We start from the raw sequence: 72,089 nt of genomic DNA, 5'->3' as shown, positions 1-72,089 counted from the left end.
ATATGTTTTTAATGTTTTTGTTTTCATATGTTTTTTTATGTTTGGTTTTTAATGTTGTTTGATTTTTGTCTTTTTTTAGGAAATGATTTTCAGAGGAACAGACACAGTAGCAATATTACTAGAATGGATTTTGGCTAGGATGGTGCTTCATCCAGAGATACAAGCAAAAGCACAAGAAGAAATTTACCGTGTTGTTGGAAATTCCAAAGTTATCACTGATGTTGATGTTCAAAAAATGTGTTACTTGCAATGCATTGTGAAAGAGGCATTAAGGGTGCATCCACCAGGACCACTTTTATCATGGGCACGTTTAGCTGTTCATGATGTTATGGTTGGTGACAAGCATGTTCCGAAAGGTACAACTGCTATGGTGAATATGTGGGCCATAACACATGATGAGAAGGTGTGGAATGAACCAGAAGAGTTTAAGCCAGAGAGATTTATGAATGAGGATGTGAGTATAATGGGATCTGATTTGAGGTTAGCACCATTTGGAGCTGGTAGAAGGGTTTGTCCTGGAAAAGCTATGGGTTTAGCTTCTGTTCATCTTTGGCTTGCTCAGTTACTTCACAACTTCAAATGGGTTCCATGTGATGATTCACCTGTTGATTTAGATGAATGTCTTAAGCTTTCTATGGAGATGAAGAAGCCACTTGTGTGCAAGGTTGTTCCAAGGACCTAGGGCTAAGTTAATGTTAGTGTTTGAATTTGCTCGACTTGTATGAGAAAGTTTGACATGGATATTGTGGGGTTTGGTTTCTTTGCTTTGTTTGGCAAAAGGGTATTGCTAAGTAGGGTTATGGTTTCATAGACCTTTTCTATTTAGAATCTAATTTTAAATGCAATTTATGTTTTGTTGTTGACCGTTTAGGTTTAGTAGTTAAGTGGGTGTTGGGAGTTTTAATTTACTTTGAACCGTTGCTAATTAAGTAGATGTTTGGTTTTGGTCCAATGTCTTCTTTCTCTATATGCTGTAAATGGGTGCTTTTAATTTCTAATGATAATTATGTCATCTTTCCTTCTTATCTATGCGTCCTTTGTTATTCTTGTTGGCGTGTTAATATTGTTATTGTTATATGCGAGAGATATGAATTAATGCACCCTGCAAGTTTGGTGCATATGGAGTAACTAGTAACTTTTCTAAGAACCACTATAGCTGAAAACAAGTAATACCAAATTTTCAAGTAGGAATCTAGTGATATTTTTGTGTTTATTGGTAACCAATGCTATTTTCCTAATTTTCCTATTAAGAAAGTTGCCAAATTTGTCATGGAATTCCAAATATTAATCTTGTTACTTGAAAAGATTTAGTTGTGAACTTGTGATCCTACAATAGCTTTTTTATTTTTTCGGGATTACGGTGATATTGGAGATGTATAGAGTGGAAACTATGTTGGATTTTCTTATCTTTGTTGCGTTTTCTGTTGTTAGGCAAATAAAACAGCCGTACCAATATACAAAAATGTGTTGTAGATGTTAAAATTTGAAAAGGTTAAAGAAAGAATATGCTTCGAATGTGTTTTTTGTTGTACTCTTGCTTCACTATTGTACAATAGTGTTAAATTGATTTTGTTTTTTCTATTATATTTTTTTCTTTTGATGAAGTACTTAAAATTATCTTTATTTTTTTTTGGTACAAAATTATCTTGATTTATTCCCCACTTAGTAACGACTATTCGTATCCTACCCGTGCACTTCAACTCTTGATTAAAGATGGCCAACATATGCTATTGAGCTATTCTATTTATAGTCTTTTTATCAATTTCGTTTTTTTAATCATTTTATCACAAAAAAGATGTAGATATATTTAATTATACTTTTTTCCTTAGGCTGTGAAATCCATTTTTTACTAGAAGAGTAATTGAGTATTGCTATAAAAACTACCAAATAATTTTTTTTTTATTTTTTTTTTTATGAAAACCAAATATACGAGTATTTATCTAAGGGTAATTGATATTTTGTCAACAAAAAATGCAACGGTAAATGATGAGTATTGATTAAATCCACCATAGTCATGTTAGAGGATGGAAAATGCGTCCTCGTGAGCTTAGCTCGGTTGGTATGGACAATGCATAAAAATATGCAAGGTCCAGGGTTCAAACCCCAGCCACCACCAAAAAAAAAAGAGGATGAAAAATGCCATGAGTGTGATTGTCTTGTGCCTTGAAGCTAAAGTTACGAGAGAATTTGCGAAAGAGACAACCACGACATCAATGTTGTCTACGTTAGAGTCGTTGCATATGATTAAGCCATTGATTCATAGACAATTCGTGCAGAAACAACTCTACTTTTTTAGGATGGTGGAGTCAAAAACTATCATATAGCAATTGGCGAAGTTCAACAAAATCATTGATGAGTGGTGAACATTAAAGTGAACATCGAGGATGAAGATCTTTTGTTTAAGACTATGAGGACCTTGTGTGTTATGCTCTAATTGAGAGCAAAAATATCCTCACAAGGACGAAAATTATTACTTTGAGTTCGAGAAGTTATGGTGAAACTTGTAGAGCTTCCTAAAAAATTCTAAGGTAGTTAGAGGCAATTTCTTCAAGAGGGATGAAGTCATTCCGATGATTAAAGAATTAAAGGTGGAACCTTGTGGGATACAAAGTGTAGTTGGGTAGAAAGATAAAAAAAAAACAAGGTGGTTGATGGTTAAATTTGTATCACCACTGATTTAGAGTCAAGGTGGTGAATTGTTATTTGTGGCTGAAAATTGTATTTGGAGCATTATATGGGAAACACAATTTTTTTTCCACCTTTGGAGGTGCTACCTGTTTCTCAAGAAAGTCGAAATGTGAGGTAGTTTTATTGCTAGTAGCTCTGAAAAATACATGTATTTTCAGGTGTCTTACTTAATGCAAGTATACATTGTCTCAAGTAATAGTATAAAAAGATTGAACCCACATGGATTGGGGCATTATAGATTTCCCGTGGTAAACTTGTTTGTGTAAAAATAAAATAAATCATTTGATGTCACGACAACAAAAATAAAGATGAAAAAGATCAACAAATCAGGAAAGTAGCTAAAAACACTTAAAAGATCTCAAGAATAAAAGCATGGTTTAAGACAATGAATCATTTATGACATGGTAATTCTACAAGTTGTCATTTGGTAATTTCTCCTATGATATGTCATTGTCTTCTTCTCTTGGAACTCAACATATTCTTTTATTCCTCATACTACAATCATTGAAGACATCTCATCGAACTTCGTCCGCATGCAAAGAGAAAAGAGGGACCCAAGAGTTCATAAGAATGCACGACCCATACTAAACATCCTTCAATGTTACAACTTTAGAATCCTTCCCAGCGGTGCATCTGCTTACATCACCAAAATCCTTTCTAGCAATGTATCTTCTTATACCGCCACAACAGATATTCAACTTGTTCCATCAAACTAACCATACCAAGGATTACTAGTTTAAAATGGCTAAATAATAACTAAGACTAATTGAATTCCTTAAATCCTAAATAAATAACGATTAGATGTTATAGGTCATGTAGTTACTCAAAACGTAATAAAATATGAGGGATAAGTGCAAGGTAATAACCAACATTTTGCAGGCTATCACTTGCTTCGCAAGTGTGATGGGTTGTGAGGATGTTTCTTGAATTACAAGGCGAACAAGGTGGTTTCTTCACTTGTTATGTTTTCTTGCTCGACAAAATTGATTGGCCGCAATGTATTTTCTTGAACCGCAAGGTAAACAAAGCTATAGATATATTTACAAGACTTTGATTTTCAGTTCTAACACGAGGTGGGAGTGAACACAAACTTGGATTCATCAAAACAAGGAATTTTAAGGTAGTCTAAGACAAAAAAAAAAAAAAAAAAAGAGTGATTTTGTGGTAGAATTTTGGGTTGGAAAAAAATCTAAACACTTTGAAGAGTGAAATCATAAAGTCTTTTGTTCAAGGGAACAAACTATTAAAATGAGAGAAATTAAGGATTATTTTTAAGGTTAATTTCTTGTCACTCTTTTATATCTTTGTAAGAAATTCATTGATATTAGATCAAAGAACTTCTCTTGTCTCGGACGTAGGCCAATTTAAACCGAACTGGATATTGTGTTTGTTTTCTTCTTCTTTAACTTATTTTTATTGTCTGTGGTTTGTTTGATCATCTATGTAATGGATACTAACTTTGCTCCACATACCATAGTATTGATGTGAGTTTAATTGAATGTAGAACACGTATAATTTAATATGTGGATTTCCCCTCTCTCTCCAACTCAAGGACTTACGTAATCCCTAATCATATATCATATATAATACTAAATTTAAAAACTCAACGAACATGACCATTCATGCTTAGAAAATAATAAAAATTCTACAACTTATGGATTTTGTATAAATGTTTACATATCATTTTGTTTTGTATACATGTTTATAAACATATAACTATAATTATACAACTTATGGATTTTTTAGAAAACTAAAGATAATATACAAAATTAGAGTTGTCTAAATGATTCTGACTTTATCGTATTAGTTTAAATTGTCAAACAAATAATGTGATTCATCATCATAATACTAGTAATCATAAGTTTTATTGACTTATCTCACTTATTTTATTTGGTTGCCATTACAGCAGGGTTGCAGGGGAACATGTGTGTCTGAATTCTGGAATTTAAACATTAAATATACTTATCAGCTAAAATTGATTCTGCCACAATTGGTAATTTCAAATTTTAAATATGGCCATTTGTATTTATTGAGTATTTTGTCATTTGTACATACGATGCATCAATAGTATATATATAAAGTAAGGTTTTTTATGCCACATGTCACTTCCACATTCATTCTCAATATTTTTATTATTTTTTCTATTTTATTTAACATAAATATCTCAACAAACTTTTGATCTTATGTACTCAGTATTTTTTATCTCAACAAACTACACATCAATCAATCAATCAATCAATCAATCAATAATCAATAGTATATATATAAAGTAAGGTTTTTTATGCCACATGTCACTTCCACATTCATTCTCAATATTTTTATTTTTTTTTCTATTTTATTTAACATAAATATCTCAACAAACTTTTGATCTTATGCACTCAGTATTTTTTATCTCAACAAACTACACATCATTCAATCAATCAATAGTATATATATAAAGTAAGGTTTTTTATGCCACATGTCACTTCCACATTCATTCTCAATATTTTTATTATTTTTTCTATTTTATTTAACATAAATATCTCAACAAACTTTTGATCTTATGCACTCAGTATTGTTTATCTCAACAAACTACACATCAATCAATCAATCAATAGTATATATATAAAGTAAGGTTTTTTATGTCACATGTCACTTCCACATTCATTCTCAATATTTTTATTATTTTTTCTATTTTATTTAACATAAATATCTCAACAAACTTTTGATCTTATGCACTCAGTATTTTTTATCTCAACAAACTACACATCAATCAATCAATCAATAGTATATATATAAAGTAAGGTTTTTTATGCCACATGTCACTTCCACATTCATTCTCAATATTTTTATTTTTTTTTCTATTTTATTTAACATAAATATCTCAACAAACTTTTGATCTTATGCACTCAGTATTTTTTATCTCAACAAACTACACATCAATCAATCAATCAATAGTATATATATAAAGTAAGGTTTTTTATGCCACATGTCACTTCCACATTCATTCTCAATATTTTTATTATTTTTTCTATTTTATTTAACATAAATATCTCAACAAACTTTTGATCTTATGCACTCAGTATTGTTTATCTCAACAAACTACACATCAATCAATCAATCAATAGTATATATATAAAGTAAGGTTTTTTATGTCACATGTCACTTCCACATTCATTCTCAATATTTTTATTATTTTTTCTATTTTATTTAACATAAATATCTCAACAAACTTTTGATCTTATGCACTCAGTATTTTTTATCTCAACAAACTACACATCAATCAATCAATCAATAGTATATATATAAAGTAAGGTTTTTTATGCCACATGTCACTTCCACATTCATTCTCAATATTTTTATTTTTTTTTCTATTTTATTTAACATAAATATCTCAACAAACTTTTGATCTTATGCACTCAGTATTTTTTATCTCAACAAACTACACATCAATCAATCAATCAATCAATCAATAGTATATATATAAAGTAAGGTTTTTTATGCCACATGTCGCTTCCACATTCATTTTCAATATTTTTATTATTTTTTCTATTTTATTTAACATAAATATCTCAACAAACTTTTGATCTTATGTACTCAGTATTTTTTATCTCAACAAACTACACATCAATCAATCAATCAATCAATCAATAATCAATAGTATATATATAAAGTAAGGTTTTTTATGCCACATGTCACTTCCACATTCATTCTCAATATTTTTATTTTTTTTTTCTATTTTATTTAACATAAATATCTCAACAAACTTTTGATCTTATGCACTCAGTATTTTTTATCTCAACAAACTACACATCAATCAATCAATCAATAATATATATATAAAGTAAGGTTTTTTATGCCACATGTCACTTCCACATTCATTCTAAATATTTTTATTTTTTTTTCTATTTTATTTAACATAAATATCTCAACAAACTTTTGATCTTATGCACTCAGTATTTTTTATCTCAACAAACTACACATCAATCAATCAATCAATCAATCAATAGTATATATATAAAGTAAGGTTTTTTATGCCACATGTCGCTTCCACATTCATTTTCAATATTTTTATTATTTTTTCTATTTTATTTAACATAAATATCTCAACAAACTTTTGATCTTATGTACTCAGTATTTTTTATCTCAACAAACTACACATCAATCAATCAATCAATCAATCAATAATCAATAGTATATATATAAAGTAAGGTTTTTTATGCCACATGTCACTTCCACATTCATTCTCAATATTTTTATTTTTTTTTCTATTTTATTTAACATAAATATCTCAACAAACTTTTGATCTTATGCACTCAGTATTTTTTATCTCAACAAACTACACATCATTCAATCAATCAATAGTATATATATAAAGTAAGGTTTTTTATGCCACATGTCACTTCCACATTCATTCTCAATATTTTTATTATTTTTTCTATTTTATTTAACATAAATATCTCAACAAACTTTTGATCTTATGCACTCAGTATTGTTTATCTCAACAAACTACACATCAATCAATCAATCAATAGTATATATATAAAGTAAGGTTTTTTATGTCACATGTCACTTCCACATTCATTCTCAATATTTTTATTATTTTTTCTATTTTATTTAACATAAATATCTCAACAAACTTTTGATCTTATGCACTCAGTATTTTTTATCTCAACAAACTACACATCAATCAATCAATCAATAGTATATATATAAAGTAAGGTTTTTTATGCCACATGTCACTTCCACATTCATTCTCAATATTTTTATTTTTTTTTCTATTTTATTTAACATAAATATCTCAACAAACTTTTGATCTTATGCACTCAGTATTTTTTATCTCAACAAACTACACATCAATCAATCAATCAATAGTATATATATAAAGTAAGGTTTTTTATGCCACATGTCACTTCCACATTCATTCTCAATATTTTTATTATTTTTTCTATTTTATTTAACATAAATATCTCAACAAACTTTTGATCTTATGCACTCAGTATTGTTTATCTCAACAAACTACACATCAATCAATCAATCAATAGTATATATATAAAGTAAGGTTTTTTATGTCACATGTCACTTCCACATTCATTCTCAATATTTTTATTATTTTTTCTATTTTATTTAACATAAATATCTCAACAAACTTTTGATCTTATGCACTCAGTATTTTTTATCTCAACAAACTACACATCAATCAATCAATCAATAGTATATATATAAAGTAAGGTTTTTTATGCCACATGTCACTTCCACATTCATTCTCAATATTTTTATTTTTTTTTCTATTTTATTTAACATAAATATCTCAACAAACTTTTGATCTTATGCACTCAGTATTTTTTATCTCAACAAACTACACATCAATCAATCAATCAATCAATCAATAGTATATATATAAAGTAAGGTTTTTTATGCCACATGTCGCTTCCACATTCATTTTCAATATTTTTATTATTTTTTCTATTTTATTTAACATAAATATCTCAACAAACTTTTGATCTTATGTACTCAGTATTTTTTATCTCAACAAACTACACATCAATCAATCAATCAATCAATCAATAATCAATAGTATATATATAAAGTAAGGTTTTTTATGCCACATGTCACTTCCACATTCATTCTCAATATTTTTATTTTTTTTTCTATTTTATTTAACATAAATATCTCAACAAACTTTTGATCTTATGCACTCAGTATTTTTTATCTCAACAAACTACACATCAATCAATCAATCAATAATATATATATAAAGTAAGGTTTTTTATGCCACATGTCACTTCCACATTCATTCTAAATATTTTTATTTTTTTTTCTATTTTATTTAACATAAATATCTCAACAAACTTTTGATCTTATGCACTCAGTATTTTTTATCTCAACAAACTACACATCAATCAATCAATCAATCAATCAATAGTATATATATAAAGTAAGGTTTTTTATGCCACATGTCGCTTCCACATTCATTTTCAATATTTTTATTATTTTTTCTATTTTATTTAACATAAATATCTCAACAAACTTTTGATCTTATGTACTCAGTATTTTTTATCTCAACAAACTACACATCAATCAATCAATCAATCAATCAATAATCAATAGTATATATATAAAGTAAGGTTTTTTATGCCACATGTCACTTCCACATTCATTCTCAATATTTTTATTTTTTTTTCTATTTTATTTAACATAAATATCTCAACAAACTTTTGATCTTATGCACTCAGTATTTTTTATCTCAACAAACTACACATCAATCAATCAATCAATAATATATATATAAAGTAAGGTTTTTTATGCCACATGTCACTTCCACATTCATTCTAAATATTTTTATTTTTTTTTCTATTTTATTTAACATAAATATCTCAACAAACTTTTGATCTTATGCACTCAGTATTTTTTATCTCAACAAACTACACATCAATCAATCAATCAATAGTATATATATAAAGTAAGGTTTTTTATGCCACATGTCACTTCCACATTCATTCTCAATATTTTTATTATTTTTTCTATTTTATTTAACATAAATATCTCAACAAACTTTTGATCTTATGCACTCAGTATTGTTTATCTCAACAAACTACACATCAATCAATCAATCAATCAATCAATAGTATATATATAAAGTAAGGTTTTTTATGTCACATGTCACTTCCACATTCATTCTCAATATTTTTATTATTTTTTCTATTTTATTTAACATAAATATCTCAACAAACTTTTGATCTTATGCACTCAGTATTTTTTATCTCAACAAACTACACATCAATCAATCAATCAATAGTATATATATAAAGTAAGGTTTTTTATGCCACATGTCACTTCCACATTCATTCTCAATATTTTTATTTTTTTTTCTATTTTATTTAACATAAATATCTCAACAAACTTTTGATCTTATGCACTCAGTATTTTTTATCTCAACAAACTACACATCAATCAATCAATCAATAGTATATATATAAAGTAAGGTTTTTTATGCCACATGTCACTTCCACATTCATTCTCAATATTTTTATTTTTTTTTTCTATTTTATTTAACATAAATATCTCAACAAACTTTTGATCTTATGCACTCAGTATTTTTTATCTCAACAAACTACACATCAATCAATCAATCAATAGTATATATATAAAGTAAGGTTTTTTATGCCACATGTCACTTCCACATTCATTCTCAATATTTTTATTTTTTTTCTATTTTATTTAACATAAATATCTCAACAAACTTTTGATCTTATGCACTCAGTATTTTTTATCTCAACAAACTACACATCAATCAATCAATCAATAGTATATATATAAAGTAAGGTTTTTTATGCCACATGTCACTTCCACATTCATTCTCAATATTTTTATTTTTTTTTCTATTTTATTTAACATAAATATCTCAACAAACTTTTGATCTTATGCACTCAGTATTTTTTATCTCAACAAACTACACATCAATCAATCAATCAATAGTATATATATAAAGTAAGGTTTTTTATGCCACATGTCACTTCCACATTCAATCTCAATATTTTTATTTTTTTTTCTATTTTATTTAACATAAATATCTCAACAAACTTTTGATCTTATGCACTCAGTATTTTTTATCTCAACAAACTACACATCAATCAATCAATCAATAGTATATATATAAAGTAAAGTTTTTTATGCCACATGTCACTTCCACATTCATTCTCAATATTTTTATTTTTTTTTCTATTTTATTTAACATAAATATCTCAACAAACTTTTGATCTTATGCACTCAGTATTTTTTATCTCAACAAACTACACATCAATCAATCAATCAATAGTATATATATAAAGTAAGGTTTTTTATGTCACATGTCACTTCCACATTCATTCTCAATATTTTTATTTTTTTTTCTATTTTATTTAACATAAATATCTCAAAAAACTTTTGATCTTATGCACTCAGTATTTTTTATCTCAACAAACTACACATCAATCAATCAATCAATCAACACATCAATCAATCAATCAATATCAATCAATAGTATATATATAAAGTAAGGTTTTTTATGCCACATGTCACTTCCACATTCATTCTCAATATTTTTATTTTTTTTTTCTATTTTATTTAACATAAATATCTCAACAAACTTTTGATCTTATGCACTCAATATTTTTTATCTCAACAAACTACACATCAATAGTATATATATAAAGTAAGGTTTTTTATGTCACATGTCACTTCCACATTCATTCTCAATATTTTTATTATTTTTTCTATTTTATTTAACATAAATATCTCAACAAACTTTTGATCTTATGCACTCAGTATTTTTTATCTCAACAAACTACACATCAATCAATCAATCAATAGTATATATATAAAGTAAGGTTTTTTATGCCACATGTCACTTCCACATTCATTCTCAATATTTTTATTTTTTTTTCTATTTTATTTAACATAAATATCTCAACAAACTTTTGATCTTATGCACTCAGTATTTTTTATCTCAACAAACTACACATCAATCAATCAATCAATAGTATATATATAAAGTAAGGTTTTTTATGCCACATGTCACTTCCACATTCATTCTCAATATTTTTATTTTTTTTTTCTATTTTATTTAACATAAATATCTCAACAAACTTTTGATCTTATGCACTCAGTATTTTTTATCTCAACAAACTACACATCAATCAATCAATCAATAGTATATATATAAAGTAAGGTTTTTTATGCCACATGTCACTTCCACATTCATTCTCAATATTTTTATTTTTTTTCTATTTTATTTAACATAAATATCTCAACAAACTTTTGATCTTATGCACTCAGTATTTTTTATCTCAACAAACTACACATCAATCAATCAATCAATAGTATATATATAAAGTAAGGTTTTTTATGCCACATGTCACTTCCACATTCATTCTCAATATTTTTATTTTTTTTTCTATTTTATTTAACATAAATATCTCAACAAACTTTTGATCTTATGCACTCAGTATTTTTTATCTCAACAAACTACACATCAATCAATCAATCAATAGTATATATATAAAGTAAGGTTTTTTATGCCACATGTCACTTCCACATTCAATCTCAATATTTTTATTTTTTTTTCTATTTTATTTAACATAAATATCTCAACAAACTTTTGATCTTATGCACTCAGTATTTTTTATCTCAACAAACTACACATCAATCAATCAATCAATAGTATATATATAAAGTAAAGTTTTTTATGCCACATGTCACTTCCACATTCATTCTCAATATTTTTATTTTTTTTTCTATTTTATTTAACATAAATATCTCAACAAACTTTTGATCTTATGCACTCAGTATTTTTTATCTCAACAAACTACACATCAATCAATCAATCAATAGTATATATATAAAGTAAGGTTTTTTATGTCACATGTCACTTCCACATTCATTCTCAATATTTTTATTTTTTTTTCTATTTTATTTAACATAAATATCTCAAAAAACTTTTGATCTTATGCACTCAGTATTTTTTATCTCAACAAACTACACATCAATCAATCAATCAATCAACACATCAATCAATCAATCAATATCAATCAATAGTATATATATAAAGTAAGGTTTTTTATGCCACATGTCACTTCCACATTCATTCTCAATATTTTTATTTTTTTTTCTATTTTATTTAACATAAATATCTCAACAAACTTTTGATCTTATGCACTCAATATTTTTTATCTCAACAAACTACACATCAATCAATCAATCAATCAATCAATAGTATATATATAAAGTAAGGTTTTTTATGCCACATGTCACTTCCACATTCATTCTCAATATTTTTATTTTTTTTCTATTTTATTTAACATAAATATCTCAACAAACTTTTGATCTTATGCACTCAGTATTTTTTATCTCAACAAACTACACATCAATCAATCAATCAATAGTATATATATAAAGTAAAGTTTTTTATGCCACATGTCACTTCCACATTCATTCTCAATATTTTTATTTTTTTTTCTATTTTATTTAACATAAATATCTCAACAAACTTTTGATCTTATGCACTCAGTATTTTTTATCTCAACAAACTACACATCAATCAATCAATCAATAGTATATATATAAAGTAAGGTTTTTTATGTCACATGTCACTTCCACATTCATTCTCAATATTTTTATTTTTTTTTCTATTTTATTTAACATAAATATCTCAAAAAACTTTTGATCTTATGCACTCAATATTTTTTATCTCAACAAACTACACATCAATCAATCAATCAATCAACACATCAATCAATCAATCAATATCAATCAATAGTATATATATAAAGTAAGGTTTTTTATGCCACATGTCACTTCCACATTCATTCTCAATATTTTTATTTTTTTTTCTATTTTATTTAACATAAATATCTCAACAAACTTTTGATCTTATGCACTCAATATTTTTTATCTCAACAAACTACACATCAATCAATCAATCAATCAATCAATAGTATATATATAAAGTAAGGTTTTTTATGCCACATGTCACTTCCACATTCATTCTCAATATTTTTATTTTTTTTCTATTTTATTTAACATAAATATCTCAACAAACTTTTGATCTTATGCACTCAGTATTTTTTATCTCAACAAACTACACATCAATCAATCAATCAATAGTATATATATAAAGTAAGGTTTTTTATGCCACATGTCACTTCCACATTCATTCTCAATATTTTTTTTTTCTATTTTTAAAAACCAATATTTTATTTAACAAAAATCGGGTTTTCGGGCTACTTTATCGTATTGCTCCGAAACATCCCCAGAAAATCAGAAAAAATTCAAGGACCATGACTCCCGTAGAAGGGACTTCTTACGGGACTCCGCCCCTCAAAATCCAAAATTCCATCGTTTAGACCCATTTTTCATTTTTATTAATTTTTTATATTCTCAGAAAAATCCGAAAAAATTTTCATTAGTTTTATTTGATTTTTAGAATTTTTTGGTACTATTTTTATATTTTTATGATTTTATTTGACAGGTTTTTAGCATTTTTTTTACTTAGTTTTTTGTTGTTTTTAAAAGGAAATCTCAAAACTGTTGAAATGTGAGAGTCTGATGGCTGATTATACATAAGAATTGTCCGGATTATAAAATCTGAAATTGTAAACATGAATCCGAATTTTAAAATCCGGAATGCACAAGGGCATTTTTAGAAATTTTACAGGGCGCGGGAGAAGGCAATAAGTTGGGAAAGTAATAGTCCATGTTTAAAGGACCCAAAACTATTACCACTTGGACTAATTCATTATTGATTTTGTTACACTTTTTATTCTTGCATTGGACATTCATCTCATCATTTATATTTAATTTTAATTTTTTTTGAAATATTTATATTTATTTTTATGATATTATTATAATTGTAAATTTAAATAAATTCAATCTAATATACTGATACGTGTATTCGTGCACACAAACTTATAAAACTTATTTAATATCTAACCCGGGCAACGCCGGGTCTCTAAACTAGTTTGTCTAGAAAATAAGCTTACATTGTTGCATATATGGTTAAAAAAAATCTCTAAAAAAAATTAGTTAGAATTTTTTTTACCAAAAAAAAAAAAATTTGTTAGGTTGAAATGGGTGCGTTTGTTTCAGCTTTAAAAAAAAATAGATTTTGAGTTAAGAGGATCTAGAGATTTTTTTTTTTTACAGATTTTTAAAAAAATCTAAGGGTGCGTTTGTTTAAGATTTTTTTTTAGAAAAAAAATCTATTTTTAGTGTAAAAAAAAATCACTTTTGTTATTTTTAAGTGTTTGTTTTGGATTTTTAGAAAAATTGTTTTATCAAAAAAATCTATTTTGACTCTAAAATGAAAAGCTATTAGGATTAACTTTTCTCAAAATCCATTTTTTTAAAAAGAAAGAGGTAACAAATGAACTAGTTAAAAATTATTTTTTTAAAACAAAATCACTTTTTTTGGGTAGTTGACAAACACAAATAGCTTTGGAGTTTTTCTTAAAATCTCTAAAAACAATCTTTAGATTTTTTTTAACACAAAATCTTTTTTTTTAAAGTTAAAACAAACGCACCCTAAAGCTATTTTTGTTTCTTTACTAACATAAAAATAATTTTTTTAAGATTTGAAATTCTTACACTTGAGTTCCTTGCATTTTGAAAAAAATAAATTTTGTAAAAGCTACTTAAAATATATTTTCATTTTGAGGCTAAAAATGATTTTTTTTAGCAAAATGAATTTTTTTGAAAATCTAAAACAAACACAACAACAATTAAAAAAGTGATTTTTTGGTTGAAAAAATAGTTTTTTTTTTCTTCAAAAAAATCCAAAACAAACTAGCTCTGAATCTCATCTGGTGCATGTGTTAAAAAAAACATTTTGTAAGAAGACGTAACATAAAAAAGTATACTTTTTAAAAAATATATTTTTCGTGAGAAAAGTAAAATGTATCGATTATCATATGTATCAAAATAAATGAAGGCTAATTTTTTTTTTTTTAAAAAGTAAAACATAAAAACAAAAACCAGTATTGGCTTCGTTCGATTGAATGCTTGATCTGAACGTTTTGGTAATGGAAGGTGTTATGCCAATCTTTGATTGCTTTTGCACAATAATACAAACCTATTATCACAAGTGCTTTTGTCGTTTCAAGGTGAGAAAACAATTTCTCAGAACGTGTGTTTTTTTACTTCAGCGCCGGTATTTCATACCATACTCATGTCCCAGCCTCAATACCAAAAATTTGAAATTGGTATAATACTCATGATAGTAGTATCTTTATTTTTATTATCTGTTTCTTTTTTGGGAATCTTAATATTATCTTAAATACTCATGGTAGTAGTATATTTATTTGTTTTATCTTAATATTAAACACATGCTACCCGAAGCATAAAATGAGCCAGTTGCATGGTTAACAAAATACAAATACTGAGTCAGTTGCAATATTAAGTAGCGTGTTCATATGTTTTCCTTTAAAAATACATAAGAAAAGTCGGAGAGACACGGTCTGTGGTATAGATTGCTGGCTACTAGATATGGCCAAGTGGGGGGGGGGGGGGGGGGGGGGGGGGGGGGGGGGGGGGGGGGGTAGAATGGGTCGGTGTGGTGGAGAGAGAGATACTTAACATTCGTGATGGAGTCGGTTTAGCGGTGGGTACTTGGTTTTCAGACAACTTATGTCTAAAAGTCGGAAACGGATCAAGTACACTATTTTGGGCTGATAGATGGGTAGGTGACGTTCCTCTTCAAGTTCATTTTCGTCGTTTGTTTGATTTATTAGAAAATAAATCACACACGGTGGCGCAAATGTTTTACTTGGGGTGGGAAGATGGGGCGTAGAAGTGGAGAAGGAGTTTATTGGCGTGGGAGGAGGAGTTGGTAGCAGAGTGTAGGTTGTTATTACTGTCTGTTGCGTTGCAGGTTATTGTAGATGATGTTTGGTCTTGGATACTTGATCCAGTGGTAGGGTATACAGTTGGAGGGGCATACTGCTCTCTCACAGATGGGACGCCTTCCACTCCTATTGTTCTTGTTGTTCCTACGGCTCTTATTTGGAGGAAAGAGGTTCCTCTTAAAGTCTTGATTTTTGCTTGGCGCCTTTTTCGGAATAGATTGCCTACGAAGGTTAATTTATTTTGAGGGGGGGGGGGGGGGGGGGGGGGGGGGGGGGGGTTATTCAGGATGATGCTCAATTGTGTGTCACTGCGGGTTAATTGAATCGGATGTTCATCTAGCGTGTTCGGGTGGGTTTGGCAGCTTGTTCGACATTGGCTGGGTGTTCATTTAGCAGGCCCCTCAACCATAGTCGACCACTATCTTCAGTTTGGTACTTCCTCATGTCTTGCAAAATTGCGGCGTTCCTTTATGTATTTAATCTGGTTTGCAAGCTCTTGGGTGATCCGGGAGGAAAGGAATACTAGAATTTTCCGTGCTCAAGAAAGTACTCCTTATCAGCTTTTGGAGAACATCAAGCTTTTTTTCCTTTTGGTGGTATAAGGCTCAATTTGTGGCTTATCATTACAAATTTCATGATTGGTGTCAGAACCTATTTTTATGTTTTGGGTTATGTCTAACTTTTATTATTTCTGTTTGAAACTCTCATGTAATTATTGGCTATCCTCTTTGGCAAACCTTGTGCTCGAGGGATAGGTCGCTGGTTTCAATATATCCCATTTTGATTTGTTTAAAAAAAAACACAAGAAAAAATTGCCCATTTTATCTTTAAATGGTTTTGAGAAATTTCATTTTATATATATATATTTAATATATATATTAGAATTATTATTATTAATATATATATATATGTATATATATATATATATATATATATATATATATATATATATATATATATATCTGTGTGTGTGTGTGTGAGAGAGTGATTAAATTACATCGATGTAATGTTAAATCAATGTTACAATGTTCAATATCATTTTACTCGATATATATTTTTTAAATTTGACCGTTGTATTGTAAGTTTATATCATATAGATCATCTATGTAAAAAATGTACACCGATCTAAAATCATTTCATATAGGCTTAATAGCAGTTTTGGCCCCCTATGTTTCAAGAAGTTGCGATTTTGGCCCACTAACTAAAATAATTCGATTTTGGCCCTCTATGTTTTGCCCCCTTTGCACTTTCGGTCCCCTAGGCCAATTTTGACCAAGTCAATGCTGACGTGGCGCCACGTGTGTAATATCGCAACTTCTTGAAACATAGGGGGCCAAAACTGCTATTAAGTCTTTCATATATGATCCATACTTATCAAGATGAATGATGTTCAATAAAAATGCATAAACGGTTAATCATGATGAGTCTTAATAACATACCAAATGATTTTATATTTGTGTATAATTTTACATGATGATCTATATGATATAAGCTTATAATCCAACTATCAAATTTGAAAAATATACATCGAGTTAACCATTCAATATAAGTGTAATTTGATTCATCCTCACACGTGCGCGTGCACATATATATTTATTTATTTATTTTTTCAATTAACATGTTAACTTTTTTTTAACAAGCGAACTATTCATTACCAATTTTTTTTTTTACAACTATTCATTATCAAATCAAATTAAGGTACTCTAACACTTATTTATTGTTTTTTTTTTTGTCAGATAGCCTAACAGCTAGATTCACATACAATATGTGTGGAGAAGTGGAGAATCCGGAGTTCGAACCCCAGCCCCTGCACATAATATCTCTGATAGCTATCAACTGAGCTACACTTACGGAACACTTTTTACTTTACTATTATAACAAAAAATAGTAACTAATTGACAAATTTTAAAATGGAAGTATTAAATAGGAGCCACGATAGGTCCTATTGTTTTTTCTCTAAGCATCTTATCTAATGTGATGTCTTTTAATAAAGTAATTGTATGACGCTATCTTGCAATAATACTAATATTCAACTATAAAATACATTACAACAATACAACATCTAACAATTGTGGATGCATATATCTATCATATTTGGTTTTGAGCAAATAATTATTCCACTAGAAAAGTCAGTTTCAAGAGATTCCAATACAAACATGTATTTTAAGCTTGGTGATCTGACTCAGCTCTCTAACCGTATTTATATGCGTTTGTACTGACATACTTTTGTTCCCCCACCAAAACCTTCTTTATTTGATTCCTTATAATTATCCACTTTAGGAATGAGGTAGACTAGTAGTGAATGAGAGACTTTCCATTTGGTTCGTTTCTCGTCCACTTTCAACAGATGATACCACACTTTTTTTTTTTTGCTTAATAAATAGATGAATATATAGATCAGGCTATTAAGTCATTTAGTAGAGACATTGTGATGTATATGAGTTAGAATTTGAAACCTAATTTTTGTAACAAAAAAAAAACCTAATTTTCCCATGCACTTATTCATTTTAATGGTAAATTTTTAATCATTAGACTATTCGATTAAAAATAAATAAATACTTAAATACTCAAGAGTTTTTTGAAGTATTTTTGCATGATATTTAGAAATTCTCTGTGTAAAGTTTAAAGACCAATAACTTGAATATCCGTAAGACTCAAATAGGTGGGCATTACGAGATTTAACGCTGTGCTCAAAGTTCAAAATCAAATTGAAGAGTTTTGTTAAATTAAAAGAGATCGGTGGTATTGACTTGGGATCTGTGAGTATGCTCCTCTTTGAGATTTCAGGTTCGATTATCTCTGGTGCCAATTTAGGTGGACTAATTTAGCTTCTTAAAAAAAATAAAGTTTGTATTTTTTTTCCTTAACAAATAATAGAGTTTTGTTAAATATGACACTCAACATCTAATTATTTAATATATTTGATTATTTTATAGTATATATATTTAAATTAAAACTAATTTTGACTACATAATATAATACTCAACAAAACTCCACAATACCAAAAAATTTCTAAAGAAGAACCATATTCAAAACCAACGATCATTCTAGAGAAATGATATTTGTACAACCACTTTTTGACAACTTTTGAAACAACCTTCTCTCTCATACTCATATGTGTTTTTATTTTCTCTCTTTTTCTTTCTCTCTTTATTGTTTTTGTCCAATAAAAATAGAGAAAAAATGGTTGTCACAAAAGTTATACAAAATTGGTTGTACAAATATCTCTCTCATTCTATTTTGGTTATATGGCCACACACAATCACAAACTCTCTATGGCCCATCTACTTTTATTCCTTTTTGTTTTAATTTGCAACCCACCTTTTGCATTATGCATGCATGAAATTTGAATGAACCAACCATGACCACACATCTTTTAAGTCACTACGTTCTTATTTTATACTTTTTTTTTTGATGGAACGTTCTTATTTTATACTTGTGAATTGAATAAAACCTAAACTCAAGATATTTTTCCTTAATATTCTGATCAAATTGTTACATTTTTAAAATAATTCAATTCATAGAGATTTGGTATCATGTTATTTTCTTTTGTGGTTTTTATCGTTCAAAGCCAACTTGTAACAATTTTGACTAGTTAATCCATTTTTACATTCATATTTCATAACAATGAATGGCATCAACCAAAAGAACCCGCAGAGAGTTGGTGTTTACCCAACACACGTAACATTGTTGGTGAAAATAACATCGTTTCACGAGAGGAAATAGTGTATTCGGGAGTGTAGTTTTGCTTTGATTTAGTTTGTATTTAATTTCTATACGGTAAAACTAAATAAATAAATAAATAAATAAATAAATAAATAACAATGGTCGAAACAGTAGCCTTTTCGTTTTGTATTGTATCAATAATTGTGTTTTAATCCTCCAAAAAATATTTACATCTATATAGCTAGTTCATGATAATTAGTACTCAATTTTATTGACTCACACAATTGAGATTTTCTTTTTTGTTTTAGGAAACAATTGAGATTTTCAAAGACCAAATTTATATTTTTGTTCCTAAAATTTATATTTTTGTTCCTAAAATTATTCGTATATTTTGTTGGAGATCAGTGTAGATATATATTTTTTTTTTTTTGACAAAAGATCAGTGTAGATATGTCCTAACTCTTTGTCCGGTTTACAAATTTGGCTCAGAACTAAAATTTCAAAAAAAAAATTTGAAGGAAAAATTTCAATTTTAATGTATAAACCTTTCAGAAAAGAAATAAATACAAACCCCACATAAATTTCGTCAAAAAAACCCCACATAATATTCTTAAAACCAAGGATACATAGAACATTAGGTATTATTTTTTTTTTAAATAAGAACATCAGCCAGGTACTCTTTTTTAAGTGGTGTCCGGGATTCGAACACAGGCAATGACGATTCCAGAAATATTGTAAAGTGGGGGCACTATATATATATATTACATTTTATTTTATTTTTAAAAACATAAATATACATTATAATTGTTCTCTACGAATTTTTATATTCCGTAAAATTTGAATGATTTTTTCATTTTTAATATCAACAAAAGTATTTCTCTACACAAATAACTAACAGTTATTTAACCATCTATATCTCATGCGATTTCACATCTTATTATAGATAATATTTATAGCCGAAAAAGCTCGTTCACTATTGCATTGAAAAGAAGAAAAAACAAAACACCAAGCTAAAAACACCTCAGAATACAAGGCGTGAACGAATTAGCGAGGGAAAGATATGAAACAAAAGAGAGTTGTGTGTTATTGTTGCATGTTTAATAAGATTTTATAATGTTTAGAAACAAGGAAAAGTTATGTCACCTGTGATAAGTGTGGGCGAAGAGAGAAAATTGTGTGATGGGTGTAGGCAATGTGTGTGGTCAAAAGGTCAACTATCACCATAATACACTATTAAAAATAAATTCTTAGAACTTTGTGCAGGCACAAGCCCACTCATTGCTCAACATCTTAACAGACATTGCATATACTCCCTCCGGTCCTATTTACAAGAGAAAGTTGACTTTTTAGATACATTGAATAATGTATGTATATAGTCAAGAACCTAAACCAAATACATAAATTATTTAATGTATCTAAAAAGTAAATTGTTTCTTGTTTCCACGCATGAAATTTCATGTTTTTTTTATTTTTTATTTTTTATGGTAGTTTGGTCTTTAATGAAGTGTGATGTTCGGAATTAAAAAATGAAGTGTGATGTTCTCTCTTTTATTTGTTTGAATAGAAAATAATAGAAGCAAAATATTGTTTTTTAGGACAAAAATATGGTTGAATTAAAAATCAATGTAAAAATTACTTGTTTGCATTTTACTTCAATATGAAGAACATTGTTTTCCAAAATTAAGAAATTAAATTATTTAAATAAATTTTGTGAATATTAAATTAATTAACTGATTTTATTCATCAATTTTCTATAAATAAGTTATTAATTTTAGTCCAATCAAAAAATGTTATTATTATTATTTTTATTATTATTATTATTATTATTATTATTATTATTATTATTATTTGTTTTTTACAAAACATCAATAATATTGCTGCTTCCCCCAAAAAAATAAAAATATTGCTACTTTGTATAGTATAAAGCAGGTGGGTCATGTGGAACAAAGAAACCAACAATTGATATATACTACTATATAGAAAATTACACATAAATAGAAGGCAATCGAAAAAACAAGTTGTGCCGGTAGTTTATGAATTTGGTATCTTTTAATTATTGAGGTTAATATTTTTATTTTAATTATTCGATTAATTTATAATTGAGTTTAATATTATTTCAACTAAAATCATTTGTAAGAAAGAAAAAAAAACTAAAATATTCCACAACTAACAATGAGTTAGGCAGACCGAATAACGCTCTGCTTATATTCGGATCTTCTCCTTCGCTTACAAAGGAGGGATGAAATATAATAAGAAATTGAAGGATAAAAAAGAAATAATAAAAGAAGGGTAAATTACACTCACCTCCCTTGGGGTCTCTTTAAACAACACTTATACCCCCTCTAGTTTTCAAAAAACACTCACATCCCCTCTAAACTAACTCTGTTAGCCTAAAATGTTGATTCTTAACAACCCTGATTTATTCCATTACAGAACAACCCCACTACGTACAATGAAATCTTTATCTACCGTGTAATTTACAGGTTCATCACCGGTATTCATACATCCCACCGCTAAAGGATGTGTGTCGCCATGGGCAACTCCAAATCAATTTCACCATTCTCTAAATTGGAATTTATGTCGGAGAGTAGTGGTAGTAACACTGATGCTAATGAATGGAGTAATTTTGTTGATTCAATTGAACTTGAAATTGAAAATGAAGAGAAATTAGGTAAGTGGTGAAAAATTTATGTGTTTCGTTGGAGAAAGGATTTGGTGTAATGGTGTATTTGAGGCTGGTGAATCAATTTCCAGCACACGCACAAAAAAACAACGGGTTAATTTCGTTTTACATTTTCCATTATATTGAGTTCATAATCCAAAAACTTAGAGAAACTAATTATAATTCTTTTATTTGGTTTGTTTTTATGTAATTGTTTCCCATGTTTGTACATTAATCAGTCCCCAAACATTAATCAGTCTCGTTTTTTTTGAAAGGAAATTTTAGTTTTGCTTTTGTGTTCCACCAGAGATTAATTTTGTTCTAATCATCACTATTGTATTGAATCATACGTTTCATTCACTAGTTTCTTTTTACTATTTCTATAGCCTCATGAATATGAGGATTTAGTCTGTAGTGTATGAAGATAAGGTGCCAATTCCTAGTGAAAGAAGTTGTCTTGCGATAGACAAACAAGCTACCAATGCATCAAAGAAGTTAACAGACTGTTAACGGAGTTATAATACAAAGGGAGGTGTATGTTGATTAAAGAAACAAATAAGGGAGGTTAGTGTTCATTTTTAAACTAGAGGGGGTGTATGTGTTGTTTAAAGAAACCTTAGGGGAGGTGAGTGTAGTTTGACCATAAAAGAAGAAAGATATAGAAAAGGAGAAAAGATCATCTCCATTTATGAAAATAAATAGAGGATGCCATTTAAAAAGGATAGAGAGCGTGAAGGATAGAACTCGAGGGAGAGGATATAGGTCCATCCATTCTCTCTTTCTCCCTGTTTGGCCATCTCTCTGTCAAGGTGGCATTTAGCATGGGAAAGGGTTAGAGTTTCCCACCATGGGAAAGTAAATATTGACCATTAGATAAAGTAGAGAACATGGTTTTATCATAGACACTCAACACCAAATCATTTTTCACACTCATCAATCACCACGAACTGTCTCAACTCTCTTTCTTCCTCTCCTCCTCGTGAAACTAAAAATATGGATCTTTTCTCAAAAGCTTAGGAAGCTATCAAAGACAAAAAGCCAAGAATTGTTTCTCTTCAAAACAAACCAAGAATGGATTGCTTGTCTTGACAGTCGCCAATCACCACCAAATCTTATGCTTGCTTAACAACATCTTTCAAATTTCAATTGATAAAAAATTCACAGATCCAGAAAAATCATGAAACTAACATAAGGACTCAAAATCTCAAGAGAATTGCGTTCAACATAGTCCCCGTTAACAAAGCTTGTAACTTTTAATTTCTTAAATTCTAATTGAAATTTCTTCTATGATGTTATGTTTTAATTTTTATTTATGTTTGTTTTTTTGTGACTGTGGAGAGAAACTGATGCCCATGGAAATTTTTTGTATAATGATTTAGGTTCATCATTTTAATTTTGAAATTTTGCCATTAAAATTTAAAGAATGGTTTTTGAAAAATCTATTTTTTTTGTCACCGATAATGGTTTGAAGGAGAGGAAGAAGAAGAGGAAAATATTTGGTGTTGAGTGTCTATGATAAAATCATGTCCTCTACTTTATCTAATGGTCAATATTTACTTTCCCATGGTGGGAAACTCTTTCCCTTTCCCATGCTAAATGCCACCCTCTGTCAAAGTGGAAAGAAATGGAAAAGGTTCAAGTGACATCAATTTTTGTTTCTTATGTTTTATAAGCAAAATGGAATTAATAGGAGTACAGATACAATAATTAAATTAACAACATCGTAAACAAGCCAAATGAATTCCATCAATTTGCACCAAGAACTCCTATTTATTTTTCTACTTTTCTATTGATTCTTTTGATTAATTAATTCAAAGCCAAATATGATATTTTTTAAAGATTCTTGAACTTTTTTTTTTTCTTCTCAAAATGATTAAAAAGGCTTATGGCTTACTTGCTTATTAATTAATTAATGTCCGTTGCTTAAACTAATTTCAATTATTCTGATTAAGAAATCGAATAAATAGTTGAGGCCACTACTAAGTAGAATCTTAGATTGATTAATTGTTGTGGTCAATAAAAAAAAACTACTGCTCAAATCTTTTCGATAATATTAGAATTGGAACCAATATTCTCAAATCTCAATCGATATGCAAACACTTTTTCCTAAATATCAACTTAATTAGTCTTAATTAATCGATCCAACACGAAACTCGTCATCTTTTTAATGTGTTTGTATGCAATCTAGCTAGATCTTACAAACAAAAGATTCCTAGTTAGTGGCTGTAGATTTATGAAGAAAGAGCCTCTAAATATAAGAAATTTAATGATATGAAAAGTGGCACTTCACACTACAAAGTGCTACTTTTTAATGATTGAATTGAAGAATAAGAACCCAGACACAAACATTTTTGTGGGGACACATTCTTTGGTAAAAAAACACATGCTGATGACTGAGAGTATTCCAAAAGCTTCCCTACTTTATTTTCTTCAGTTGAGTAAAGAAGATGCATTTAGGATTTGTATATCCAAACTAACACTTTTATATTTGTGCCTAACAAAATGCAAGTTATTATCATCATATATATTTTTGATTGATTCTCATATCAATGATTCCATAAACAAAAATATTTTAGTGTATAAACATCTTTTAATGAGAAATTTGACAAGTTCAAATGCAACATTTGAAGGGAATATTGTTACAGCTAGCATCCAATTTATACCTAATCTAAATCTTAAGCATTTATTCTCCAAGTTATAGTAAGCATTTAAACATTGGTGATTTCACTCATGTCAGCTGTTTTGGTTTTTTAGGTACAAACTGTTGTTCTGTTTTTTTGTTATTATTATTTTAATTTATATATTGTGAGCGTGAAAAAATGTTATATATGCATCTAATGATATATTTGTCACGTTATTTAATGAGTTAAACATTGTGTATCGTTTTATTTTGTTGTACGCTACAGGGATGCTGTTGAAAATTAAGGATTTGAACTCCCTTCAATAACATCACGTGATACATTTTCAACGAGTTAATAAAGAACAAAGCCTTTTAAATATTTTTTGGGCTTAATAGACTTCTAATTTTATTTTTAGTAACTTTTATCTTGAGCCCTCAATTTTAGACATATTAATTTTTTTCCTAAGAAAGTTGCCCGCTTCGTCCTACCTCATATACATGTATAGACCGTGATCCAATATAATGATTACAATAATTGTGATTAATGGTTCTTCAAAGAAGCAGCATTCAAACAATATAATTTTTACATTGATTATTTTAAAGTATGATACTGCCCTTAAAAAATTGCACTAACATGTAAGCAATTATAGGGCATGAAGTAAATAAAACTTGGTAACAATTTCCCCTAATTCTTTCACGAAAAAAAAAAAAATTTCCCCTAAAAAAAACTTAATAACAATTTGTCATTTCTCTTTTATTTGTTCTCTGCAAAAAAATTTATTCTCTCTTCTCTTTCTCATAAACAAATCAAAAGAAATAATGTATATTTCCTAAAAAAAATATATTCTATATCTCTCCAACTTGTCTCTAACTTTTCTATTTTTCTTCACACACTCATAGGGTTTTTGAATATCTCTTCATTGCAAAAGCTTACATTATGAATACTAGTGTTTAGATGGTCGCTCCGTGCTTGCTTGTCTGCTTTTTCAACTGTCCTAACGCGTATAAATATAAGCAATTTTTTTTGTAAATTTTTTTTGATTAAAATTATATGTATAGATGTTTGTGACTTTTAAATAGTAACAAATTATATTTATCTTTTATCAATAATATAATAAATGTAATAAAAATTCTTATTTTTTTTAATAACACAAACAATGTATCAGTCTTAAAAGCAAGTTTATTTAAGGGTATAACTAAAATAATGAGAAATTCAGCCCAAAAAAAAATGTATTTCTTTTATATATTGTTATAGATAAATGATTTAAAAGCTAATGAAAGATCAAATCAACGAGACTTAGGGTCCGTTTGTATTGACTTATTTTTTAGCTTATAAAAAATAGTATGCAAATAAATAAGTTTTTATGTTAATTTATAAGCTTTTGTTAACGAAAATTGTTACCATATAACATGTTTTTTCATAAACGACATTGACAAGCTTATAAATAATTAATACAAAAAAGTTCATTTATTTGCATATGTTATTTTGCATAAGTTCAAAATAAGTTTTTATCTAAACGGGCCATTATGAATTATAATTTCTTCGGTTCAATCACGATTTAGTCAAATGCATGAAAAGTAAATGAAAATTATTTATAAAAAATACTTCTAAAAAAGAGTTGAAAAACAACTGAAAAAAAATAATTGATCGCCTAATTTCTTGTCTACTTATGATGTAAATGAAGTTGAACCAACCAACAAAGTAATCAGTTTTTGAAACATAGATTATAAATATGAATTTTTAAAAATTTGTAGAATCATCTCCCACCACACCACTTGCAAATATTCTCAAGCAAATTGGTGAAACTGATCTGGTCTAGTCCAAAATATCCGGCCAGCAAATTGTTTCACACAAATCAAGGAGTAATTTAACTTTGTTTATTATATGTAGGATCTTTTTTTTTTTTTTTTTGAGGTTATTATATGTAGGATCTTCTAATTTATTTTTCTTCTTTTTGGTTTATGCAAAGTAAGGTTATATATGGTGAGATTCTCATCATGTGGCTATCAGTGCTATTATTCAAGCAAGAATCATCTCCATGCAATGGTGGATGTGGCGGCAGGAGATATACGTTGTGAAGGTCAGACTCACACCATGCATGCAACCAGTCGTGAATATGCAGATTCCTTTCAACCAAGCGCACTAAAGATTAATTTTCGGCTTTTTGACTGCTATAGTATAATTTGGAAACCATTTTTAGGAGTACACTCATGCAAGTGGTATAGGATGCATCAAATATTAGAACACCAAGATCAAAAGACTTTATTATGAATCAAATTTTCTTATTTTTCTCCCTTTGCCATGACCTGCCACTTTCAAGTTTCAAGGACACAGTGCGTCAACCCTCACCTTATTAAAACCACTTTATCCTTTCTCTCCACCACTTCACTCAAGATATCAGTAAAATAAGGTTGATGTTAATATGTGTCATAATAATTTTATAAATAGTAAGGATTTATTAAGAAAAACAATTTTTAAAATTTTGAGAAATAAACCGACAAAAATTTCTAATACGTAATTTCCATATTTGGTATATAAAATGTGCCCTAAGACACATGTTAACATTCTCCTTTGATTTTAATATTGTAAAGTGGGCAAGATGTCTTTTATGATTTCCGGTCTTCTGATTAGTGGTGATCCGCGGAGGTTGTCTTTCTTGGATTTGGTTCTGACTCGCATTAAAAATAGACTGTCTGGATGGAAGAGTCGATTCCTTTCTTTTGGTGGTTGTTTGATTCTCCTCAAGTCTGTCCTGACTTCTCTGTCTGTCTATGCTCTTTCCTTCTTCAAAGTTCCGACATGTACAATCTCTTGTATTGAATCCAATTATTATTATTATTATTATTATTTTTGGGGTGGGGGGTGGTGAGGATCATAGGAAAATTTATTGGATTGTGATATAGGGTGTTGGTAAAATGGTGCAGGAGGATGTTAGTAGATAGAGAAGGTTTGTGGTATAGGGTGTTGGTAGCTCGTTATGGTGAAGAGGCAGGGAGGTTGATGGTTGGGGGACGAAGTGGTTCCTTGTGGTGGTATGAGGTTGCGAAAATCCGTGATGGTGTAGGTATTGACGGAGGAGGGTGGTTTAAGGAGTGTCTCGTGAGAAGGGTTGGGAATGAGGCTGAGACTTTTTATTTGGACGGATCTATGGTTAGGAGGAGCTCCTTTGTGTGTGCGGTTTCAGCGCCTATTCGACTTGGTTGATAATAAGTTGAGTATAGTTGGGGAAATGCGCGGTTTAGGGTGGGGCGGTTTGGCAGTGGCGTCGTTGGATGTGGGGGGAGGAGGATATGTTAATGGTGTATAAGATTTTATTACATTATATTTCTTTGTAGTTTAATTCTACAGATGAGTGGCAGTGGAGGCTTGATCCTAATAACGACTATTCAGTCAAGGTCGTGTATACCTTATTAACTAGTAAGGAGGCTCAACGTTCGGATGCAACTTCAGATTTAATTTGGCACAAACAGGTTTTCCAAAGGTAGCTATTTTGGCGTGGAGACTACTGCGGAATAGGTTGCCGACGAAGGATAATTTGGTGACTTGCGATTTCATTCCTCATGACTCGCTTTTCTGAGTGGCAGGGTGTGGAGCCACAGAGACGGCTCAATATGTGTTCCTATCATGTCCCTCTTTTTCTTCTCTATGTGGTCTTGTTAGGTTATGGATTGACGTTGCATCAGCTGACCCGAATCAATTAAGTGGCCATTTTGTTCAATTTGTTTATTCATCGGGTGGCTTTCGTGCTTGTCGCTCCTTTACACAACTTATTTGGCTTTGTTTGTTGTGTTTGGGTTATATGAACCGAGCGTATCAATAGATTATCCAAAAATATGGACAGTTTCACTCACCAACTGTTAGATTAAGTTAAATTAGATTCTTTTTTGTGGTTGAAGGCACATAATCCAAGTTTTGGTTTAAACTTTCATATGTGGTGGTCGAGCCCTTTTGTTTGTCTGGGCATCGACTAATCTTATTGTTTTCCTTTGGTTTTAAGTGATTTATTTGTAAACTATTGAGGTCCTTGTTGGCACACCTTGTGCTTTTTGCTTTCAACAAATTTATACAGTCAATGCTTAAATAGATTTGGCAAAAGCTTAACTCAGTTTATAGAGATAGTGTAGTATATATGTAAGGGTTGGAGTTTGAGCCCTAAACACCACATTTATTCACTTTAAAAGGTAAATTTTTAGCCACTAGACACACACACACTTAAATTTGAATGCAAAATTTTATCTGATTATTTAAAAAAAATGCTAGCATGTGATTGGTGATTGACAACAAAGAATAAAATGATAAAAAAAAAATTAAGTGATTTGATTGGCAAAAAAAAAAATAGTAAAAAATTAAAACTAAGCGAATAGTAAAATTGGAAGAAAAAAATGTTACTCCTAAATTTAGCATTTTTTAATATAAAAAATTATAGATGTTTGAAAAGATATATTATCTTATTAAATAAATAAATAAATTGTAAGTAAAATGTTTTATATAACGGGTGAAATTGAAAAGAAAAACTTCACTCCCAAATTTTTTCTCATCAAGTGTGGAAAACATTATGGAAATAAAAAGTATTCCAAAACACATCAACTTTTCTTGGAGGATTCAACATAAAAAACTACCAGTAAAAAATGATCTGTTTAAAAGAGGAATAAGTAGCGATCCATTGTGTGTTCTTTGTGGGGAACATAATGAGACAATTTCACACCTCTTTACGGAGTGTCATTGATCAAAGCAGATATGGTTTGCTTCCTCTTTAGGTGTGGTGTTTAATTTGTATGATTCCACGTATGTTCTTTTTCATAAGTGGTTAGAGGAAAATATTATTTATGTCGATGAGGATATTATAGTCCATGTTCTGGCCTTGTGTTATGAGATATGGTGTGCTAGAAATAAGAAATGTTTTGAGGGGACTGATGTTGATGTGACTGCCACTATTCAAAAGGCACAAAGATCTATTGTGAATTTTAAGAGTGCTAGTAAGGTGTTGGTGGAGACACTAAGTGAAGGTCCAATTTTGCCAATATCTGATGTTCATTGGACACCTCCTTTTAGTGGTTTCTATAAGCTTAATGTTGACGCAGCAGGTCCGATAGAGGGTGATGAGTGGGGTATTGGTGTTGTGGTGAGAGATAATGAAGGTGTTGTCGTTGGTGCTAGTTCCTGGCAAGTCTTTTCATTACCAGATTCAGAGGTTGCAAAAGCTTTAGCTATGCAGAAGGGTTTGAAATTTGCAAAAGACATGTCTTTTCTGAATCTTATAGCAGAATCAGATGCTTCTAATGTGGTTTTAGCGTTGAATGTTCACCAACAATCTCCCAACTATGTTGGTTCTATTATTCGAGATTGTATTAGTTTTAAGGGTAGTTTTTGTAGTTTAAATTTTTTGCATGTTAGGCGTGGAGCCAACCAAGCTGCTCATTATTTAGCTAAATATGCTCTTAAGAATTCAGATTCCATATGGATCGAAGAAACTCCGCCTTGTATTTCTGCAGTCTTGACATTTGATTTATTGCTAGACTTTCGTTAATGAAATTGTCTTTAACGTAAAAAAAAAAAGATTTTAAAAAAAATATTAAACAAAATAAATTATATTAATTTAATAATAGCAAATTTTGAATTCTAATATATGAAAAATAAATTTTCAACCAAAATTTGGTATTTTTATTAAAATAATGATTTTTGGGCATTTTATGGACTACAAAAATTCCTCATCTTTAAACTTTCGTTAGGCCTTCAAATGTGTTTGACCGATCCTGTCCAAAGTCTATTGAATGCAAATTTAATTGAAAAATTCCACTATGGCCTTAATATGAGAATCTAACACCAACAATCCCAATGAACCAAATTAAAAAAGAAATTCAAGGGGATAGCAACCCTAAATAATATTCAGTATTATAAATAAAATTTAACTTAATTAAATATTGTATCATTAAAATTTTCAACAATGAGCTCTGCCGACTCCGCGGCAGAGACACGGTGGCCCAATGGCGGCGCACAACGGAGCTCCAATGGCCGCGATGAATTAAGTTGCCACCCTTAACCCAACACCATCGTTAGGCCACGATGAACCAAGATCTTTCACCACCGTATTTTCGTTTCCCCTCATTATAAATAGTGAAAAACATTTGTTCAATATCATTGAAACAACAACCACTAGCTAGATCTTTTTCTTGCCAACCATTATGCATCCTTTTTCATTGAATCTTGCTTAATAACATTTTTGTTTGAGTTGTGCAACACTCAAGATATCTTGAGATAAAACAACATTAAGTGATGAGTTTTCGACTAATTCTTTTGGTTTGGACATCAATTATTAATTTGTCTTAAGCATTAAGTGAGTTGCTCTCTCTAAATTTTACGAACACTTTAATTTTTTTTATCAAATGAGAGACAATTGTCCTTAATAATGGTCATATGATTGATGTAGTCATTATCAATAAACCAAATCTCTTCATTATTTTCAGAGAAGTCAAATACACAAAAATATATTGTGGTGTGGCTTTCGTTAAAAAAAAAATGAGTTTTACTTTTCTCATTTGTTATATAGTTTATCATCATGCAATATGAGTTTCTCTGGCTGATACAATATATAAATCATAGTGATATTTTGGAAAACAGATGGTGTAAAAAGCACCCCATAAAGTCCCATACTTGTAAGCCAGAAGCCCCAGATGGGCAATGAAAAGCCCATAAACATTACAGGCATATAAAGTTTACCAGATACCCCAATAATTATACTCACACCCCTGCATCTGTGTAAATTATCTAATTTACCCTTATACATAAACTAAAACGAGTATTATTATTCTCTTTTCTTCCCTAAATTAGTTCAAAAAAAACATAAACTACAACGACTGGATAGACATTTTCATCATTGAATTTGTAGATGTGGTTCAATTTTGTCTTCAAATTTTTGAAAATAGATAAAACATCTCTAAATTTTACAAATATCGATCAATTTCATCCATCCGTCAAGTATCATCGTTAACGGTGATGGCGTGTGGATTGCCAACTCAGATGCTACATATGCAAGGATGAAATCGATAAAAAAATTTGAATTTTTTTTTGAAATGAAAGTCATTACAAATTGTTACAATGTCAAATTGATCCTTGAATTATTCATTAAAAAAATCATGATAGTCTGTGAAATATGTCAATCACTATCAAATCGATCCTAAATCATTTATCTTAACTATCAAATTGATCCTAAATCATTTATCTTAACTATCAAATCGATCCTAAATCATTTATCTTCGGTCCTGGTGGTCGAGGGGCAGTTAGTGATTTGGTAGCAATAAGGAGATGAAATAACTCTTCATCATTTGAAATTGTGGCTAGTAGCATGAGAAGAAGACACATTGACCAATTTTTTTAATTAAATTGTCTTTTTTCTACTTCATTTAAGTTGAACATGTATCTTTTACACCGACACTTTTATATTTTCATGAGTGTACACTGCTCAATTATTGGATTGGATTAGAAAAAAATGGAAATTGAAAAAATAGGGAGCATATACAACATTGCAAAAAAATTTAACAATTTAACAATGAATAATTTATGGATCGACTTGACAATGTAACAATTTGTAATGACTTTCATTTTAAAAAAAGTAAAAAAAAAATCATATTTTTCGATCAACTTCGTCATTGAATACGTGGCATCTGAGTTGGCAATCCACGTCAGCGTTTAATGTCACATGTCAGCACCGTTAACGGTGAGACTTGACGGAGAGACGAAATTGATCTACGTTTGTAAACTTCAAAGACATTTAGCTGTTTCAAATAATTTGAGTATGAAATTGAACAACCTATAATGTTGAGGCAAAATCCCTGATTAATTTTAAAGATAACAAACCTTGATGATTAAGGAATTAATGGACTTTGATTAATTTCTTGGTATTTAACTTGTGCTCTTGAGTGTTTAACTAATACAGGAACAAAGTTTAAATCATACCAAGATACAAGAAATCAAAGAACATAAAGACTTATGAACTCAGTCAGAGTTCATAAAGTTAAACTGAGTTCAGAAGGTTGGACAAAGTTCAGAAGGTTGTTCTGATGAACATCGAGAACAAATCCCAGAAATTCATGAACAAAATGAAGAACATGCAAGGTTCACGCAACATAAATAAAATCCTAGTAAAATACATTAACCAAGATAAATCAAGGAATAAAGGCATTTATTTGATTAAAGTCAAAAAGGGATCTTCAATGTTCATTCAAGACTATGAACATTTGAAGTACAAAACATCAGGAATATTTCATCAAGAATATCATCCTAGATGTTTTTCATACATCACTTCATTGATGTTTCACTATTAGGATTTGATTACATCAAATGAGAGTCTTACAAATCATCCTAAGTGAAACAAAAGGAACATTCTGAAGTCTCTCGAGTTCAGAAAGTTCAATCCAACTACATGCTTTTTCTGACATGAACAGTACAATTAGCGGAAAGTAAAAACTAAAAAGCAAATAAAAAAGCAAGATCTAGTCTTATTCAATAAGGATTCGACACATATGGGAGTTGGCACTGTACAAAGCAAACCAAATCACCTAAAGCATGGACTTGAAGTGACAGTTCCACTTTATCTCTCCTGCACTAGCTCCAAGACAGATTTGAAAGAAGATCTGATCCAGGAACATTATGAAGTTCGTACAAAGAACAATCTTCATGATACAACCCAAAAGTTCATGTGATATTCATATGATGAAACCCAGAAACACATATGACCTTCATCCACATGAACCCAAGAACAATATCCTGATGAACACAACAACAGTTTGAAGTATTCTCAAGAACACAACAACATTCTGAAGTATTTTCAGTTCAGAATGTTCACCCAGATTCTCAAGAAAAAGTTGGTGGGTCCTAGGACACGTGACACAAGATTATTGGTTACACTCTAACGGCTATAAGAGGTCAAGAAACTCTATAAAAAAGAGTGGAAGGCTCAACATTGAAGCACAACTTACAAGCATACAAAAACAACTTATTAAAAGTGTTTAGAAAAAGCTTAAAAGCAAATTGATCTCACAAATCAACTCAGTAGACTATTAAAATCTCTAAGAGTGTGAATCAATTCTCTTTCTTATCTTTTCAAAGATAATCTTCCTCCTCCATTTTTCTTCATCCTCTTGTCTGATTTCATTCAAACTTCAAATCATTGTAAAGAAAAATCTCATCTAGCTTTAGGGGTACTAACTTGTTAGTTTGAGCAAAAAGTGTAAAGTCTAAGTGGGTAACTTAGCAAGAAGGTTGCAAGCCTGCCGAGGCTTAGAGAATACAGTTGTTGTAATTGTTCAGGTGAACAAGATTGCAAGGCGCAGAATTTGAGAGGGTATCTCAAGCATCATAGTGGAAACTCTCACAAGATTGTGAGGAGTGGACTAACCCACATTGGGTGAACCACTATAAATTTCTCTGTGTTCTTCTTCTTTTCCCTATACTCTTTACTTATAGTATACACTACACACAAACACATTTATTTATTTAAACTGATTTTGCATTAACACTTCATAACGTTCTGAAGTCATTCTACTAACTTAACTATTCCAAGTTCACAACTTGAGAATCAATTTTAAGTTACATGTTTAATTTTAAAAGGGCCACAATTCAAACCCCCTTCCTTGTGACTATTATATCTACTTCATATACAAATTAAAGGATGAAAATACTTATTCACTCAAGTTAAAACTCTTCACTTTTTTCTAAAATTATTGTAGAGTTTATTTGAGAGCAAAGACAATAAGTATTCAAATACAAACTGTTTTCAATACACATTTTTTCAGGAAAATTAATTTTATCTTTTACGGCGTGCACTACTTCCCGAAAAATGTTTTTTAGTTTATAAAATGTTTATGAACACTTATTTAAAGTTTTCGGTTTGTAGTCTTTTTTATTAAATTTTTAGTTTTTTTAAACCAAAAAGCAATATAATAAGTTTTGTAGAAATTTTATTCAAACTGGAAAAACTTTTCAGATCCAAAAACTTTTACATATTGAAAAACTTATATGGGTGAACTGATGCTCAGTTTGAAAAAGTTGAAGTGAAGTTTTTCAAAAATCTTTTTAAACCGAAAAACTTTTTCGTATTTGGAAACTCATGTGGTGGTGAATTCAACTCAATTCGAAAATATTAAAAGTGAGATTGAAAAATTGATTTGAAAAATTACCAAGTGCTTGTTTGGGCTCGAGTTTACAAGCACATAAGCACGTTTGGGGTATTTCTAAAGCAAAATTGTCGTAATTTCTAAAAGGTAGGAATTGAAGCTTTTGGGTTAATGTGGTTAGTTGCCGTGGTTTTATAGAAAACGTGGGTTGAAAAACGCCGCCAAAGGAAACATTAAGTAAGAGGAAGAAGGGTAAAATAGACACTTTGTAGGGTAAAGGGTAAATATTTGCACTTGCTCGACAGTGTTTCAGCTAAGGTGTGAATGCGAGGGACATATAGATAGATTTCTTCTTTACACTTTGCAGTTTGAAAAATGGATCGGGGCTCTTTCTCCCCGCGAACCCGAAATACCCGACCCAAATCCGATATCTACTCTACTTTCGTAATCCACAACGACGATGACGACGACGGAGAAACCAACCGGCGCCGGAAAACCGCCAGCGCGGAAGCACAGGAAGATCCATACGCAACAATGAAGTTCAAAGACAACGGCCACGATGACAATGACGATGATGAAGATGAAGATTCCTTTCTCCCTCCGCTTCTCAAACGTCTCCCCAAGGACTTCGGCGGCGGAGCATCGATGGATTACGACGATGACGAAGATGAATCTGGTGATTTCGGTACTATGATCGTGAAAAATGATCGGAGCCGGCAGCGAGATCGGTCTTCTTCCGGCGTGGCTTCACCGGCGGGATCCACGTGGAAGACCGGGAATTCTTCTCAGGCGAATGCTTTGAACGATGATGGTGATGATGATGACGGAGGTGGATTTTCGACTTTTGTGATGCGGTCGACGGTGAGGAATAGCGAGAGAGAGTCTGTGAGTGGAACGATGGTGCGAAGGACTGGAGGAAATGACGGCAGTGGAGGTGGTGGTTCGACGATGGAGAGAGCAATTGCAAGTATGCAAGGTGTGGGAGAGTTTGGGAAGCAGAGGAAAGGAAGTGGATCTTCACAGAATGAAGCTATAACAACGAAGGTTTCGACGAGTTCGATTCCTGATAGTGTTATTAGAGAGGATCCTACTACTAAGTATGAATTGCTCAATGAACTTGGTATGTGCTAAAATTATCAATTCGAGCTTTTTCATTATGTATTCGCTGATTTTTGTTTTGGTTTGTATGAATGAATTTGTAATGGTTTTGTTTTTGGAATTGTTGCAGGGAAGGGTTCATATGGTGCTGTTTATAAAGCTAGGGATTATAGAACCTCTGAAATGGTTGCTATCAAAGTCATATCATTATCTGAAGGGGTGAGTTTTTGTTTCTTTTTGTAATTTAATTAATTGGATTGGATTGTGTATGAACTGTTTTGAATGAAGTATGAACTATTATGATTGTTGTGTTTATTAGGAGGAGGGATATGAGGAAATTCGTGGTGAGATTGAGATGTTACAACAATGTAATCATCCTAATGTTGTACGTTATCTCGGAAGCTATCAAGGAGAAGAGTATCTTTGGGTAAGAACTAAGAGAACATTGCCTAAACCTGAAATAACTGTTTGTATGACACTGCTTTTCTGAAACCCTTTTTAGATTTAGTGGTTTTTTGTTTGTGATTTATGAATATTCATGGGTTTGCCATTCTCGCTAATGATTTGTTTGCAGGGATGTATTCATATTTGGATTTTGTTATTTGTTTGTTGTGTCTTTTGCTAGGACTTATTTTCTTAAGTTATTTTTATTGAGGCTCCCTTTTTTGTATTGTATAAATATATAAACGATGTGGTTGATGTTGCTTGTTATACTATGGTTTCTGAATCTCTGATTAAGATTTTGGCAGATAGTGATGGAATACTGTGGTGGTGGTAGTGTTGCTGATCTGATGAACGTGACTGATGAAGCACTGGATGAGGGTCAAATAGCATATATTTGTAGAGAAGCACTGAAGGTATAGTTGATTGAATGGATTGGAACTGGATGTATTTACTGATATTGTCATACTCGTTGATTCATCGGTTAGCCTCTACAAAGGTTTTCAGTTGATTGAATGGATTGGAACTGTTCTTCATTGCTTCAAATAAATACTTTTAACGGAATTATTTGGACTAAGATTTCTGCTGTAAATAAAAATGATATTGTTTTTGTTTATTTTTTTTCTAATATCTTCCTGGATTATGCATAGGGACTTGATTATTTACACTCAATTTTTAAAGTCCATAGAGACATTAAAGGTGGGAATATCTTATTAACTGAGCAAGGAGACGTCAAGCTAGGTGAGCACAGTAGTTGTATTTGTGTAACATTTGCCGAGTGTGCTTAGTAATTATAGTTTTTGACGATTATCATTGTGTCCTTTAACATGAAAATCATGATTAGTATACATTGAACATGACTATCTTATTTTTCCCTCCTCCCAAATAAAAAGTTGAATTCACTATTTTGTGTTGTTACTTTTTCTTGATATTTTATTTAGCAAGTAGTTACGACGTCTTGGCTTATATGATTGAGATGGGTGTTTAGATCTCTAGTCTTCATATTAAAATGCTGTATTATTGTATAACATCTAGAGAGGCTATTCTGCTAAGAAAGGGTGATTGCTTTTACAACTAGTAAATCACTCCCTTCTAAATTCTAAATTATTACTTCAACTACTAAAATAGTAAAGTAACTGGACCCCTTGTAATGGTAGTTAAGGATTATTAGGTTTTTATATTGGGCCTAACTCATCCTTACAAAACCGGTTTGTAAGTTGAGGAGTGCTTCTATAAATTCTTATCAGTCTGATCTATCCAATGCGGGACTTGGATTTTGCCCAATACACCCCCCTCACGCCCAACACTATTGGGCCTGGTGCGTGTATAAATGGTGGGTGGCCCGTATCGATAGGCTCTGATACCATATTAGGTTTTTATATTGGGCCTAACTCATCCTTACAAAACTGGCTTGTAAGGTGAAGAGTGCCTCTCTTTATATCTGGGTTGGCTTGGGACCTTGGAGTGTGCTCCTCTTAAGGTCTCAGGTTCGATTCTCCCTGGTGCCAATTTCAGTGGGTTAGTTTGGCTTCTTTTAAAACAATAAGTTCTTATCAATAGTCTTATCTATCCAATGTAGGAACTTGGGTTTTTCCCAAAAAGGATGAAACTAATATTCATCACATGGTTGCTTACTCTTCAATTTGTCATGGTGTCTACAGTTTGAGCTGTCCTTATCTTTCGATTTGCAGTTGTTATTGTGCCTTTCAATATATGTATGCCATGAAGACATCAATATTAGCTGTTTGAGAAGAATGTGATATTTTTAGTTAACCAGTGATGCTCTCTTCCACTCCTATTTATTTTTTCAATGTTCACTGAAATTAAGATTTATGGCATTCAAATTTTGATATTTAAACATAATAACATCTTAAGTTCAATTCTGATGCCTTTTAAAACCATAAAATTTCAACAAATTCTATTCTATTATTTGATAGTCAATGGTAGTATGTTTTGGAATTGCTCTTAAATTTTTTTTTTTTATTCTTTTTTCAAGTCTATTTTTGAAAAAAATAGTACATGCGAAGTCGTTGATATTATTCAATAGCATTGCTAGTCATAATGTCCGTTTGATGCATTTCAAATAAGTTGTCAGAAGCATTTTAGGAGCTGGACTTCATTATGTATATCAACTTATCAAGTATAAAATTGACTGTGGCATACTTCTTAGATAAAGCAGCATGATACTAAAATAAATATTTATATCCAAGGCACTAATATTCTTGGACCTTTAGCAACAGACTGATTTAGATTCCTGTTTCATAATGAGCAGGGGATTTTGGTGTTGCTGCACAGCTTACAAGGACTATGTCAAAGCGCAATACGGTAGTTGTTTTGTTTAAAATTATTTTAATGTTATTATGTCATATAATAAATGAAGTCAGGAGTAGGAACATGGTTTTCAATTCTTAGATGACAAAGATATGGTGTTGAAGTAAGATTGTTAATTTTTATATTAAACAGCAGGAACAAACTTTTCTTACTTACATCATGGTATTCCAATTTTGAAACAAATACTAAAATGGAAATGAAGAAAAAAAGTGCCATTAAATGCTTATCTTATTGGGGGACATATCTTATGTTTTTTGTTTGAATAAACTGTTTTTAGATTTAAATGAAATGAAATGAAACATGCATCTGACTTCCTTTTAGCACAAAATCTGTCCCTGCATCTTTACATCCATAAACTGAGATTGAGATAATTGTCCTTTGTGCATTGTGAATCATGCTAGTGGCATTGGCTTTTGGTGCATCTATTGCCAATTAACTTGTATAATAGGCGATATTAAATTTCGCATCCTAGTTTCTGTGTGCAACTTATTGTGACTTAGCAGTTGTTCTCATTCCCATTATATTTACTCAGTGAATGTTCCTTTCTCTTATCTTCAAAGTACTTTCCCTTTAATTTTTTCTAAGTATTTTCCCTTAGTAATTTGATTTCCTTTGAGTTATTAGACATTTCAAACCTTGAGCTTGCCCTTGAGAGTTTCCCTTTAGCATTCTTGAATGTGACGTGAACTTGATATATAATTATATTCAAAAACATTTTGATTTGCACTGAGGTGTTTCTGCACATTTTATATGGACATGTTATTTATTCTTTTTATCATGGCAGGACTTTTGATGTTTCTGTTTAATGTGCTTGTAGTTCATTGGAACCCCTCATTGGATGGCTCCGGAAGTCATTCAGGAAAGTCGTTATGATGGAAAGGTACCGCGCTTTCCAGAATCTGTTAACCTAGTTTTCATAGTTGTGCTTGTGCACTTTCTTTTGTTGCTACTGTACTGCATCTTCTCCTTGCTTTATCTCCATGTGCCTTAACTTTTTTTTCCTCTGGTAGTTGGTTTTTAGGTTTGGATTTAAGAGTAAAAGTTGTTGTACATGCCATATGTAGTTTTATTTAAAAATTCACAAAGGATTTTTAATTTGACACGTGAGTTTCTGATATAGCACCAGATATTTACTGAATAATAACAATAATTATATAAGAGCAAGGTAGATAAACTCAACTTTAAGATAAACTTAGCCCCTACAACAAACTATTGATCCCTTCTTTCCTTATTTTCATAATGCTTCATCTTCTCCTATGTTATATTAAGTGATGCTTCATTTGACTAAGAGCTTCGTATCTTTCATTAAGTTCTGTGCCGCAGCTTCTGTGTTAGTTTCTCCTTCTATAAACCGAATAACTGTAGGAGGCTCTTTCCCATAGACCACATGAAAAGGAGTAGTACTAGTGGAGACATGAAAAGTAATGTGAAGGCCAGTTATTTATGATGTTAGTTCTATGCTAGGTCACTTGTATTTCATGAAACATTAATGAAACAAATAATTCTTTAGTATTTATTGCAGTTAGATTATTCGTCAGACCTGTATAAGGTTTTACTTATTTAACTATGATTTTCAGGTAGATGTCTGGGCTCTTGGTGTGTCTGCAATTGAAATGGCTGAGGTATATCCATTGCTTATATTTTAAATTCTCTGACTTCCAAGTGATCTGTTAGTTAATAAGTACTACTTCCTTTTCTTTCCCCCATTTTTGCTCCCAACTTTACGATATTTGCAATTGATTTATACTTACTGTTCTGTTACCCCTCCCTATACTTACTGTTCTGTTGCCCCTCCATTCTTTTTGCCCTTCTCCCATGAAGAAACATTTGTTGTAGTGTTATTTGTGTTTTGAGGAGAAACACTATACATTCTATCTCTATGTGGTTGGGTTGTCATCCATAAACTGTTATTTATTGTATCATGCAATTAAATGGAAACATCATGTTAGATCTCATTTTATATCCTGGTGCTGCACTAAAAACAATACTCATTCTGTTATTGTAATTTTCAGGGTGTTCCTCCAAGATCATCAGTGCATCCGATGAGGGTTAGTAACTTAAAACTTTGATTTTTACTGGTGTGTTAATCATAAGTGATTGCACGAGCTCTTCTCCCCTGTTTTCTTAAGTAATTTTTAACTGGTAATTTATATTAATGTTCATATAATGTTCAAATGATTGATTATTTCATCCACTACAACATGTTAGTCAATTTGTTGGGAGAAACTTTGATCTTTGTATAGGTGAATTAGGAGGGAGAAACAGAAGAGTAACTGAGAGAAATAGACATGACATTTGACATGCAATGAGATGGAGGGAATATATATTTGATCTCCCATGTTATTAGAGTGATAGAAACCTGGTACCTTATTACAAAGAACAGATAAAGTTCTATCAATTGTAAGGCTCTGTTCCCTCCATATGTTCAAAGGCCCTGGCTCTCTTTCAAATGACGAGATTATCTGTCCCTCTCAACCCTTCTGCTTATTTATTGACAACTTGCCCGATTTCTCTAATTATTCCCTTCCTTGTCCTCGACTACTAACTAACTAGCTCGAACTCCTTTAACTAACAAATCATCAGAGTTTTTTGATGGACTATTAATTAGTTATGAATGAAAGAGGATCTAAATTCTACTTATGTCAGAATTCAGACTTATGGTATCTGTTATCTTTTTTTTTGCGATAGGTGTAAACTTTTTATCTAAATAACGTCAAAGTTGTTACTTTTTCCTAATTTTCCTTGCTGTGAAAATATGCTGTATGAAAAGTTTCTTAAGGAATAGACGAGTTTGTGAGAATCAATGTGAAAGGAAATACATTATATAGGTAGTTTCTTCTGTCAGAAAAAAGCTACATAGATTCTTGCATTCTTTGAGAAATTTATTTGTATTAGTGTTTTTTTGAAGAAAACATCAACTTCGGTGTGCTTCCCTATTTTGGTATTATAATATATAAGGAAATATTGAAATTATGGTTGTCTGCAAGCTCAACTAATGTACTAGAATAACATTTGTTTGAAGGCATACCAGGGGTTTTTAATTCTTTAAATTTTTATTTTTGTAATTGGATATTTTTGGGATAGTCAAGATCATGGTTTGCTTTCCTTTTGAGGTGAGGGGAGTTATAAAGTTGTGTTTTTCCTTTGTAGGTTTTATTCATGATATCCATCGAACCAGCTCCAATGCTTGAGGATAAAGAAAAATGGTTTGTTTCTATAGTCTATACTCAGCTCTTTTTGCAGATAATTTCTGAAGCAGTGTGCTTCAAACAGTTGGTTAATGATCCATGATGCTATTTGGTTTACTAATTCAAAGGATATTTTCCATATGCTATATATATTTTGTGCTTGTTTTTATCTTTTTTTAAAGGCAGAACCGAGTTTACAATGCATTTACTACACAATCTCTCAGATGCTTTCTTGCGAACTTTTGATAAATGGACCCCATATTAAGATGCCACCAAATTTAAACCACATGTATAGTTAAAGTGAGACCTTGATTTAACAAAATCATTTCTCATATGTTGTATCTAAGATACATGTGTTAAGCAAGAACTTCATCAGTTGACCTATGCAATTTGGAGTCTGAACAAAATCTCATATATACATAGGCTCTTTCCTCTTCTGTGAATCTAACACATTCATTTAAATGATAATACACTATCACATGATAAGAAATAAGAATACAAGGTTGGTGCTTTTTAGTTAAAGAACTCATTGTATTCCAAATTCATTGTAATTTCTTCTCTATCTCAACAAAACTTATTCTGTTATCCCAATATTTAAAAAATACAAGTTTTCTGTCTTCTATGTCCAATGGTATAAGTGCATCACTCTGATCGTTATTTGCTAGTTAGTAGTCATTACTCACTCTTAGTTGGCTACTATCGTAATCTCATTTTCCCAGAGCCAATATCTTGATGGCGCCTGAGAGTTGAGTAGTCTCAATTTCGTGATGGTATCTTTTATGATGGTGTTTTTAAATTTGATTTTTCTTTTGTAGGTCTCTATATTTCCATGATTTTGTTGCAAAGTGCCTGACCAAAGAACCTCGACTCCGCCCTGCTGCATCTGAGATGTTGAAGGTATGCTCAGTTATATGTTTCGGATAAAAATCTAGTGACTTTGAGAAGTCTTACTCATTCAGAGCTGATTGTATATTAACTATAGAAGATTTCTTAGAAGAAATAAGAAAAAAAATAGTTACAGTAAATGTAGAGAAAGGTGTAGCCACTAATATATCAGTTGGTTAAAATATTTGTTTCGGCTGTCAGTATTAATTTATCCTTATTATATACTTCGATTTAAGTATTTAGTGTTAATTGAAGTTTCTTAAATTGTTGCTAAGAAGGAGATTACTGAATTTTTTCTCAACTATTTCTGCTCTCATTTTTTCAAATATTTTATTTTTATGTGCTTCCAAGGCCATTTTTCTCCATATCTCTACCTTTTCATTTTTCTTCTCTCAACTCTCCAACTAAGACTATATTATATTTAAAAGCATGCACAAATGTCTTGGTCTTTGATATGTTCAATCAGCTCATCTAGATCCAAGATAAAAAGATAAGGGCTCAAAGTTAACTCTTGGTGCAAACTTAGTAGTTATAGTAAAGTCTTCTATATCTCATTCTGTTCTTATGCTAGTGTGTGTGTGTGTGTGTGTGTGTCTTTGATTTCTGAAATTTTAGCATTCAAATCCGAATTGGTTTAGAACTCTCAAGGAACCCTGTTATATCTTTTACAAATCAATGAAAATCTTGTGGAGATGTTTTGATTTCATCAATAGATCTCGATCCGTCTCTGTAATTAGTATTTAGCTTTCATAGTTGGTCCTTCCCATTTCCCAATATAAACAAATTTACTTTTTGTGATACGATTCCAGCTGGGTGGTTGAAATGGAGAAGAGCCTCAGGTGTTTTGTGCGATAAGAAAGTACCACTTAAGCTGAAAGGAAAGTTCTATAGAACAGCAGTCAGACCGGCAATGTTGTATGGTACAGAGTGTTGGGTGGTTAAGATCCAACACGAGAGTAGAGTAAGTGTAGCGGAGATGAGGATGTTGCGCTGGATGAGTGGTAAGACTAGACATGATAGGATTAGGAATGACACCATTAGAGAGAGAGAGTGGGGGTAGCACCTATAGTAGAAAAGTTGGTAGAAAATAGGCTTAGATGGTTTGGACATGTAGAGAGAAGACCTGTAGATGCCGTTGTTAGAAGAGTAGATCAAATGGAGGAGAGCCAGGTTAAAAGAGGTAGAGTAAGACCTAAGAAAACCATTAGAGAAACCATTAGAAAGGATCTAGAGGTCAATGAGTTGGATCCAAATATGGTTTTTGATAGAACACTATGGCGTCATTTGATCCATGTAGCCGACCCCACTTAGTGGGATAAGGCTTTGGTTGTTGTTGTTGTTGTTGATACGATTCTTTAAATAAAATTGTGAAACTTGATTCTTGTTATGACTTGACTATAATAATAAATTAAATGTGAATGTTTATATATAGTGTTTCAATATTTTACATTTCCTGCAGCACATATTAGTATGTTAAAAAAAAATAATCGATCAAAACATACACTGATTATCTAAAATGACCATGGTAATAATTTAAGTGGTGGCAGATCGATCACACGTGAGCTTTTATTTTGGCCATTGCTTGTGTTTGGTTTCTAAACAAACTCGAAATGTATGTCTTTATAAAATTTAAAACTGCCGTGATTTATGCTTATCAAGTTTGCAATTGCATGTATTTTCTTCAACCGTTCGGTGTTTCCATTGAGTCAAGTTCTTTTTTGGCTGTCCAGCACAAATTTTTTGAAAAATGGAAAGTTGGATCTGCTGCGATGTTTCCAAAATTAGAAAAGGCAAGGCAAGTCAGGGCTTCAATGGCTTTACAGGTGCAAACTCTTGCTCCAGCTGCTGCAGGAGATCAGGTATGATTTAAACTTCCTCCCATCCCTCTTCTCTCTTTTAGTTTTTCTCACACACACACACACACACACATACACACACTTATACACATCTACTCAGATTCATCCTTCTCATCTATCTGGATTAGTGGATTTGCATAGTTGAAAAAGCAGAGAATAATTTCCGTCAGTAATAAACATTCTTAATCTGAAGGAGCCAATGATAGCTTCCATACTTAATGACGAGTACGGAGATACTGTTCCATCCAGACCTCAGAACATAGGCGTTGAGGAGGCAGCTTATATCTCATCACATGGAACTACGAGGAAGCTGCAAAGGGTGGATGAGGTTGACAATAGTGAAGGTCTGCCCATTCTTGCGTCTTATCTGTAGCCTGATTTTAGTTATTGTCAAGGTTGATTATTTCTTATTGTTACATAAAGGATGTGTTTCACGTTCTATGATGGGAGAAAATGAGGTTTGAAAATAAAGTGGGCGTGCAAATTTCACTTTATAGATAATTGGGCATACACAGGGGCCGTAACCCTCAAATCCCGGTTGAACTGAATTTTAATCTTTGTTGGACATACTTGTGGGAACTTGAACCTAGCTGCTGTTGGACTGGTTTGGTGGTGATTACTAGCAGTTGTCAAATGCATGCTTATCACATTGAAATTAGTTTTTGAATCGAAAGACGTATTTTTTGAATCGTGAATTTAATCTTATTATGCATCGTAATTATTTGGAATTTGGTATATTGGCAGGTAATTTTGGCACTATGATAGTCCATGGGGATGAATTTAAGACCACACAGGATACATATTCTGCTAGTTATAAAACGGCTTTCACCAGCAGCACAGGAGGCAGATTATCTGACCCTGGGTACTTACTTGCCTGTTTAACTCTAACAATGAATTTCCTTAGATTTTTACATGATAAACTCATACATCAATTTTGAATTTACCTCTCTTCACAGCCATTCATAAATTTTGTTAGAGCCACCTGTATTTAATGGCTTTAAATAGAGATAGGCACAGAAATTGATTATGACATTGTCACATGAAAATGTAATTCCCATTTACCACTACTGCCTATATTTTTCAAAAAAATTGGCAACCCATAATTTAACAAGTTTTACCTTTGCAAACTTGTAAAACGTGCATTATATGCTTACTAGAGAACCTTCCCTCTTTTTTCCTTTTCATTCCTCATGAGTTCTAATGTAGTTTTGCTTTCTTTTGTGGATACATTTTAGGGTTGGGAGTCTAAAAGTTGGCGACATGAACACTGCCTCTTTTAGAGGATCTGGTCCTACTGCAGATACCATACAACCGGCTTTACCATCTGTTAGTAATTCAACAGAGCAGAACCTTAAAACAAAAGGCACTTATCGAGCACAAGCTGGTAGTGATATAAGAAATAGTACACTTCAGAATGAAACAGTCAACCGCAAATTCGCTTTACAAGATAAGGTATTTTTTGTAATTTGATTTATATATTTTCCGTCAAGTATAATATTCACGTAAGTAATCACTCCATTTGAGCAAAGATTGTGCTTTTTGGTTCTTTAAGTTTTGTCACTCCTTTGTGATTTGTAAGTATACTACATATTATTTTATTTTTTAATAGTTAACAGCCTTATCTTTTGTACTCTGCTCTGCTTTCATGAATGTCTACTGTGAGACTGGTGTCCAAGATTTATCACCCGTTTACTTTTTTTTTTCTATCTCTTTCAGCTTTGGTCCATTTATGCCGCTGGTAATACAGTGCCCATACCATTCTTAAGGGCGACAGATATATCGCCTATTGCTCTCCTTTCAGACAATGTGCTTGGCGGCATGCAACAGGATACAAGTGGAACTGGAACAGTAGAAGCATTGCAAGAGCTTTTTGGTGGCGATGGGCAGTCCAAGAAAGGTCGCAGAGGAATAAATGAGGTGACTGTGTGTGTGTATTTGTGCACTCGTCATGCATAATTGTTTTTTGTGCACTTCTTAGAGTCACTTACACTGATTTGCTAACTGTCATGCAGCAGATGCCACTTCCTCCAAGCATTTGCCAAAGATTGACCTCAAGTTCTACTCTAATGAATTTGGCACAGGCTTTAGCTTATCATAAGATGTACGTCCCTTCGGCTTTTGCAGCAATTTTTTTTCCTTTCTTCCAACTCAATGTGCAAATTATCGTAGTAGGTTAATTTGTGCGAATGCGCGTAGTGGAGAACTATATAGGTTTTAACCACCCTACTTGTGTCAATAAAGAATACTGGGGTCATTCCTTCTGATATGATGATTCCTTTCAGTTCCTCTTATGCGTGTATTAGATTCCTATGTAAATTTCGTATTCCTTTGCATAATTGTTTTACTTGTTATATTAGGTGTTACGAAGATATGCCACTACAGGAGTTGCAAGCAACCCAGGAGCAGCGAACTATTCAAAATCTCTCTGACACACTTAGAACCATTCTTCGGTTGTAGATTATACCTTACTGCCTCTATTTTATATATCCCCAAGATAAGTTGACATAACCATTTTCCTTTAGCGTGCCCTTATTATACGATGATACTTCATATCAGTGGCAGTGAAGCAATAGTTGTTTTTGTTTTTGTTTCTTAGGTGTTTGATTGTGACTAGTTAGTTTTGCTGGTTTGATTACTCTGTTCCAGTCAAACATCGTGTAATATATGGGTTTAGTCAGCTGTCACATATTTATATGTAAATATTTTGTATCTAGGTCTTTTTATCAAATGTTGTAGTCTGGTGGAATTTTTGGAGTAATGCTAGAAATTTGTCTTACCCGTGTTCAATAACACAAGATGGAGGAAGTGCTTGTGAGTTGCGAGTTTCATTCAATGGTAATGTACAGATTCATATTTTATTTTACAATTTTTGCTCTGGTAATTTTTTAAAAGAGAACGAATGTAAAGAAAAGTGTATTCTTAATAATAAAGAAATAAATGTAAGCAAACATATTAAGATTATTGAAAATCTGGAAATTCAAAGACGGATGAGTGTCAAAGATTCTCCAAGATACCTCCCGGCAGCCTCTGTTGATTGCTTGTTCAGACTTCAGGGGAGTGCACATCTCTTTCCATCCTCCTCCAAAAAGATATAAAAGTGTAGTTTGTTGATACCATTGCATTGAACATTTGCCAAAGGTGCTTCTGATGAAGCCAATTATATGGTGGTGATCCACCTCAGAACAAGAGCCCGCTTTCTTACAAAGAACCTGAAGATACAAATGATGTTTTTTCTACACCTAAAGACATTGGTGTTTGAGAATCTTTTCCCCTGATCTTCTCGTCGGCTCTGTGATAAGACGCTGTCCTCGTATAATTTAATGCAACCGAGGTTTCAAGTTTCAACCATGTTTCTCTGTTTCTGGGCTTTAGGGATTCTGGGAGCAACTCTAATGCAATGGCCATTTGTTGTTAATGGAGCTGTTTGGGTGTGATAGTTTATGTTATAAGAAACCTTCATTTCTTAGAGTATGTGCATGAAATTTGGAAAGACAAAATTTGGGGTTTTGGAAATTTCATCTAAATTCAAGGGCATTTTATCGAAATTGAATATTTTAGACATTTTGACAAACAAGATTTTCAGCATGTGCTTTTGTCAAGGACTTGGATCCTGTACGGGCCATAGCACGTTTCAGCGGTTGTACATGATCCTTATACCTTCGTTACATTGACCGTAATTTGAAGGAGTGTCCTTGTACATTAGATATATGAAATGAGCTCATTATACTAATTGATCATTCTCTCACAACATTGGTTAATTCTGGAGTTCCATTTCATTTCTCTTCGATAACAAAAGCTTCCACAGTTGTTCTCGCCAAAGTTTTGCTCAAAACTACTGGTCGTTGCATTCTAGTCTGCAAGATTCATTCTTTCTCTCATCATTTGACTCTAATATATACTACTTCCTGTATGAGTGGTATTTCAAGAAAGAAGAGAACCACATGTTGACCGGGACTAGATAAGCTAAAGTTATTTCATTTTTTTTGGCAAAGTTATCACCAAAGTGTGAATCATAAATCACTATAAATAATATCATCAATTGTACAAACATTCTATCATACAATTCCAGGGCCTGAAGTGTACCCTTAGCTTGAAAAGGACATTCCAAATAAAATGGAAGAAATTAGGATACAATGGAAAAGACATGGATTGAAGAGAGAGCACGAGCACAACTTGAGTTATCATCATCAACTACAGCTGACAGACGGGCTAGACAGCATAGCATGGCTACACAGGAGAGTTGTCAACGGCTTGTCATCAGAGAGTCCTTGAATAGGCTAATCCTAATGTGTATCCAAGGTCAAGGACCGTAGGAATAGCAACCGCATTTTCAACTTGCATGTACCTCGGTTTGATAGGGCTGCAAGTTTATAACAATATGGAAATCCTTGTAGCCTTTACATTCTCTCGGACGCTATGAACTCTGTCTTCTTTTGGGTTGAGAAGAGACCGGTTATGAGATTATGCCCTTGTTGCCACAGCGTGGACACAACTTCACAGCACTCTTTCAACAGAGGAGTCTTATTCCACCGTAACATTCACCCCTTTTAAGTCCCTGAAGTTTGCCTCCTTCTAAAGTTATTTCATATTTTTTATTTTCAACATATCAAAAATATATTTATCTATGTATGTAGCCAAATATTCACCATAGCACATTCGATTCTTCATAAATGAAATTACTTCATAATTTTTAATGGTGGCGACATTTAATTTTTAGTTTGAGAAAGATAGAATTATCAATTGACTTATAACAAAATAAATAATTTAGTGAGGGCTCCTACTCCACCGAGGCTGAGTTAGGATCCAATATTTTGTTCTCTTTCCTTTTGTTTCATGATTAGAGTATTCATAAACTCTAAATCATTTCTATATAGTATTTGAAATCTTGAACTATTAAACTGATTGCTATTGGTTGATTTTCATTCATGGTTAGCATTTTCAACTTAATTCGATCTGGGTTAATTCATAATCGTTTCCATTTTGTAATCGAATTAGATTAGGCCTCAACTCAAAATAATTATCATTTCATTTTTTTTTTTTTTTGGTTTTCTACATGTTCCCGTAGTCATATACGAGACAGAGTCGAGCACTAAACCTGAACCATCACTCCTTTCTATAATCAACTACAACTTCTCTTGTCTTAAAATAATTAATAAACTGATTATTTCTTTACCTTTAATGAGTTTTCTTAGTAATTTCATCGTTAAATTCTTTTCTCATTTCTTCGTTAATTTCATCGTTAATATCAGTGAACAACCTGCCCTGGCAATTCACTTGCAAATCATTAAGATGGGAGTTTCGTGAAGAAATACTTGTTTCAAATCAAATGTCTTCATACAAGATCACTTCATTAGCAGAGTTGGTGGCTGATCCTTCCATGATGCGGTCCCTTTTGGTTTCTATATGTTTTTCTTGGCTTCATTCTTGCTGACTGATACGACGCGAAGAACTTTGTTGGTGAGAAGCAGTCCTCTATGGTAAAAGTTTATATATGAGAATGGACATGGGGTGACTGAGAATTGCAAATGATCTCATTTCAATCTTCATTTCAAAGGAAGTTATTTCATTACATTTGCAGCCATGTTCCCTTTGGTGGATCTTTCAGCAACATATGCTTCTTTGAACAACCACTATTTTTTAACTAACCAGCTTGTATGCGTATGAATATATATGCTTAAACCTCATATGATAAGGACCATCACACCAACAAAAAAAATCTTATATGATGAGGACCATCTTGAAACATTAAAAGCAAGTAAAACTTTGTATTTCAATTGAGATGCTATCAACATAAAAACAATATACATTTTTTTTCGATACATGTATAATGATTTATATGTTACTACTTATCGTACTTTTATGTTTTATGTCAATTATTTTGCTGTTCACAAAAAAGTTAGGAAACAAAAATAAAATTGAAAAAAATTAGTAGAACATTTATATAAATGAAATGACTGCTTACATGTCGGAGAATTTCAAGAGAGAGACTCTAACAAGTTCCTTGTGCAGCAAAGTAACAGAAAAAACTGATTGAAAAAGATCATCTACTCAATCAAAACCTTTGTTTTTAATAAGTCAATATGTGAAGCTGCTTGATCTTGTAAAAAGTTTACATGTTATAACAGCAAAGGAAGCTTGGGAAATTAAAACATATGAAGGAGCATATATCCAACTTAACGGACAAGGTTGCATGGCTTAAAAAGACAATTTGAGTTGATTGAACATTTCAAAGATGAAAGTATTTGTTATTATTTTTCACGAATGGACAAGTTGGTCGAGAAATGAAGAATCACAGTGATAATTTAACACCAAAACCTTTCAAAAATACTATAACACAAAAATAAGTCATGGAGAAAATTGTGCAGACACTAACAAGTTGATTCAATTACGCAGTAGCAGCAATTCAAGAGTCAAAAGATATGAACACAACGACCTAGAATGATTTGCTATCACCCTTGGAGTCACATGAAATGCAAATGAGTGAAAAGTCAAGTGACACAATCGATCAAGCATTTAATGTCATAAATGCGGGATTTGTGCAAAGGAAGGTAGACCACAACTAAAGAGGTACATAATAACTCTTTGAAAATAAATCCAACATTCGATGTCACAAATGCAACAAGAATGGACCATATATATATATAGCAACCACAAATTTTCCTACTCAAGCAATTTGGTTACGGAAAATGCCAAGTGAAACGTACATTATGTGGACCATTGATTTGTATAAGAACTAACGAAAACACCATGTATACATCTAGGAACTAGAAACATTCATATCAATTAATGATAGTTTACACGCGGGAGAGATCCTTGGGAAGGATATCAAATCTTCTAAAAGTCGGGGGCTCGCCATTGGATTTTGGATATCTGGACTATGGATTGCCATAACCTGTAAAACCCTTGCATTTTGCAAAATATATGTTGCAAATTGAAAGTCAGCTTCCATAGCTTGATAGTCTTCGATTTCACATGTTGTTAGATTAGAGGTAACACATTCAGGAACATGATATGGGTGTTTCCAATCCTTTGTGGTTTTGAATGAACCTATCCACTGTCAATCAGAAACAAAATATGATTTGTAAAACTTCTTGAACATAAGAGAAGAACAAGTAAAAATCAATAACTATCCATTGATGCGACAAACAAACCTTTTTAATTGTAAGAGTTTGGAGTTTGGGACAATTTTGGAGCATTTTCACTACCTCATCCCAATCATGAGTGCCAATGCACCAAGATAGACGAAGGTCGGTTAAGTTTTCAAACACGGGAAAGCCTTTGTAATATAAATTGATTTCTTCATTGGCAAGATTTGTCTCCATCTGCAAAGTCACACATAAGATTAGTCGAAATGAAAATATTTGACTTAATGTATCAAAATTATGCTACTTTTATTGATGATAAAAGTAGCATACCTCATGTACACGTAGAAATCGGACATTATAAATTGCTCTAAACGGAAGGTCGAATAATCTTATATCAGCATTGATCAACTTGGATAGCGATTTAAAGTACCCTCCCGTTGTAACATTGGTTGTTGTTTCAATATATTTAGTTTTCAAATTCTCCAATACGGGACACCCAGAAAGAAGTTTCATGAAATCCTCCATATTTTCAAAATGAATATTAAACATAGTTAGGGTTTTGATTAAAGGAAGATCAACAGAACCATGAAACAAAGTGCCTATATGTATTCCCGTCAAACCCAAAACCACAAGTGTTTTGCAGCAGAAGACGGTAGGTGCTAAAGGGACGTATACCAAAGGTAAAAAGTGTAGCTGGAGATCCTTGACACGACGTTGTTTTGCTGCTTCGACCCATTTGTCGAAGCAGGCAGCCTCAGTCTCCAAGAGTTTAGAACTAGACATGATAGTGAGATAAAAAGATTTGAGAGTTAGGTGGTGAGAGTGTGGGGAGAACATAACAACGTCCATGAATCGACGGAGCTTAATCAAGTTCTCTGAGTTGTGCACCCTTCTAACGGCGATGTGAAGATCGGAGCGTGAGTAGCATAACAGGCGCCACCTCTTGGAAAGAACGCTGGTTTTGAAAGCTTGTTTGAGCGGAAGAAAAGAGAGTATGTGAGTTAGTATCTCGTCGGGGAAGTTGTTGATACTCGTCGTCGTCGATTGTGACTGTGAAGGAGGCATTATTTTCCTCCTCTTGTTATTTATTTCGTTTTCCATGGAATGAATGGCTTCTTCTAATAACAAAAGAAATCTACTGATTGGGCGATGATGCTGTGTGTGGGAAATTTGGTTGAGATTGCCGATGCTGTGAACAAAGGGGTTCAAATCCCGGCCACCACGAAAAAAAGGTAAAGGTTTTATCAGAAGAAAAACAAAATAAGAAGGTTTTTGGCGATGTTGACAAAAACCCTATTTCCGTTTCAGTTATTACTAGGAAAGGGTTTTGAAATTCTGCGAGATTGGGTAAGCTCTTGAAAAAAATTTGAGAGGAATTTTTTTTTTTGGAACGCATAGTAACAAATTACGAATTTGTTACAATAATAACCTATAATTTTTTCATTTTACACTTTAATCATTTTAGCGGATATAAATCCATAATATAAATGGATTCGGTTTCTGTGATCTGAACAACTTACCTTAGGGTGTAAATTAAAGTAAGGTACCGGCCTAACTTTTTTTCTACTTCTTTAAAATTTAAAGGAGAAAGTAGCCAAACACAATTTATATTAAACACTTAATAAATAAAAGTATTTTTTCTAAATCAACAAAAATGAATGGAAGGAGCTTTGTGACACAAGTTGTTAAAAGTTGAAACTAACTTTAAAACAATAGTGGATGTTATCTTTAAAACTATAAAACTATTTACTTGCACACACTTTATCTTTTCAATAAATGTAGTATGTTATCTTTCTCTCGTAACAAACAATTGTTGGTTATTATTTTATTCTCCAACAAATTCCTATTTTTTTGCTTTCTCTTGTAACAAACAATTGTGAATTTTTTAAATTGTCAATTTTTTAAATATTGTGCACATCTTTTTCATTATTTTAAGTCAATATAAAAATTATTCCAACTTCACATTAATCAAAAGTTAAGATAAAATTAACTTTCTTCCAACTCCTTTAATCAAAGTTAAGACTTCAACTATGACTTCAATCAAAGCTAGATTCACAATGTGTGATATAGATTTGAATGTTGAGATTACTCCTTTACCACATTTAAATATTGTTGTTGAAACATCATTAACAAACCAACCTATATTTGGTTTAGAGAAGTCACATGAAGAGAACTTTGAAGAGGAGACAGAAGAGAGCAACAATGGTACTGGTACATTATTTATTTCTTTGAAGATAACAAGAAACAAACTTTGTTAAGAAAAAAAAAACACTTTAGTTTTTCAAATAGATAACATTAATTAGTTTTATGGAAAAAGATAAGAGTAATTGAAAAATCGTACCCTTAAAATACCAAAAGACAGTTAAATAGGAACGGAAAATTCACCCTAAAAATACTTAAAAAGAAAAGGGGGGAGTACTATTCAAGGTCGGTTCAAATATGTTTTTTGACAGCATGTATACTTTTTTTTTTTTTTACAAATTGTATATTGTTCATGTTGTTAATATGAACTTCTTTAAAAAAATGTTGTTAAAATGAACTCGTTTACGTACAAATTAAAGTAATTTAATTACTTATCTCAACGGATGAAAATATTAAAATTGTTAAGTCGAATATCATGATTGAAATTCAAACTTAAGTCCATTTATTTATGTGTAAATTTCCAATGATCATTATCTTTTTGACTATCTACCAAAAATTTATATAATTTTTTTAATTCGTTTTATAAAGTTTAAGACTATCAAGTCCTTCATAAATGCAATTTCTTAGAAAAAAATAGAATAAAAATGGTTTTTCTATCATATGTAAATTTGCACATGTTAAAAAATTTAAAATGGTAAACAACTTCTACTTCTTGCCAAAGGACTTAATTTTACCATTAGTATTAAAGTATCTTTAAAGCCAAAACAAAGCTAGGTCAAACGGAGCCTACATAATATCAACAATTAACTAACGAATTAAAAGTATATATATTGTAGATACATCATCAAAATCCCGAAGCCAAAACAAAGCTAGGTCAAACGGAGCCTACATAATATCAACAATTAACTAACAAATTAAAAGTATATATATTGTAGATACATCATAAAAATCCCGAGTTTGATAAAATCCAATAGCTAAAGTAAATTATTTACACTTGTATTTTTTTTTTTTAAGAATTTATACTTCTACTTTGTACATACAACTAATTGAATTTGAATAAGATATTATATTTAATGGTTAACTATATTTTTATCTCTAATCCTTCAAATTTTTAAAAAGATAAAAGACTAAGACGATTGAGAAAAAAGATAAAAATCTAAAACTATTTAGAAAAGAGATGAAGGAATAAATTGAATTTTTAGTAAAAGATAAAGGACGAAATTTTTTGTTTAAGTGAAAAAAGTTAAACATAGTAATAATTTATTTAAATTTAATTATTTATAATTGCAAATACATAATGTAAATTGATTTTTTAACTATACAAATTGTATGGTTTATAGTGTAAACCATCAAATGGGGAGAAATAAATGTCTTTCTAAAGTAGGTCCTGAAGTTATGATAAAATTGTCCTTCAATCTATTTCTTCTTATGTGATGAGTATTATTCAGTTACCCACTTTACTTATCAACACCATAGAGAAGATGATAAACTCGTTCTGGTGGGGTCATCGTGGTTACAATAATTGTGGTATTCATTGGATAGCATGGGAAAAGCTATCGGCACACAAAAATCATGGTGGCATGGGTTTTAAAGATCTCATGACTTTCAATTTGGTTATGCTAGGAAAACAAGGTTGGAGATTTCAAACGGACCGAACTCTCTTGTTTCCCGCATTTTTAAACCTCGCTACTTCCCTGCTAAGATTTATCTCATGGCTAATCTAGGCCATAATTCGACTTATGTCTTGAGGAGTATTTTGCGCGCCCGCTTTATTGTTCGAGGTGGGGCAAGGTGGTGTATCAGATTAGGTAACTCTATTTCTATTCTTGATGAACCTTGGTTGTTGAATGGTGGTTGTATATACAGAAATATTTTGGGGGCACATTTTGTTAGTGAATTTACTTAGATAGCTGAATTGATTATCTTCCAAGAGGTGGAATGATGTTTTGGTTCGACAAGTTTTTAGTGAAAACATAGCTTCGGTCATTCTCGATACACTGTTGGTTTCTTAAGTTCCAGATGACCATATGATTCGGAAATAAGAGAAAAATGGGTGTTATTATGCATACACTTTCCAAAAATTGTAAGGGGATAAACACCACAAGAAGCCAAATGAAGATTTGGATAAACACCACAAGAACCACAAGTATCATGAACATATGGACAAGCCTACGGTGGCAAAAACATTTAACTCAAGTTTTAGACGATCAAGATTACCATTAGCTGGTAAAACATTGTTCAAGGAGAACATATATGATTGTAAAGATGAACTCTCAAACATAGTAGAAAACATTTCCAAGACTTGAAAGAGACGAGTATTCCAAAAGCAATTGGGTCTAACTGGCCTTATATCAAACAAGTAGTAGTAGTAAGGGGAGAACTCAATTTTCACAAATTCATTTGATTCATTAGTTCCAACTACAAGCAACCAATGTAAGACAAAATGAATGGATAGAAAAGTTGGCATTTACGATTGAGTTTTTTCGCAATACAAAGATCAATTTGGAACTTAAGAAAATCTTATACGGGGTGGTGCAAAAAGAAAGGGATCTCAATAAGGCAAGATAGGTGTTTACCTTAGTAATCAATGATAAATCCATTGGGTGACGGAAATTTTTGTAAAGTAACATAATCAGATGGCGAGTCGGTACCTGTTTCAACAGTTCTTCTGTTTTTTTGTTAATATTAAATGACTAAACGATGATTCCTCATTTTTTTTCATAAAAAATACCTAACTTTTTTATTTCTAAAAAAAATCGTGTGACTAATTTTCACTATATTTTAACGTATAAAAATAATAAATGATAATATCAAAGAATAATTTTCATCATAAAATACTTGCAACAAACTAAAGTTGCATGACATAAAACTGCATTAGCATTAAAATAACCAAAAAGTGCAACATCCGAATTTGTAACTCTAGCATGTTTTAATTTTCAATATAGAATGCTTTGTGTAAATATGGGAAATTAAACTTGATTTATGACCAAAACATATATATATATTTTTTTTGACAAAATGACCAAAATATTTTGTATTCTCCTTCTTCCCAATGAAAATTAGAAAAATGTTGGCATTATTGGGTAAGTGGGATTATTGGGTTTGGGTCTGGATTTACCCGAAACCCGTTATTTTTTTATGGGTTTTTCATTTTTAAAGTCATACTTACCCAATTACTCAACCTAACCCACTTTTTTGGGTTTTGTTGGGTGGGTTTGACCGGGTTTTCCGGATTGACCCAACTCATGTAGACCCCTAATTTTCGGTTGAACAAGTTGCACTTCCTTCTTTGGCATTGAATGGAGTTCCAAACGTGACCTATCCATGGACAATTGATTTGGTGTTGAAGGCGGAGGACACAATTGTGTCGGTAACACAACTTGATTTGTGAGAGAAGCAGTTGGGAATGTTAACTACTGGTGTGGATCCTCTTCTTTATTGTCCACCGACAAAACTTCCCTGAACTCAGGTTGAAATTGCTAGATAAAAGTGGTGGTGAATGATTCCCAATCCACATCTGGATGTCGTGGATACCACCATTTCCACCAGTTGAAAGCACGACCTTGCAAAGCACTCACCTCCGCTGGCAGTTGTGCTTGTTTTGAGACTCCGTTCACCCTGAAACGGTCCTCGATGCAAAGTATTCATCAATAACCATGTGAATCACTAGAAAAACATGAAATCCCCATATACAACCTCAAGGTAGAGGGAATGAGAACGAAAATTAAATCTCTAAATGATATGACCCAATTCTAGTAGGGATCACACTCTAGAATTTAGAGAGAGAAACTAGAGAAAAAAGGAAATTCATTATATTTTTCATTGATTCAAATCCATGCGGCATACATTCTTTATATAGGCTTGTGTATACTCATAATAATATAACTACAGCGGCTACATAATAACACTACTTAGTAACTAACCAATAGAATATGCCTAAAAGATTCCTTCTAGATTAAGATGAGTCATTCTACCTTCTAGAACTAGATGAGTCGCCACATTTGTGATTCTTATCCTAAATATCCTATCACTAAGCATTTAACAACTAATTTTAATGTTAAGGACTAAACTGGCTAAATCATTATAACAACGAGATACAAAGATAGAACAAAATGATGATTTCTATACATATGCACTGCACCTTGTGAAGCCTGGATACGAGATATGATACAGATACGATACTGCACCGATACGGAAAAATTTCAAAAATCAAGATACGATACGGCTAGGATACGTTAATAAAAAAATTACTACCTCCGTTCCTTTTTAATTGTCACTTTTTAACATTTTACACAAATCAAGACAATCAATAAAAGTTACTACTTTTGATACCATTGTTTTTACTTTTATTATAATGACCTTATTAATTTAATATTTCATTTCATGTGTTTCTCTCTCCGCAATAAATATCTAAGGGTAATATTGGTAAAACAATATCTAATGTTGCATTGAACTTTGAAAGTGACAGTTAAATAGGTACAAATTTTTTCTCTAAAAGTGACAATTAAAAAGGAACGGAGGGAGTATATAATTAAATGTACAATATAATTATAACCATTTTTTTTAATATGCAAATATATTAACAAACAAAAGAAACCAGTCATAGGCTCGTAACATATCAACATAAATATAAATAGGAAAATGCTAACAAGTGCCCTTAGGGCATTGTTTAAGCATTCAAAAGTAGTAATTTTTGCATTGGAAATTGTGTAGTTAAGACTTTTATATTTGTTTGACTTGTATTTTCAAGACAATATTTCCTTTTGTGGGTTCCTTAAACAATGCCCTTAGGGCACTTGTTAGCAAGACCCATATAAATAATATTGTCGATTAAGAGAGTGATGATTAGTCAATTATATACACAATATATCCTAAAAAGAGCACCATAAGTGTTATACTATACCTAAAAGGTTAGTGCTATACTATATCGATCCAAAAAAGAAGCACTATATCCAAAAAAGAACACATCAGTACTCAAGAGTTAAGTTATTTTAGTTAACATTAATTGGGAAATATCGGGGCAGGTATCAATGATAATTATCGGATACTCTCCTGATACGTATCGGGAAGTATCAAATAATTATTTTTTTAAAAAATAAAATTTAATCTTCGGATACTTTCCTAATACGTATCGGGAAGTATTAGACAGATATCGGTGCAGGATACGCAGATGATACGATACGTCATCCATTTTAAAGTACAGTAGAAACTCTTTAATTTAATACTCGGTAAATTAATAAACTCTCTAAAATAATAAATTTGTCCGGTCCCGACTTGGGCCAATGTAAAAAATTGAAAAACTCGATAAAATAATAAGATAATAATTTTTTGGGAGATCCCCTTATAATTTTCGGTCCCAAGAAAATCATAAATTAATAATTCATAGAAACTGAAAAAAATATATTAAGAATACATTGAACACATTTGTTCCTCTTGTTTACATTTACTGTACTTCAAAAGTCATTATTGATTTCCAATGCCTATAACACAGTAGTTACTAATTTACGTTGAATCTCAAGGTTCGCTGCAACGTAATTCTAAGAGGCGTAGACTAATTTTTCTTTTTGTTTGGTATGCATAGTATAATTACTTAAAAACTCTTTAAATTAATAATTATTAATTTATCGATAAATTAATAACTTTCTAAATTAATAAATTTCTCCGATCCTAACGTTATTAATTTATAGAGTTTTAACTGTATCGGGGCTTGAGAGACTACACCACATTAAAAACAAACTTTAGCCCACTAAAGCGAAACAAAGAATTCTTAAAAAAAAAAGAAGACAAATGATATTTAAACAACCATTTTTTGACAATTTTTATGACAACTTTCTCTTTCATACTCACATTGTCTTCATACTTTCTCTCTCTATTGCTTTGATTTTTGGGCCACTACCTAAATTTCTTTGTATAATTTGGTTGTCCATCAAGTTGTCACAATAAATGGTTGTTCAAATAACATTGCTCAAAAAAGAAAAAAAAAAAAGCGAAACAAAGAAAAATATTTTACTTAATGACTAAGATTTGCGTACGCCTGTGGTTAGAGCACTTGGAGCCCACGCATATCCATCTATAAATACCACCCAAATCAACATCGATTCTCACAACCTTTTTTAACTTTTACCTTACCCCACCTCCGAATCAGTCCAAATTTCCCCTTTCTCCTCTCAACTTTCGTATTTCTCATCAACAATGGCCTCCGTCACTCTCGTTGGCCCACCTGAGATCTATACTCTCAAATCAAACCCTAACCCTACCACCACCACCACCGCTCAAACCACCACTCAAACCACCACCACCACTAACGATGTCTTCGTCGATCAAATGGTAGCCAACTTCAATTCTCTTCCAAGGAACCGAAACCCACCGATGGGGTTGACTGAAAACATGTCACCAACGTTTCTCTCCACCGGTAACCCTTGTCTCGATTTCTTCTTCCATGTTGTTCCCGACACTCCTTCTGAAACACTCGTCGAGAGGCTCAAACTAGCTTGGTCCCAAAACCCTCTCACTGCCCTCAAACTCGTCTGTAACCTCCGTGGTGTTCGTGGTACCGGCAAGTCCAACAAAGAAGGCTTCTATGCTGCCGCTCTATGGTTTCATGAAAATCATCCTAAAACCCTAGCTTCCAATGTTCCTTCCCTCGCTGACTTTGGTTACTTCAAAGATCTCCCTGAGATCCTCTATCGTCTTCTCGAAGGTTCTGAAGTTCGCAAAACGCAGAAAGAAGAGTGGAGGGAAAGGAAATCTGGATCCAAAAGGAAATCTTCATCTTCATCAGCCCCTTTTTTAAGGAGAGGAATAAACAAAAAACAACGACACCACCACAACAAGAACTACAACAACAAGGACGTCAAGGATAACAAAGGGTGGAAGGGTACTGAGAAAGACTCCATCGTGACTAAAGAGGTGGCAGCGAGAGTTAAGGCTCAGAAGGAAGCTGCTCATGCTTTGAAGGAAGAGAAGAGGATTGCCTTGGCTAAGAAGCTTGTTGATCGTTACACTACTGATCCCAATTTCAAGTTTCTTCATGATTGTATCTCTGATCATTTTGCTGATTGTTTGAAGAAGGATCTCGAGTTTTTGAAATCTGGGTCGCCCACAAAAATCAGTCTTGCTGCTAAATGGTGCCCTTCCGTTGACTCTTCCTTTGATCGGTCAACGCTGTTATGTGAGACCATTGCCAAGAGGATCTTCCCTCGGGAGGAATATGAAGGTGTGGAGGAGGCGCATTATGCTTATAGGGTTCGTGATCGTTTGAGGAAAGATGTGTTGGTGCCGTTGAGGAAGGTGTTGGAGTTGCCTGAGGTGTTTATTGGTGCTAATCAATGGGGTTTGATTCCTTACAATAGGGTTGCTTCTGTGGCCATGAAGTTTTATAAGGAGAAGTTTTTGAAGCATGATAAGGAGAGGTTTGAGAAGTACTTGGAGGATGTGAAGGCAGGGAAGACTACTATTGCTGCTGGTGCTTTGCTTCCTCACGAGATTATAGAGTCTTTGCGTGATGGAGATGGTGAAGTGGCTGAGTTGCAGTGGAAGAGAATCGTTGATGATTTGCTCAAGAAGGGAAAGATGAGGAATTGTCTTGCTGTGTGTGATGTGTCTGGGAGTATGCATGGGACCCCTATGGAGGTGTGTGTAGCATTGGGGTTGTTGGTGTCTGAATTGAACGAGGAACCATGGAAAGGGAAGGTTATTACTTTCAGCAGGAAGCCTCAGCTTCATGTGATTGAGGGGGATGATCTGAAGTCCAAGACAAAGTTTGTGAGGAACATGGATTGGGGGATGAACACTGATTTCCAGAAGGTGTTTGATCGCATATTGGATGTGGCTGTCAATGGGAATCTCAAGGAGGATCAGATGATTAAGAGGATCTTTGTCTTTAGTGACATGGAGTTTGATCAAGCGTCTGCAAACTCTTGGGAGACCGATTACCAAGCAATCACTAGGAAGTATAGAAAGAAAGGGTATGGTTCTGCTGTGCCTCAGATAGTTTTTTGGAATCTGAGAGACTCGAAGGCCACCCCGGTGCCATCCACTCAGAAAGGAGTGGCACTGGTAAGTGGTTTTTCGAAGAATCTGCTGACATTGTTCTTGGATAATGAAGGTGATATAAGCCCTGTAGAAGCCATGGAAGCTGCCATCGCTGGCCCCGAGTATCAGAAACTAGTTGTGCTGGATTGATTTCCTTCTGTAATTTTTAGTGTTTTATTCAGTGGAACATTAGTAAGTTGATAAAAAGGAAATAGGCGAGTCTGTTTATGAACTACTGCTTGATTTGATTGTTGGAAACAAATTTTTGATATGCTTGTTCAGTTGAAATGACAGTGCGTTTTTAATGCAAATTGGTTACCTCTTTCATTTGTGTTACCTTTTATTTTGTCCTTCAGGACCAATCTCTATTTTCTATATAAGATGTTTGCAATTAGATATAAGTTGTGTGCAGGGAAGGGAGCAAGTGCAGATTAAATTGAATAACAGTGAACACATTAAGGTTTACAGTATTAGATTTTTTTTAAGAGGATCATGTAATTCATAGTAGAGGATTTTTTGTCAAAGTTCTTCTGTTGAAAAACTCGCCACTGAAAAAACTGTTTGTTAGTTTTAGTGTATTACTTCGATAGGTGCTGCTGCTGAAATTAGATTCTCATCTCATGAAATCGAAGTTCTATTTGCAGGCAGACATTAATGATCATTACAATCATCTGTAAAATGTATTTGTAATCAATTGTGCAGCACCTCAAAACAAAAATGTAGCTGTCATACATGAGCTTTAATTCTTAGTGACATAAGTAACAACACATTGAAGAATGAAACAATCTGCCAGAAAACATCTCTGTTAATCTAACATTTTTTGTACTATGATTCGTTCTACATTTGTTGTAGAACATAGTTTTCTTTGTATGAGATTGATCACACCATTTGAAAAGTGATTTCCTCTATTAGAGACTCATAGGGTGATTTCCTCTATTAGAGACTCATAGGTTTTTGTGCAAGGACAAGAGCATTGTGCATTTTCTTAGATCCTTGAATTGATAGTCCTGTCGTTCTTATTCTGCATCATATATCCAACAAGATTTCATCTTGTGAAACTACAGTATAAGAGTGAGAGTCTGTTTTCTTAAATTCAATATCTATGGAAAACTTCGGTCCATTTATGGAGTTGGAATGTAGTACTTATCCTATGGTCCATGGTAACAGATGAAACACTTGCTCTTCAGTCGGAAAATAGCATGCACCAGGATACCATGGAACTGGCTTTTTAGGGGAGATAGAAATTAGAAGTCTGATAAGGGTCAGAGAGGACATTAAAAGGTGCGTGCACATTCTTCATATCTAATTTACCACATACATGTGGAAGAGTTTCTTGTCATCTATCTTTCAAATGCATAAACCAGGGAACTATTTATTCACACATGTGTTTGTGTGAAACACTCAAGACAGCATAATGCATTGGAGGATTTGATTTCTGATGTATTAGATCAGCAAGCAGGAAATTTTGTATTGAATAAAAATGAGCAAAACTTGCATACAACTGCTTATGCATGGTTCCTGCTGTCTTCTGTTATCGTCTGTTTGCCCTGTTAATAATTCCCATTAACTTATGTTTTCGGATGTGAGTTTATTATAGTAGTTGGCAAACCATGGCGGACTTTGGCAATTAGTTTATGATGGCGTGATGGTTCTGGCTCGAATAAGGAGGCTTAGAACCTTGCAATAACCTTGTTCACAAATGAGTCAAGGCACAAATTTCTCAATTTCTGGTTTTGAAGAATTCGTAACGGATTTCTCACACGCCTGATAATTTTAAATTTGAAGCTAATCAAGCAAATGTTAGTCACCAGTGATGAGATGAGAAACTTGATCTCAATTCTCAACTGATACATAAAGTTTTAGTAAGGGCTGGCTATTTCACTGGTGTAAAGTTGGGACCAACACATAAAGTTAATCTCAACTGATACATAAAGTTTTACTAATTGCTTCACGTGTTTGCATATAATACTTCTACTTGGGTAAAAGTTATTTGGTGCATTTGCTGGTATAAAGCACACCAAAGTCCTTTTCAGACTTAAGGTCCAAATTACTGAAGGAATCCACAAGCTTAGTATGATGTGTGTGCTATGTTCAAAACTATGTTACTGAATTGCTTCTACTTGTCTTTTTTCTTGTCCGGGTATTTCTATAGTCTTAGAATATTGCAAATACCTTTACTCACTACTAAACTACTACGTCGAATATCTCCGATGTTCTTATTGGTGGGGGGAGGAATAAGCATTATTTTAGATTAGGAGTATTGAAGTTCTTGTAAGGATTTACTTTGTCTATCTCTGGATGACAGGGTCCATCTTTTATGCCTTGTCACAGTTTATACAATAATAGAATTGTTTTTCATTTTTACAAAATTTGCTCAGCTCGAACAAAACCACTTTTTCTTCAAAATGTTGTAAGAACATCGGTCAGTATTGAATGGCTGAAATGAACAGTTTAAGAGAATGAGGTGCCACATCGAAATGGGATTTAGTATTTTTATGTATTAAAACTTTGAAACAGAACAGGTATTGTGATACTGTGATACAGTGGTTCTGTCAGTGATGACAATTGACAACAACTTCTAAGATATCACTAAATTGATAAAACAATATTTCATTGTGTCTCTCTTGGTTTCCCAAGTTAATCCCTGGAAAAAGTTAGTAACTAATTAATCATTATTTATCATTAAGCACTTGATAACAAGTACTTTTTCATAACACAAGTAACTAAAGAATCACGAAAAATGCAAACGCTTGCATAAAATAAAGATGTTGAGAGTTTCTTATAGCTAATGAAATCAAGCAGTTTCTGTGAAAACACAGCAATTTTATATTGAATGAAAATGTGCAAAACTTACATACTGTTGCTTACGCATGGTTCTTACTGTTTTCTATATGCACGGTCAAGCCAAATAAGTTTATAATTGAAATAGTAATCAGCCACATGTGAAGGTGTAAATTTTTTGTCATTTTAGTTAACCCTCCAGATGTTAATGTTGGTAAGATAAAATAGAAGAATTTATGGTTCTAAATTGCAGCTGTGACATTGCTGCGAATTTTGACGTTGCGGCAAAGTATAGCGGCCACAGTTGCGGTTACAATACCGTTACGGTGACCTCTAAAACCTTTATTGTGGCTGTAGTTTGGGTTGCAGACAACAATTTAGAACTATTGTCTAACATATGCTTGATGTTTTTACTTTTGAGTTTTTGACTATCAAGCTTATTTACAGTTGAACTCATCAAGATTGAATGAAAGTTGTATCAACACAATTAGAACTACAGTGTGTCCACTATTCCCCTCATCCCTTCCAATTTGCTTGCAAACACAAGTTGGTTTAATTAACAAGGAGCCATTTTTTTCGAAATTGGTTTTTGGCGGGAAGCGGAAATATATAGAAGAAATCTTGAAAATAGACATCAACCCTGGTTGGAAAAAGGGGAGAATTTCTTGGGAAAGGAAACCAACAACCAGGAGCTGCTCCATCTGATCTAATTGATGTGGTGAATGAGAGACCTCATGCTTTGTTCAAGAGGGATGGAAATGGTTTGGTCCCAAAAAAGATATTAATTCCAGTAGCTCTTTTTGGAAAGACTCTCAACATAACCATGGATATCCATCTACTATTCTAGAAGAGACATTAAATGGTTTAAAGTTAAATAAAGGTGTCATGTTTTTATATGATGTGCCTAGTTCGAAAAATTGAAATTGACTTATATGGAGATATTTCCTTATAAGTTGGAATCTGCCTCATATCAATTTTCATTAGTTTTAGACCTGTTATTTATCATTCAATTTTCACATTTTTGTTATTTTATAAACCTTTATTTGGCTGATAGTAGTTTGAGAATTATTTTCTCTCTCTTTTTTCTTGTAAGACAGAACACAACTAACTATGATACTTTGGCCAATAAAATATTGCAATATGTTGAAGATTTTGTATTCCGCAGATCATATAACATTGAAGAATCCAATTATATTGATTGTAATTCATAATATCCTTCTATGTAAATAAAACATGACATATTATATTGTATCCTCTATAAGATAAAAGAATTAATGACACCCATTCTTTCTATTATTTGAGTGAAAATGACGACACCAACTTATTACGCTCTGAGCTTTTAGGTTGTTCCCAAGTAACCAAAGGAGAATGTGCTGCAGAAAATGTGTTTTTGTTACAATGTTCATACATTTAGTTTCCAAGTATTCAATAATCCTTTGTAAATCCTCCTTTCATACCTTTGAAAGCAGAGAATTTCAACTTGTAGTGTTGTCACATATAATCCCATTGAAAGTAGTCGTGTTTGTATGGCAATTATGTCACAATAGGATATCTATGGAAGATACCATATTCAGGCGTTATTATTGGAGAGGATGTGTTGTTTTTTTTGACCGAAAGAGAGGATGTGTTGTTGTGTATCAGTGGTTGTGGGATTATGAATCGTTAAATCTTTTGATCTTCCAATGACCTGTGTTTTCTAAATCACAATATACTTCAGCAAAATGGTTGAGTATATCTGTTGTGTTTTACAATGATCTCCGCCAACATTTAAGCCAATTCTCTAGTTTTATTCAAGGGGAAGACTTGCGGAGGCAAAATTATTTACTTCATGGTTTGCACGTATTTGAGTCAATTGTAAATTTGGAATGCTCGCGATAAAGGTGTTTTCCAAGGAAAGACAATATCGTTGGATGATATGCTTAATGGTGTGCAAGTTCGTTAAAGTGCTTGTGAAGAAGCCAAGTGTGGTGCAAACATTGGTAGGTGCAATTTTTTTGGATGTGTGGAGAGTTTTGCGGTGATTGTTGCTGCTACGATTGCGTGTCTGGTGATGGTGGAGAGGATAGTGTGTGATGGAGGCAAGTCGCCCGGTGATTGCTTTGGAGAGTCAGGATGTGGTTGTTGGGGCAGTGGAGGGTCGTTTGGTGGTTGGGAGTTGGGACGTTGGAGGGTCTATAGTGGTTGGGATGGTGGAGGGTAATCAGGTACATGCAATTCTTCTTTAGCTGAAGGTTGTTTGTTCTTCCTGATTGCAGAGAGATGGCGGCGAGGGTTCCATCGTGGCGGCGATGGTGGGCAGAGAGATGGATTGCATAATACCTTGATACTTCGTTGTTGTATGTGATCAGTGGAGTGCTTTCCGATTGGCTAAGTTGCACTTCCTTCTCTGGCGTTGAAGGGAGTTTCAAATGTGACCTATCCATGGAAAATTGATTTGACGTTGAAGGTGGAGGACACAGTTGCGTTGGTAACACAACTTGATTTGCGAGAGAAGCAGTTAGGAATGGTAACATAACTTGATTTGCGAGAGAAGCAGTTAGGAATGGTAACACAAATTGATTCAACGTCCACCGGCAAAATTTCCCTGAACTCAGGTTGAAATCGCCAAATAAAAGAGGTGGTGAATGATTCCCAATCCACATATTGATGTCGTGGATACCACCATTTCCACCAGTAGAGAGTACGACCTTGCAAAACACTCGCTGCTACTGGTAGTTGTGCTTGTTTTGAGACTCCGTTCACCTTGAGATGGTCCTCGATGCAAAGTATCCATCAATAGCCATTTGAATCACCGTAAAACCATGAAATCCCCATATCCAACCTCAAGGTAGCGGGAATGAGAACGAATGAAATCACCAAATGATTAGACCCAATTCGAGTAAGGATCACACTCCAGAATTTAGAGAGAAACTAGAGAAAAAAAAAACAAAGGAAATTCATTATATTTTTCATTGATTCTAATCCATGAGGCATACAATGTTTATATAGGCTTGTGCATACTCATGATAAGATAAATACAACGGCTACACAATAACACTGGTTAGTAACTAACCAATAGAATATGTCTAAAAGATTCCTTCTAGATTAAGATGAGTCATTCTACCTTCTAGAAGTAGATGAGTCACCACATTTATGCTTCTTATTTTAGATATCCTATTACTCAGCTCTTAACAACTAATTTTAATGTTAAAGACTAAAGTGACAAAAGAAGATACACATCTAAAAACAATTTTATATTTTATCATAAATCAAAGATCATTATAACAACGAAAAGTTAGATCAAAATGTTTCCATACATAAGCACCACACCACATTAAAAAAAAAACTTTAGCCCACTAAAACCAAACAAAGAATTCTTAAAAAAAAAAAAAGCGAAACAAAAAAAATACTCCCTCCGTTTCAAAATGAGTGTCGTTTTAGGTGTTTACACACATATTAAGAAATGCAATGATTAAAAGAAAGAGAATGATTATTTTACCAAATTATCCTTATTAACTATTAGTTAGTTTTAAAAGTAATACTTTGGAAGTAGTGTGCAGAGTATTAATTGGAGGGTACAATTGAAAAGAAAAAGTTATTATTGCATTGGACATTCATTTTGAAACAAATTTTTTTAGCTAAAGCGACACTCATTTTGAAACGGAGGGAGTATTATACTTAATGACTAAGATTCTTACAACCCACGTATATCGATATCTATAAATACCACCCAAATCAACATCGATTTTTACAACTTTCTTTATCCTTTACCCCACCTTCGAGTCAGTCCAAATTTCATCTTTCTCCTCTCAACAACAATGGCCGCCGTCACTCTCGTTGGCCCACCTGAGATCTATTCTCTCAAATCAAACCCTAACCCTACCACCACTAACACCACCGCTCAAACCTCCACAACAACCACTAACGATGTCTTAGTCGATCAAATGGTGGCCAACTTCAATTCTCTGGCAAGCAACCAAAACCCACCGATGGGGTTGACAGAGAACATGTCACCAACGTTTCTCTCTACTGGTAACCCATGTCTTGATTTCTTCTTCCATGTTGTTCCTGATACTCCTTCTGAGACACTCGTCGAGAGACTCAAACTAGCTTGGTCCCAAAATCCACTCACCACCCTAAAACTCGTCTGTAACCTTCGTGGTGTTCGTGGTACCGGTAAGTCCGATAAAGAAGGCTTCTACGCTGCCGCTCTATGGTTTCATGAAAATCACCCTAAAACCCTAGCTACCAATGTTCCTTCCCTCGCTGACTTTGGTTACTTCAAAGATCTCCCTGAGATCCTCTACCGTCTTCTCGAAGGTTCCAAAGTTCGCAAAATGCAGAAAGAAGAGTGGAAGGAAAGGAAATCTGGATCCAAAAGAAAATCTTCATCAATAACCCCTTTTGATTTTGATTTTGATTTTAGGAGAGGAATACATAAAAAACAACGACACCACAACAACAAAAACAAGAAAGACTTCATCAAGACTGAAGAGGTGGCAGCGAGAGATAAGGCTCAGAAAGAAGCTGCTCACGTTTTGAAGGAAGAGAAGAGGATTGCATTAGCTAAGAAGCTTGTTGATCGTTACACTACTGATCCCAATTTCAAGTTTCTTCATGATTGTATCTCTGATCATTTTGCTGATTGTTTGAAGAAGGATCTCGAGTTTTTGAAATCTGGGTCGCCCACAAAAATCAGTCTTGCTGCTAAATGGTGCCCTTCCGTTGACTCTTCCTTTGATCGGTCAACGCTGTTATGTGAGACCATTGCCAAGAGGATCTTCCCTTGGGAGGAATATGAAGGTGTGGAGGAGGCGCATTATGCTTATAGGGTTCGTGATCGTTTGAGGAAAGATGTGTTGGTGCCGTTGAGGAAGGTGTTGGAATTGCCTGAGGTGTTTATTGGTTCTAATCAATGGGATTTGATTCCTTACAATAGGGTGGCTTCTGTAGCAATGAAGTTTTATAAGGAGAAGTTTTTGAAGCATGATAAGGAGAGGTTTGAGAAGTACTTGGAGGATGTGAAGGCAGGGAAGACTACTATTGCTGCTGGTGCTTTGCTTCCTCATGAGATTATAGGGTCTTTGGGGGATGGAGATGGTGGAGAAGTGGCTGAGTTGCAGTGGAAGAGAATTGTTGATGATTTGCTTAAGAAAGGAAAGATGAAAAATTGTCTTGCAGTGTGTGATGTGTCTGGGAGCATGTCTGGGACTCCTATGGAGGTGTCTGTGGCATTGGGGTTGTTGGTGTCCGAATTGAGTGAGGAACCATGGAAAGGGAAGGTTATTACTTTCAGTGCAGAGCCTCAGCTTCATGTGATTCAGGGGGATGATCTGAAGTCCAAGACACAGTTCGTGAGGGATATGGATTGGGGGATGAACACTGATTTCCAGAAGGTGTTTGATCGCATATTGGATGTGGCTGTCAATGGGAATCTCAAGGAGGATCAGATGATTAAGAGGATCTTCGTGTTCAGTGACATGGAGTTTGATCAAGCGTCTGCAAACTCTTGGGAGACCGATTACCAAGCAATCACTAGGAAGTATAGCGAGAAAGGGTATGGTTCAGCTGTGCCTCAGATAGTCTTTTGGAATCTGAGAGACTCGAAGGCCACCCCGGTGCCATCCACTCAGAAAGGAGTGGCGCTGGTAAGTGGGTTTTCAAAGAATCTGCTGACATTGTTCTTGGATAATGAAGGTGATATAAGCCCTGTAGAAGCCATGGAAGCTGCCATCGCTGGCCCCGAGTATCAGAAACTAGTTGTGCTGGATTGATTTCCTTCTATAATTTTTAGTTTAGTGTTTTATTCAGTGCAACATTAGTAAGTTGATAAAAAGGAAATAGGCGAGTCTGTTTATGAACTACTGCTTGATTAGATTGTTGGAAACAAATTTCTGATATGCTTGTAGTTGTTCTTCCGTTGAAATGGCAGTGTGTTTTTAATGCAAATTGGTTACCTCTTTCATTTGTGTTAACTTTTATTTTGTTCTTCAGGACCAATCTCTATTTTCCATATAAGATGTTTGCAATTAGATATAAGTTGTGTGCAGGGGAAGGGAGCAAGTGCAGATTAAATTGAATAACAGTGAACACATCAAAGGTTTACAGGATTAGATTTTTTTAAGAGGATCATGTAATTCATAGTAGAGGATTTTTTGTCAAAGCTCTTCTGTTGAAAAACTCGCGACTGAAAAAATTGTTTTTGTTAGTTTTAGTGTATTACTTCGATGGGAAATGCAATTTCGATAGTTTATGCCGTTCCCTGCTGCTGCTGAAATTAGATTCTCATCTCATTGAAAAAATTGTTTTTGTTTTAGTGTATTACTTCGATGGGAAATGCAATTTCGATAGTTTATGCCGTTCCCTGCTGCTGCTGAAATTAGATTCTCATCTCATGAAATCGAAGTTCTATTTGCAGGCAGACATTAATGATTATTACAATCATCTGTAAAATGTATTTGTAATCAATTGTGCAGCACCTCAAAACAAAAATGTAGCTGTCATACATGAGCTTTAATTCTTAATGATATAAGCAACAGCACATTGAAGAATGAAACAATCTGCCAGAAAACATCTCGGTTAATCTAACATTTTTTGTACTATGATTCGTTCTACATTTGTAGTAGAACATAGTTTTCTTTGTATGAGATTGATCACACCATTTGAAAAGTGATTTCCTCTATTAGAGACTCATAGGTTTTTGTGCAAGGACAAGAGCATTGTGCATTTTCTTAGATCCTTGAATTGATAGTCCCGTCGTTCTTATTCTGCATCATATATCCAACAAGATTTCATCTTGTGAAACTACAGTATAAGAATGAGAGTCTGTTTTCTTAAATTCAATATCTATGGAAAACTTCGGTCCATTTATGGAGTTGGAATGTAGTACTTATCCTATGGTCCATGGTAACAGATGAAACACTTGCTCTTCAGTCGGAAAATAGCATGCACCAGGATACCATGGAACTGGCTTTTTAGGGGAGATAGAAATTAGAACTCCGATAAGGGTCAGAGAGGACATTAAAAGGTGCGTGCACATTCTTCATATCTAGTTTACCACATACATGTGGAAGAGTTTCTTGTCATCTATCTTTCAAATGCATAAACCAGGGAACTATTTATTCACACATGTGTTTGTGTGAAACACTCAAGACAGCATAAT

General features: G+C 32.4%; 5 protein-coding genes across 6 annotated transcripts in view; 4 read left to right on the top strand and 1 right to left on the bottom strand.

Moving 5' to 3' along the window:
• The window catches only part of LOC146921858 (cytochrome P450 78A5-like), a 2,108-nt gene extending 1,083 nt beyond the window's left edge, over positions 1-1,025 (top strand). The window contains exon 2 of the mRNA XM_085715106.1: positions 80-1,025. Within this exon, the coding sequence (XP_085571232.1) occupies positions 80-682 (603 nt within the window). The 3' untranslated portion in view covers positions 683-1,025. The remainder of the gene's footprint in view (positions 1-79) is intronic.
• A 34,447-nt stretch (positions 1,026-35,472) lies between these two features.
• Positions 35,473-47,664, top strand: SIK1 (Protein kinase superfamily protein). Of its 2 annotated transcripts, none has more exons than XM_085715112.1 (18): positions 35,473-36,227; positions 36,336-36,424; positions 36,525-36,632; positions 36,955-37,062; positions 37,297-37,387; positions 38,919-38,971; positions 39,795-39,857; positions 40,555-40,599; positions 40,990-41,025; positions 42,128-42,183; positions 42,981-43,062; positions 44,781-44,909; positions 45,100-45,250; positions 45,651-45,768; positions 46,142-46,358; positions 46,623-46,823; positions 46,922-47,007; positions 47,264-47,664. In XM_085715112.1, exons 1-18 carry the CDS (start codon positions 35,483-35,485, stop codon positions 47,361-47,363), a joined length of 2,478 nt encoding a protein of 825 aa, XP_085571238.1. In that variant the 5' UTR covers positions 35,473-35,482; the 3' UTR covers positions 47,364-47,664. The 2 variants fall into 2 exon arrangements, with proteins under 2 accessions (XP_085571238.1, XP_085571237.1); XM_085715111.1 differs by having other exon boundaries at positions 46,919-47,007.
• Positions 47,665-51,663: 3,999 nt separating this feature from the next.
• LOC146921856 (F-box/FBD/LRR-repeat protein At1g78750-like) lies at positions 51,664-53,056 on the bottom strand. Its single transcript, XM_085711396.1, has 3 exons — positions 52,322-53,056; positions 52,058-52,228; positions 51,664-51,960 (listed from the first exon to the last, which is right to left on the bottom strand). Exons 1-3 carry the CDS (start codon positions 53,054-53,056, stop codon positions 51,664-51,666), a joined length of 1,203 nt encoding a protein of 400 aa, XP_085567522.1.
• A 7,119-nt stretch (positions 53,057-60,175) lies between these two features.
• Positions 60,176-62,478, top strand: LOC146921855 (uncharacterized). The gene has a single exon (XM_085715114.1). The coding sequence runs from the start codon at positions 60,326-60,328 to the stop codon at positions 62,315-62,317; it is 1,992 nt and encodes a 663-aa protein (XP_085571240.1). The 5' UTR covers positions 60,176-60,325; the 3' UTR covers positions 62,318-62,478.
• A 6,191-nt stretch (positions 62,479-68,669) lies between these two features.
• On the top strand, positions 68,670-70,892 carry LOC146921854 (uncharacterized). Its single transcript, XM_085715110.1, has one exon. It carries the CDS (start codon positions 68,746-68,748, stop codon positions 70,699-70,701), a length of 1,956 nt encoding a protein of 651 aa, XP_085571236.1. The 5' UTR covers positions 68,670-68,745; the 3' UTR covers positions 70,702-70,892.
• Positions 70,893-72,089: the final 1,197 nt, after the last annotated feature.

The sequence above is a fragment of the Medicago sativa genome, chromosome 5, assembly GCF_051527215.1.
Source record: "Medicago sativa cultivar Bolivia chromosome 5, Bolivia_mono, whole genome shotgun sequence".
NCBI lineage: Eukaryota > Viridiplantae > Streptophyta > Magnoliopsida > Fabales > Fabaceae > Medicago > Medicago sativa.
This window is presented reverse-complemented; position numbering and strand designations above follow the sequence as displayed.

Coding starts and splice junctions, on each gene's coding strand:
- LOC146921855 (XM_085715114.1), top strand. CDS start 60,326: ATGGCCTCCGTCACTCTCGTTGGCCCACCTGAGATCTATACTCTCAAA.
- SIK1 (XM_085715111.1), top strand. CDS start 35,483: ATGGATCGGGGCTCTTTCTCCCCGCGAACCCGAAATACCCGACCCAAA. Junction 37,388..38,918: donor GCAAGGAGACGTCAAGCTAG/GTGAGCACAGTA, acceptor CATAATGAGCAG/GGGATTTTGGTGTTGCTGCA. Junction 38,972..39,794: donor CTATGTCAAAGCGCAATACG/GTAGTTGTTTTG, acceptor ATGTGCTTGTAG/TTCATTGGAACCCCTCATTG.
- LOC146921854 (XM_085715110.1), top strand. CDS start 68,746: ATGGCCGCCGTCACTCTCGTTGGCCCACCTGAGATCTATTCTCTCAAA.
- LOC146921856 (XM_085711396.1), bottom strand. CDS start 53,056: ATGCCTCCTTCACAGTCACAATCGACGACGACGAGTATCAACAACTTC. Junction 52,229..52,321: donor GATTTCTACGTGTACATGAG/GTATGCTACTTT, acceptor GTGACTTTGCAG/ATGGAGACAAATCTTGCCAA. Junction 51,961..52,057: donor AAACTCTTACAATTAAAAAG/GTTTGTTTGTCG, acceptor TCTGATTGACAG/TGGATAGGTTCATTCAAAAC.